This window comes from Henckelia pumila, chromosome 4 (genome assembly GCF_033568475.1).
Source record: "Henckelia pumila isolate YLH828 chromosome 4, ASM3356847v2, whole genome shotgun sequence".
Taxonomy (NCBI): Eukaryota; Viridiplantae; Streptophyta; class Magnoliopsida; order Lamiales; family Gesneriaceae; genus Henckelia; species Henckelia pumila.
The window spans coordinates 77286503-77358262 of NC_133123.1; the positions used below are offsets into that span (position 1 = coordinate 77286503).

At 33.7% G+C, this 71760-nt stretch overlaps 6 protein-coding genes across 11 annotated transcripts in view; 5 read left to right on the top strand and 1 right to left on the bottom strand.

Moving 5' to 3' along the window:
* The first annotated feature begins 18869 nt into the window (after positions 1-18869).
* LOC140861284 (uncharacterized mitochondrial protein AtMg00300-like) lies at positions 18870-20148 on the top strand. Its single transcript, XM_073264294.1, has 2 exons — positions 18870-19217; positions 20086-20148. Exons 1-2 carry the CDS (start codon positions 18870-18872, stop codon positions 20146-20148), a joined length of 411 nt encoding a protein of 136 aa, XP_073120395.1.
* Positions 20149-22969: 2821 nt separating this feature from the next.
* On the bottom strand, positions 22970-35467 carry LOC140863148 (protein RRC1). 2 transcript variants are annotated; one of them, XM_073266338.1, is made up of 18 exons: positions 35349-35467; positions 34578-34660; positions 34324-34459; positions 34108-34153; positions 30628-30688; positions 30401-30550; positions 30007-30123; positions 29728-29893; positions 29476-29588; positions 29204-29275; positions 28382-28603; positions 27492-27550; positions 26607-26691; positions 26373-26510; positions 25678-25902; positions 24783-25579; positions 24113-24279; positions 22970-23628 (listed from the first exon to the last, which is right to left on the bottom strand). In XM_073266338.1, exons 2-18 carry the CDS (start codon positions 34638-34640, stop codon positions 23324-23326), a joined length of 2922 nt encoding a protein of 973 aa, XP_073122439.1. In that variant the 5' UTR covers positions 34641-34660; positions 35349-35467; the 3' UTR covers positions 22970-23323. The 2 variants fall into 2 exon arrangements, with proteins under 2 accessions (XP_073122439.1, XP_073122440.1); XM_073266339.1 differs by lacking the exons at positions 34108-34153; positions 34578-34660; positions 35349-35467 and having other exon boundaries at positions 34324-34457.
* A 3886-nt stretch (positions 35468-39353) lies between these two features.
* Positions 39354-46160, top strand: LOC140863361 (probable protein phosphatase 2C 60). Of its 2 annotated transcripts, none has more exons than XM_073266733.1 (11): positions 39354-39557; positions 40199-40323; positions 40759-40822; positions 40948-41056; positions 42172-42325; positions 42530-42655; positions 42827-42950; positions 43208-43284; positions 44387-44439; positions 44714-44768; positions 45680-46160. In XM_073266733.1, exons 2-11 carry the CDS (start codon positions 40207-40209, stop codon positions 45878-45880), a joined length of 1080 nt encoding a protein of 359 aa, XP_073122834.1. In that variant the 5' UTR covers positions 39354-39557; positions 40199-40206; the 3' UTR covers positions 45881-46160. The 2 variants fall into 2 exon arrangements, with proteins under 2 accessions (XP_073122834.1, XP_073122835.1); XM_073266734.1 differs by having other exon boundaries at positions 40203-40323.
* An 8135-nt stretch (positions 46161-54295) lies between these two features.
* On the top strand, positions 54296-60663 carry LOC140864478 (uncharacterized). The gene is made up of 6 exons (XM_073268684.1): positions 54296-54676; positions 54849-54904; positions 55555-55609; positions 57014-57094; positions 57168-57413; positions 60321-60663. The coding sequence occupies exons 1-5, from the start codon at positions 54457-54459 to the stop codon at positions 57392-57394; spliced, it is 639 nt and encodes a 212-aa protein (XP_073124785.1). The 5' UTR covers positions 54296-54456; the 3' UTR covers positions 57395-57413; positions 60321-60663.
* Positions 60664-65386: 4723 nt separating this feature from the next.
* On the top strand, positions 65387-69625 carry LOC140865903 (uncharacterized). 2 transcript variants are annotated; one of them, XM_073270738.1, is made up of 7 exons: positions 65387-65783; positions 66659-66863; positions 67552-67756; positions 67881-68074; positions 68354-68507; positions 68604-68768; positions 68996-69625. In XM_073270738.1, exons 1-7 carry the CDS (start codon positions 65609-65611, stop codon positions 69452-69454), a joined length of 1557 nt encoding a protein of 518 aa, XP_073126839.1. In that variant the 5' UTR covers positions 65387-65608; the 3' UTR covers positions 69455-69625. The 2 variants fall into 2 exon arrangements, with proteins under 2 accessions (XP_073126839.1, XP_073126840.1); XM_073270739.1 differs by having other exon boundaries at positions 65388-65783; positions 67552-67753; positions 68996-69620.
* A 660-nt stretch (positions 69626-70285) lies between these two features.
* Positions 70286-71760, top strand: part of LOC140859935 (DNA-directed RNA polymerases IV and V subunit 2) — an 8254-nt gene continuing 6779 nt past the window's right edge. Inside the window, exons 1-2 of one of the 3 annotated variants that reach the window (XM_073262563.1) lie at positions 70286-70386; positions 71068-71589. In XM_073262563.1, coding sequence (XP_073118664.1) covers positions 71068-71589 — 522 coding nt within the window. In that variant the 5' untranslated portion in view covers positions 70286-70386. The other 2 variants (XM_073262565.1, XM_073262564.1) reach the window with 2 other exon arrangements.

Here is a 71760-nt window from a genome sequence, read left to right on the forward strand (position 1 = left end):
GGACATCGGAAACAACGATGGGGATCGGAAGCAACGTTCGTCAGGTAGAACGGATGCAACATTGAGGAACGGACGTTTTGTTCCGTGTCTATAAATATAGGGTCCGAGAGCTCATTTCTCACACCTCTTTCCTCTCTTCTCTCTCGATTCATTAGCCTTCTAACTCAAATCTAGGGAGATCTAGGCATCCTATGGAGAATCCGGAAGTGGCATTGCGATCCAGGCGTCGTAGCGGAGCTGTGGCCTAGTTTTGAGGCAATTGTCATTAGCGGGCTGACGACGGATGCAGGTATAGCTATGGTCTCCTTAAATTATTTAGGAGTATGCAATAGCTTAGTTAAAGCTTTTAGAGCTTAATTAATGATGCATGAGTATTTGCATTGTAGAGCTGATTATAGGCTTGGAACCTAGAGTGGGACTACTAGAACTGCCTGTAGAAAGGTACGTAAGTACTGACTGAGATAGCCAGCGGGTTTTGCATGCTTATATGTTGCATTTGTGTGTCATATTATTATGCAGCATGTGCATATCATATTGTGCATGTCCATCTTTTGAGATGAGCCATGTAGGGCCGTTCAGCCCTGTTCAGACGGTTGATGGCGAGCGCCCCGCGACCGAAGGGTTAGCTGGCACTGGCATCTGTAAGACATGGTCTACGTCCATTAGGAATGAGCAGTGTACACAGGGTTTTCTCCCCGGGTTGTACCACTCATGTCCTAGGCGCCATTACTGAGCAGTTGTATACAGTTATCCCAGATATGGATACCCTGTCATTTGCATGCATCATATTTGTATGTTTTACCCGTGCTTTCGTATTGAGCTTAGAGTTCACGTCCAGTCTTTTCTGTGTATCTGGACACCCCATTCGACGGGGCAGGTGTAGGTGCAGGATTGAGCACCAGGAGCTTGGAGTAGCCAGTGATCAGTGAAGACAGTAGGATTAGCTGTAGGTTTTGCCCTTTAGTCTTATTTATTCGATTGGGTTGTATAATCAAATTTGTTTAACCGGTTGTATTCTGCCGGTCTGCTTTTATTTAAGTTTTCCGCAGCGATTTATTTAATGCATGCTTAATTATGCTCTTAACTCTGATTAGGTAGTGGATCCGGGTAGGGTCGCTACAATGTCACTATCACTAAATTGAAGCTCATACTCAGAGAATAATCACGTTGTCATCCAGTTTATCTCAGCGGATAAGGATATCCGTACGCTGACATTTCTGCAAGAGACCGCCGCATATTCAGAGTGTACTTTTTGTAGAGAATGTTGACAAGGGAAATACAAACAGTGCAATGAGAAGAATTTGGGGATTTCAATGTATATTTAAATTTATAACCGTTGGCACCCAAGCCTATAAATAGACATCTTGATCAGTTGAGGAAGGCTCTCCAGAACATTTGAATACTCGCTCATTATCTTTTATTGCAAGCAAGCTTTCAAAAATTTTCGAGCTAATCTGATCAAAAAACTCAAAGCATACTTTCTTAGTTGTTATTCGATCATTTAAGGATCAATTTGTGCACTTGTAATCGAGGTATAATACTCTTGAATTTCATTCAGTCGAAGACTGGTTTTGTGTTGTAACTAGGAGTTCTAAAATAGACGATTGTGTATAAGTCTTAGTCTTGGAGTAGGGTTTTGCAAGTTGATTGTAAAATTCAAAGTTTTCTAGAGTTATCCTTAATTTCGAGGAGGAGAAGGGATGACGTATGAGTTTTTGAAATCTCCGAACATCCAGAAACACTTGTTGTCTCATACTTTCAGTTTACCTCTTTCACTTCAGTTTCGCACTTATTTTCACACTTGCTGTTCAGAATCTGTTCGTTGACATATTTCTGCACATTTAACTTGTTTGTCAACTTACATCGACATCAAGGTAGTAAAAATTCAGTCGCTAAACCAACCCTAAACCCCCCCCCCCCCCTCCCCCTCGATCATATAAATAATTAAATAAGAAACGAATTGACACATTGTATTTTTAATAATAAAAAACTATATGAAAATATTTTATTTCTTGATTGTACTTATATTATAATAGTATATAAGGTTAACTTTATAAATACAATATGATATTCGGAAAAATAATTAAAATTTTTTATTTAATAAGTTCAACAAATATTATATTTTTTTATTTTCTTTCTAATAAAGAATGCTTATATTAATATATTAAATTATGAAATTTATTATTCATAACATTTATAGTGACTTTTTTTATCCATATATTATATAAAAAAAACATTTGAAAATGTGTAAATATTGCTAAAAAAATTTAAATGTTCAGTTATTTTCATTGTAATAGTACATGAAGTATGTGAATCTCTTCCTGTTTCTATATTTGTTACAATGTATATGTATTTTATTATCTATTAATTCAATATGATTAATTCATCATACTAAAAATAATTTTATTTTTATTAGTATCTTACAATTATATTATCATAATCATAAGAGTTTTTTTGCCTCTTAATTTACCTTATAACTTTATATTTTTCAAGACATAAAATAATCACTAATAATACTCATAAATATTAAAAATAAAAATGATTCACTTAGAAAATTCAACAATAGTTTTTAAGAAAATATATATATTATAAATTCTCTTTTTTTAAGTTTTTTCTCATTATTTTTTTTAAATAATGAATTTAGCAATTTGATGACAACCATTAAAATATTTATTCAATGGATAAAAAAATAAATAAATACACTAATTAAATGAATAAGAAACACATTAATTTTCAAAAATTCAATATCACAAATTTGACCCTAAATTTTACACCATTTTTCCAATTTTATAATTAAATAAGAAGTGAATTGACACATTGTATTTTTAATAATAAATAAACTATATGAAAATAATTTATTCTTTGATTGCATTTATATTGTAATAGTATATGAGATTAACTTTATAAATGCAATATGATATTTAAAAAACTGTTAGGATCGAAATATGTGTAGAGGGGGGGTGAATACACAATATAAAATTTTGCGAGTACTTCGATCTGATTTGTAAGAGTCAGACATAAGTTTTGTTTGCTTAAAACTTTTGATCTGTTCGAAAGATCTGAGCAAGTCAGGCGGAAATAATCTTCCTCACAGATTGAATGCCTAATAGTACTAATGCAAATGAAATGAAATAATTGCAGTAAAGAGATAGAGTTGTTTCTGGATGTTCGGAGATGAATTCTCCTACGTCACCCCTTCTTCTGTTTCCAGAAGGATTCCACTAGAAGACTTTGACTTATACAATTCCTTTGTACAAATCCAATCCAATCAATCCTTTGATAGAAACTCCTAGCAATACTCTAACTCGAAGTAGAACAATTTTTCTACTTAGAGTTTACAAGATGAAGCAACAGAGTATGCTTCGATGGTTTGAACTGGGAAACTGTATCTTTGATCTGGATCGATTTGAAGTGTATCTTTGAGCTTTGATCGATTTGTGTTGTGTTCTAACTCAGAATATCGAAACTTTGATCTGATGAAATAAGTATCTGAGTTGGTATATTGAGTAAAGGCTTTTTCGACTTTGAATTTGATTGCTTTGTAATTTTCACTCTTGGTCTCCTTGTCTTGAATCTTCAAAATGCTTGAGTATTTATAGTTTCCAAAAGTAGACAGTGAGCCGCCAGCAATTTCTGATATTGGGCTGCCAGCATATCTTATAAATAGCTCACAAATCTTGACTTAAAGCGAAGGCCGATCAACGTTCAAATTCTCATTAAATGATTTTGTCGTTTTCTTCAATTACAGCAACGGATAGATTCCTGATGAAGCTTCGATCTGGTTGTTGACCATTTGGTCTTGTCTCAATCGATCCGGTGTAATAAGATCTGTGAAGCTTGATCTGTATCTTGGTTTAATCACGATACTTTGATCTGACAACTTTCGTAGAAATCTTTAGTCTTTTATATTTGATGAGTCCGATTAATTTATTTACTTGGTTTTGTTTTGACTTTGTAATCACCGAAATTCTAGAGTTTGATCTCCAACAATTTTCCCCTTTTTGGTGATGTCAAAACCAAGTTAATATTCGGATCAAAAATATGATGAAGATGATAGATCGAAAATCTTTTCTAAAATTTTCTGTCATAGATCAAATAATAATTTTAGACAAAATAAATGTCGAAAATTAATTCTTCAGATCTGCTTGCCTCTGCTTTTCTTCTTAACTGAAAGTTTTACTTCTTTCTCTTGCCTTTAGCCTTTTCCCCCTTTTTGGCAACACCACCCTCAGATAAAAGATCTAGAATAACTGTGAGCTGAGTACCAAAAGTGTCATGAATCTGTTTGGTGTGAGCTTCAGTGGAGGCTTCGATACCTTCAAGCTTCCGAAGAATATTTATATATTCTGCAGTGTGTTGCTTTCGGACATTCAGAACAGATTCACTAATGTTGTTTACCATTATCAGCACATGTGATTTGAAATCACGCAGCTCAGTAGAAGTTTGCAGCTGATTAGCTTGCAATTCACCGACTATAGTAGAGAGTTGAGTGAGTGAATTAGCCAAGTGTTGATCTGGTCTGATGTCAACCGGATGAGAGAGATGAGCTTCAGTTGCGTCAGTAGAAGTAGAAGCACTAATTTGAAGTAGTGAAGCAGAAGCAACAGGAGGTGTAAGGGTAATGTCCTTCATAAGCTCGGATGTTCTCTCTGGATCTGTGATGCAAATCTCTGAGAGAGATGTAGATGGAAGATCCAACTTGTCTTTGAACATAATGGTAATAGGCCTGAATATACTATGAATAAGATCAGTTTTAACTATCTCAAAGATAGGAGGCAAATCCATTACCAATTGCTCAGAAGGATCTATCATCAGAGACTCGTCAGATAAGAGACAACTTTGTTCTTCCATTGGAACAAATGGTACCAGTGTTGTGTGCGGATCAATAGCAGAGGTCTTTGTTCGTTCTGGAGAGTCCATGATGATATCTTCAATATGGGAATCATTCGGAACAGAGGTATCCATTTGCAATTCATCTGCAACTTGTTCTTTACTAGAGATAATAGTTTCAACTGGTGGAGTGTTGAGAACCGTAGATGCAGCAAGTGGTACTTCTATTTCTTTCTCAGTGGTTAAAAGTTCAGGAGGAACAGAAGAGTCAGGCTGTTCTGTATTACCAGATCGATCAGCTGACACATCTTCAGAGATCGAAGGAATCAGTGGTTCCTTGTATTGAAATTCCTGAGCAGACTGATCTGTGGGAACAATATCAATGATTAATGACTCTTCTGGAACAGAAGTATCCTTAGCTGATAAAATGCTCGCATCGATTGGTTCGACAGAGAGAGTGAGTTCATCTATCAGAGAAAGTTCATCTGTTTCAGCCGGATGAGTAAAAGATGAAGGTTGAACTCTGACTGGTGCTTCTGATGGAAATTCTTGTCTCATAAGTTGAGCATTTCCTGTCATCAGATTAGCATCATTCTCCAGTTGGTTAAATGCGGCGGTCTTATCAAAAATATCCAGACTGGTTGGATTGAACTTGGATCTCTGTGTTTGAATGATGTGTCGAAGAGTGCTTTCCCGTAGCCTAAGTTGAACAAACTCTCTTCTGTTCAAGGCTCTAGACACCATTCTTGTTTCAGCCCATTCAAGAATTTTATCTTCAAGGACTGCAATTTTGTCCAGTGTGTTCAATTCCTTGATGTTGATGAAATGATCCTCAGTCCGATGAAAGACCCATCTGTCAAACGACTTCATTTTTAGATCCACATTTTTGATAATGTGTTCAGCAGTCAGATCAATAATCCTTTGAATGTTTGACAGTAGATTTGGTACATCATCAGGCTGTTTGAAGAATCCGGACTGAAGCATGGATACATTAAGTTGAGTCACTGGTGGAACAACATCTTCTACCATAGAGAGAGGAATAGCTGGAACTGGTGCAGATGGAATAGGCATTGGAATCTGAGGAATCCTGACTATTCTTCTTCTTTTCTGCGGATGAGGTGGAATGATGACAGCAGTAGTAATTTGATCTGATTCAGAAGATTCGGACTCAGATGAAATTGCTAAAAAATATCTCTTTGCTGTAGTCTTCCTTCTAGGAACTGTTCTCCTTGTAGGCGTAGCTTCCTTTGTTGATGTGATGGCCAATAATTTAGATTCATCCTGGAGCGTTAAGTCTTCAATCTTATCCAAGTGAGATGAACCATGCTTGAAAATAATCAGCTGTTTAGCTTTGTATACATTAATGGCTCTTTCATTTAAAGTCTTTTGCGGATGAAGTGCAGACGAGGGTCCCAGATGGACATTCAGATCATTCAGAATATCTTCGATTTGAACTGCAAATCCTTGAGATTGTTCTGTAGGTGTAGTTATCATAGCAGATAGAATATTGAATAGAACAACTGACCAATTTACGGTAATACCAGCAGATATAGCAACCATAACATCAAATTTCTCAGATGTAATTGCATCGAAAGAACCTGCTTTGGCCAGAAGAGATTTGGCCACAATATCGTGTAGAATCCTGAATTCCATCTTCAATTCCTTCTTCTTGCACGGAATGCGAATTGGCTTGTTTGTCAAGGAGTACATGTTCTTCATCTGCTTCTTTGTTTCAGCAGAGATTGATGAGAAATCAGTTATACCCTGTCTCGGAAAATCAAATGATGAAGTGAAAAGGGTAGAGGTGATGCGGACAGATTCTCCACCAAGACTTGTAGAGATGGAGTCGTCTTCAACTTTGGCTGTCTGAAATAATTTGGGTAGGGCTTGCTTGTAAAGCAATTTCCCGCCTTCGAGAAATTTCCGCAGCCCAGATGCTTCAATCGTTCTGAACATATCCACCAATCCTTGATCTGTCAGATCGAATATTGTGTGAAAATCGATGAGAAGAACGTTTTGGGTAATGGGCGCTATCTTTGTCCTGCAAATCGAAAAATAAATGCAAGTAATCTCGTTTTTGCGAAGAAGGAGCAAATTAGGACTCAGAAGAATGCGAAGTGTAGAAGAGGCATTTTTCCAATAATTTTTAAGATGCTAAGCACGTGGCAGATGACGTAAGCGACTTTTCAAATTCAAAAAGTGCGGCTGATGTGGGATGCCAAGCACGCGGTAAAAAAAAATAAATACTTTTTAATATTATCTTGGGAATGCATATCGACATAAATAAATAAATAAATAAATAAGTAAATAAATTCCTTATAAATACCCACTCGGATGTATCTTCCAAGTATTCCGTTTCATACTCAAACTATAGACTCAAATAAGGAAAATGAGTTCTAATCTGTCTCTTGAGGAATTTAAGGAAGAACTTCAGGAATTTATCCTGAAGTGGGTAATGCGTCTCTGGTTCAAAATGGAAGAGATTCGGATGTATCATCAGACGCCATTTCCTCCACGCAAGCATGAGGATGTTTGCGAGCTTGAGGATCGCAAGGACAAGTACAAGGAGTTGCTGGGTGCCATAAGCGTTGAGGAGATCCTCTCGAATCAGGGTGTTTCCTTTCTGGTGTACAGGAAGGAAGTGAGGGTCCTCACTCATCTGATCAATGCAGGTGAGTTCAAAGGGAGGCATTTTGATCCGGTTGTGTTGGAATGGTTGAACAAGTGGCGTTTGGATGCTGATGTGAGAAAGCGGGTTTGGGGGCCAATGAGAGAAAATTTAGGAGATTAAGCTAGTATGAAGAGTATGATGTATACTACCTTTGAATTATGCAAAGAAATATTATGTTTTATCTTATAAGTTTTGTGTTTTGTGCGTGCGATTGATACTTGTGAGTATAAACAAAAATACTAGAGAAAACTTAACCAGCATCGAATAAAATGAAGATTTATCCAGATAAAAATTTAAACTAAACGTTTCATCTTTAGTCGGATGAAAGATCCAAAGTCAGATGAAATATCCAAAAAAAATTGAACTAATAAAAAAAATTACGAAAAATGATTATGATATTTTGAAGGTTACGAAGCAAAAAGCACAGAAGATAAAATAAAATAAATGTGATTGGACAAGTTGTCTGTGAAATAGTTTTGCGACTTATCAAATTTCTGCAATAAAGTCAAAGAGAATTAGAAAGGTTTTGATAATCTCAAGAAGAATTATCACGATCTAGGCAGATCAAATTGAATTCCCGTAATAAATAGGTAGAAGTTGATTGGACGTTTAAAGAAGTTGAAGTGGCTGAAGCTTTTTCATCCATTTATCTGTCCCTATAAGAAGCAAAGTTACAAGACACTAGCAACTCATAATTTAAAGCAGTAAGAGTAAATGGCAAGTGAGAATAATAGCACCGTTGTTCCATCTGTTGAGCAAGGGTATGAAATCCGAAAGGATTTATACAGGAGAAGGGTGTTTGAGCGCGGAATGAGGATGTGGAATTTCCTTGATTCCATTCGCTGTCCTCATCCGAATCCTCCTCCGGTGACTCAGGCAATGCATCGTCAAAATTGTGCTAGGATGCAGTGGTGTAAAATCATGCTAGGTACTCATCGTGCTAGAGATGTCTTGAAGTCTTCTGGAGTTCGTCTTGTCATTCTCCTCACAGAGCGAGATGAAATGCAGAACATTTGCTTTGAAGATGACGTCTGCAATGGTCAAGGCTCCCTAATTACTTGGATGATCAACTGGAGCCATGAGATGCATAGAAGAATAGATCTAGCTCGTATAGCTTATGAGACAAATCAGTGAAATGTAATAAGTTTTATGTTCTTTATCTGTTAAATGTACTGAAACGAGTAGATATAAAAATTAAGTGTTAAGCAGATATTCCCCCTAAACATGTGATTTATTTAATCGATATCAACTAAACCAAGAACATTTCAAAAATAAGAAAACTTAGCGTCGGGTAATGGTTTGGTGAAAATATCGGAAACTTGCAAATCGGTTGAAACATGTTCCAGACGAACATCTTTCTTTTGAACATGATCTCGAATGAAATGATGACGAATATCAATATGCTTCATTCTGGAATGTAGAACCGGATTGTATGTGATAACAATTGCACTGGTATTATCACAGAAAATTGGTGATTCAGATGAATCAACACCATAATCTCTAAGTTGTTGTTATATCCAGAGCAATTGTGCACAACAACTTCCAGCAGCTAAGTATTCTGATTCTGCTGTAGATGTAGCAATAGATGTTTGTTTCTTACTGAACCAAGAAATAAGCCTGTCACCAAGAAATTGACAAGTCCCACTTGTGATTTTACGATCAATTCTGCAACCTGCATAATCTGCATCTGAGTAACCAATTAGATTAAAACTAGAATCTTTTGGATACCATAACCCAACATTTTGAGTTCCCTTGAGATATTTTAGGATTCTTTTTGCGGCAATATAGTGAGATTGCTTCAGATCAGATTGAAATCTTGCACACAGGCTGACTGAGAACATAATATTCGGTCTGCTTGCTGTCAGATAGAGTAAGGAACCTATAATTCCTCTGAATAGAGTTTGATCTACCGAAGGTCCAGCTTCATCTTTATCCAATTTGATTGAAGCACTCATTGGAGTACTAGCAGCAGAGCAATTCTCCATTCCAAACTTCTTTAGAAGTTATTTTGTGTATTTGACCTGGTTAATGAATATTCCCTTTTCCATCTGTCTGAATTGCAATCCCAGAAAAAATGTTAATTCTCTCATCATACTTATCTCGAATTTGTCCTGCATCATCTTAGAAAACTTTTTGCATAATTTGGGGTTAGATGACCCAAATATGATATCATCAACATATATTTGTACTAATAAAGTATGATCGTCTTTGACAAACTTAAAAAGAGTTTTATCTACAGAGCCAATAGTAAAACCGTGATCATTAAAAAAAAGTGAAAGAGTATCATACCAAGCTCGTGGAGCTTGTTTTAACCCATAAAGAGCTTTATCTAGTTTGAATACATGATCTGGATAAGTTTGACTTTCGAATCCTGGGGGTTGTTCTACAAACACTTCTTCTTGGAGAAGACCATTTAGAAATGCGCTTTTAACATCCATCAGAAATACCTTAAAATTCTTGAAAGCAGCTTAAGCAAGGAAAATTCGAATGGCTTCAAGTTTAACTACAGGAGCAAAGTTTTTGTCAAAATCAATGACATCTTCTTGTCTGTAACCCTGTGCTACTAATCGAGCCTTATTTCTTACTACATTACCACTTTCATTGAGTTTATTTTTAAATACCCATCTAGTTCCTATTATAGATTTATCTAAAGGTCTAGGAACTAAATGCTAGACAGAATTTCTTTTGAATTGATTCAATTCATCTTGCATGGCTTCTATCCAATTACTGTCAAGAAGAGCTTCTTCTACTTTCTTAGGTTCTATATGAGAAATAAAAGCAGCATGCATGAATTCATTAATCATCTGACCTCTGGTTATCAAAGGTGCAGATGGATTACCTATTACTAAGTTTGGTGGATGAGTTTTGGACCATCTGTAATTTGGACCAAGTTGATCTGTATTTCCTTGTTGATCTTGATCATCGTGATGTGCAATATGATCTGTGTTTGTAGTAATCTCATTCTCAACTGGTGGTTCTTCTGGTCTCTGTTCTTCAACTAGATCTGGTTCACATTGAATATTTTGTATGATCTGGATTTCTTCTTCATCATCTGAATCAAGCTTTGCATCCTCAATTCTTTTACTGAGATCATTTAGGCTTGAAGATTCATTAGTGACAGATGTTTCATCAAAAACAACATGTATAGATTCTTCAACTGTTAGAGATTTAGTATTATATACCCTATAAGCTTTACTAACAGATGAATATCCAAGAAACAAACCAGCATCTGATCTGACATCGAGTGTAGTCAGATGAGTCTTACCATTGTTGTGAATGAAACATTTGCAACCAAATACCTTGAATTATGATATCATTGGAACTTTACCATACCAGATCTCATAAGGTGTTTTTCCAACTTTCTTATTAATCATTGATTTGTTCTGAGTGTAACAAGCTGTGTTTACAGCTTGTGCCCAAAACTTTTGTGAAATACCTAAATCAGCAATCATTGTTCTAGCAGCTTCCTTTAGAGTTCTATTTCTCCTTTCTGCAACATCATTTTGTTGTGGCGTTCTAGCTGCTGAATACTCATGCTTGATTCCATGATTTTCAAGATAAGTAGACAGAGTTTGATTTGTAAACTCGGTTCCTCTATCACTTCTAATTTTATCAATCGATTGAGATTTCTCATTTCGAAGTCTTAAAAGGAGTTTAATCAATTGGGTGGCAGTTTGATCTTTGGATTTTAAAAATATCACCCAAGTGAATCTTGAGAAATCATCAACAATAACCAAGGTGTACTTCATTCCCCCTAAGCTTGTTACTGGTATAGGACCAAAAAGATCCATGTGCAATAGTTCTAATCTTTTGGAGGATGACTTACATCCTTTGTTTTTAAAAGTTGATCTGATCTGCTTACCTAGTTGGTAGGCAGAACAAATTTTATCTTTTGAAAACTCGATTTTAGGCAGACCTGTAACCAATTCATGTTTACTCAGATTGGCTAAAGCTTTGAAGTTCAAGTGATTTAGTCTCTTGTGCCATAACCAATTTTGGTTCACTTTTGCTGCTACCAGACAGACTGAAGTGAATGGTTGATCCGACCAATTGACTTTATAAGTGTTTCCATTTCTTTCACCTGTCATAATGATTAGTCCAGATTGATCTTTTACAGTGCAAGTGTGCTTTTGGAACTCTACGCAGTAGTCATAGTCACACAATTGACTAATACTAATCAGATTGTATTTCAAATTTTCTACGAGTAATACATCTTTAATATGAATATTTCCATGGATAAGCTTACCCTTACCCATGGTTGTACCTTTAGAGTTATCTCCAAAAGTAATCTTAGATCCTGATCCTGGTATATATTCAGATAGCATTCTTCTGTCTCCTGTCATATGCCTTGAGCATCCACTATCCAGATACCACACTGTTTGTTTGATCAATTCGCCCTTGTTTTCCTACAAAAATAAAGTAAAATAACTTTGGTCCTCATTCCTACTTGGGTCCACGCTGGATTAATCCCTTTGGAATCCATACTTGGATTATCCTTATAGGCTTTCCATGATGTTGTCCTTTGGGAATAACATATTTATCTGATGACCTTTGTGCTTTGTGCTGTGTGTGCCAAGTGTTGTGATCAGATCGATTATTCCCATTTGAATTCCAATACTTTCTATACGAGCTGTTAGAATGTGGTTTATGTTGAGTTGACGAAGTTCTCTGTCTTTCAGAACTATTTCTAGACCAATTTGATCTAGATCTAGTCCATCCTGACTTAGATCTATCTGGCTCAACATATCCCAGCCCTCTGTGTAAGAGTTTGCTCTGATGAGGCATTGAATATGTCATAGGGATCTTTGGTTCATATATCGTGCTGGATCTCACAAACTTCATATACTTTAAGCCGTTATTTTCCAGACACAATTGAGTGATTGGAGTAGATGAACTACCTTCATTTGTGTTTTAGCCTAAGCCAGATTTATCTCCAGCTTGCTTTTGCATTCCGGTAAGTTTACCTAAGGATATCGATGCTTTATTCCAAGAGTTTACTAGATCTGTTAATCTCTGATTTTCAGATAAAGTTTCTTGTAGCTTGCTTCTCATATCATTGTTTTCGGTCATTAGCAAATTTATCTGAGCTTTTAGACTGTCTGATCCAGTGTACTCATTCGAGTTACTTTGATCTGACTTATCTGTTGTGCTCTTTCCATTTGTTCTGACTTCATCAAACTTAAGAAATAGCATGCGATATTCATTAACCATCTCATTTAATGCATTGATAAGATCTTCCTTACTAAATTCATCAGAATTAAAGTCAAGTACCTCTCCATCGTCTGGAATGTCAGCGTTATTAGCCATAAGACATTTGACAGCCTCATCTTTACTTTCACTTGACGATGCTTCTGAGTCGGATGAGGTAGAATCTGATTTTGCCCATTTGCTATTGCTTTCATCTGCTAAGAGGGCCTTTTGTTCTTTCTTCCTGCTGAATCTTTTTCTTTCTTCTCTTGAGTTCTTCTTGTATGATGTTCTTTTCTCATCCTTTTTGGGTTTGGTACAGTCAGCTATGAAGTGTCCTTCTTTTTCACAGTTGTAACAAGCTCGATTTTTTTCAACTGGTTCTTTTGGTTTGAAGCTTGATCTGTTAGCTCTTTGGAAACTGTTGTGATTCTTTCTCATGAATCTTCCAAACTTCTTTACAAATAGTGACATTGCATCGCTACTGATTTGTTCTGCAGTCTTGGTTGCTGGAATTTCATCTGCTGCAGTGAGAGCTTTGGTAACTTGTGATGTTGATGTGTCTTCCTCAGTTCGAACTCCCAGTTCGAATTCATAAGCTTTAAGATCTGCAAATAGATCATGTAGTTCGATTTTATTGAGATCCTTGGATTCCCTCATAGCGACTGTCTTTACATCCCATTCTCGTGGCAGAGCTCTCATGACTTTGAGTGTTACTTCACGATTGTTGTAACTCTTTCCAAGTGCATTTAGCTCGATCATAATGCTGCTGAATCTTTCATCAAATTCATTCATTGTTTCTCCTGATTTCATCTTGATATTGTCAAACTTTTGAATAGCCATCATGAGTTTGTTTTCTTTCGTTTGATCATTTCCTTCACATAATTGAGTGAGCTTCTCCCATATTTCTTTGGCAGTAGTGCAGCTTTTGATCTTGCTAAACATGTTTTTGTCCAGAGTTTTGTATAGAATATCTCTGGCAACATTGTCAAGATTGGCTTTCCTTTTATCTTCAGAAGTTCATTCAGATCGAGGCTTTTCTATCATCTGAGGAGCACCTTCAGTAATAGCAACAGCAGTGTTGACTTTCATAATCTTCATTGGTCCATCTGTTACAACGAACCACATATCATCATCCAGTGCTGATAGATGTGCCTGCATACGAATTTTCCAGTCATCATAATCTTCTTTTGAAAACATAGGGATTTTTATAAACGATGTCATAGCTAAAGATGCCATAGTTTAAGAGACGATTCAGGTGATAAGCAAGAACCTCTCTGATACCACTTATTAGGATCGAAATATGTGTAGAGGGGGGGTGAATACACAATATAAAATTTTGTGAGTACTTCGATCTGATTTGTAAGAGTCAGACATAAGTTTTGTTTGCTTAAAACTTTTGATCTGTTCGAAAGATCTGAGCAAGTCAGGCGGAAATAATCTTCCTCACAGATTGAATGCCTAATAGTACTAATGCAAATGAAATGAAATAATTGCAGTAAAGAGATAGAGTTGTTTCTGGATGTTCGGAGATGAATTCTCCTACGTCACCCCTTCTTCTGTTTCCAGAAGGATTCCACTAGAAGACTTTGACTTATACAATTCCTTTGTACAAATCTAATCCAATCAATCCTTTGATAGGAACTCCTAGCAATACTCTAACTCGAAGTAGAATAATTTTTCTACTTAGAGTTTACAAGATGAAGCAACAGAGTATGCTTCGATGGTTTGAACTGGGAAGCTGTAGCTTTGATCTGGATCGATTTGAAGTGTATCTTTGAGCTTTGATTGATTTGTGTTGTGTTCTAACTCAGAATATCGAGACTTTGATCTGATGAAATAAGTATCTGAGTTGGTATATTGAGTGAAGGCTTTTTTGACTTTGAATTTGATTGCTTTGTAATTTTTACTCTTGGTCTCCTTGTCTTGAATCTTCAAAATGCTTGAGTATTTATAGTTTCCAAAAGTAGACAGTGAGCCGCCAGCAATTTTTGATATTGGGCTGTCAGCATATCTCATAAATAGCTCACAAATCTTGACTTAAAGCGAAGGCCGATCAACGTTCAAATTCTCATTAAATGATTTTGTCGTTTTCTTCAATTACAGCAACGGATAGATTCCTGATGAAGCTTCGATCTGATTGTTGACCATTTGGTCTTGTCTCAATCGATCCGGTGTAATAAGATCTGTGAAGCTTGATCTGTATCTTGGTTTAATCACGATACTTTGATCTGGCAACTGTCGTTGAAATCTTTAGTCTTTAATATTTGATGAGTCCGATTAATTTATTTACTTGGTTTTGTTTTGACTTTGTAATCACCGAAATTCTAGAGTTTGATCTCCAACAAAAACCAATTAAAATGTTGTGTTTAATGAGTTCAAAAAATATTATATTATTTTTTTTATTTTCTTTCTAATAAAGAATGATTATATTAGTATATTAAATTATAAAATTTATTCTTCATAACATTTATAGTGATGTTTTCTATCCTTATATTATATAAACACAACATTTATAGATGCGTAAATATTGCTAAAAATATTAAATGATCAATTATTTTTATTGTGTTAGTACAAAAAGTATGTAAATTTCTTTTCGTTTCTATATTTGTTACAATTTATATGTAATTCATTATATATTTCAATATGATTAATTCATCATACTAAAAATAATTGCATTTTTATTAGTATCTTACTATTATATTATCATAATCATAAGAGTTTTTTTGCCTCTTGTTTACCTTATTATAATTTTATATTTTTCAAGACAAAATCATCACTAATAATACTCATAAATATTAAAATAAAAATGATTCACTTAAAAAAAATCAACAATAGTTTATAAGGAAAAAATATAATAATGTTTTATATTTATAATTTTCTTCTCAATATTGTTTGAATTTGATGACAACAACTAAAATGTTGTATTTAATGGATAAAAAATAAATAAATACACCAATTAAATGAATTTCAAAAATTCAATATCACAAATTTGACCATAAATTTTACACCATTTATCCACTCATGTTCATGCAATTAATAAAACTCATTCATATTTTTTGGACAATATAATAAATACACAATGCAAAAACTTTGTCATCATTCATACTTTAGCATGTATATATATGTATATTCCCCTCGATGATAATTTTTGAATTTTCCCCGTCTAATAATCACATGTATGGGATAAAGATGGAACACTGGAGTGTATGCTGAAGTTGTGTGAGAATCTTAGTAATAAAATCTTTATAATACCATTCATTTGGTGCATCTCCAAGTGACTTGCATATTTCTCCCAAAGTCACCTCAAATTATTTTTTGCCTTAAATTTCTCCAAGACATGTTATTCATTGAAAAGTTTGCGATATATATTTAATAGGAAATTTTTTATTTTTGTAAATTTGGATGAAAGCTAAATCATGAAAACATGATTATTAAGAACAATGAAAATTATAATATGGTATCTTCATTTCTTTTCAAGGAATGCTGCATTTTTTTTTTTAAGTTAATAACTTCGAAATTTTTGCACCGACGTTACATTATGGAATGAGTTTTAAATTGACTATATGAAAGTACAAGAAGAGTAAACCAAATGTTAATGATAGATTTTTTTTAAAAAAAAAATGTTAATGAAACAAATTGAAGCCATGTGTTTGTCGCTTTTGATTAAATGTGGTTGACATAATAAGAGGTTTTAGTTTGATGTTTGGCTCCCTTACAAAAATTAAAAACCTTATGTTGCCCACCAATCATGCCCACCTCCGTGCCCACCATGTACAAGTCATGATTTGACCCGTACAATAGGTGAGTTGACTTGTATATGGTGGGCATAAAGTTGGGCATAGTTGGTGGGCAACATAGCAAAACTCTATATATATATATATATATATATTGGATCTAAATAGTTCGATGCACCATCTTCTTTTTTTTTTTTTTTGAGTTCTGAATTTTGTCCTATACTTTTCTGTTTTCTAAATACATGTATGTTTCTATTTTGTAACATATCAAGTTTGTTTCATCTATACATCTATTATCTATACCATAGTACAAAAGTTGAGCACCACTTAAAAAACTATTTTGGTGGGTTAGTGACACGTACACCAAAATATTTTCCTACATTTGCTCCTTATATCTTTATGTAACATGCATCTTTGAATAGCATCTTTAACCTGGGAAGGATGCTAATTTGGTTTTAATATAAATCACAAAATTATTTTGATCAAAATGACTTTTGAATAGCATCTTTAACCTTAAAAAGCAAATAATTATTAGTCAAAAGTAGGGGTGGTTTTTCGGTATACCTTACTACAAATATTGGTATGAAAAAAATTCATACCGATATCGATAGTAAAATTCCGAAACTTTGGTACGAAAAAAATCCATATTGATACCGTATAGATATCGAAAAAAAAATTCGTATACCGAAAAATGTCTGTATATCGAAAAAATTTCGGTATGTTATGCCAAAATTCCGGTATTTCGATACGGTATGCCAGCCCTAGTCAAAAGAGTGCTTTTAACATGTTCGATAAAATATGCAAAGAAGTTTTTTTTCAAAAAAAAAAAAGAAATAAAAATCTGCTTCCAGATTCATTCATATCTTTATGTAGATGTTTTATCTGTCGGTTTGAAATGTCAAGCCTCATAAATGAGGCGGTAGGTGGCAATAGGGCTGGGTACGATACGGTATACCGTACCAAACCATGGTACCGTATACCATACCGTATCGTATCGGTATGAAGAATTTTATACCGGTGTTACCGAATTTTCGGTATGCCGAATTTTCGGTATGGAGAATTTTATACCGGATACCATACCGGCAATAAAAAAAAATTTGGTATATCGAAATTTATCGGTATACCGAAAAAAAACTCGGTATACCAAAAAAATTTCGGTATACCGAGTTTTTTTTAGGTATTCCGTGAAAAATTTAAAAAATAATAATAATTCGGTATATCCGATATACCGAAAAAAAAATTTATATACCGATACCGATACCGAAAATTTCGGTACAGTATCATACCGTACCGAAATTTTCGGTATACCGATTTTTCGGTATATTCGGTAAATTTTTCGATACGGTATGACGGTATTTTTGGCATTTCGGTATTTTTCCCCAGCCCTAGGTGGCAATGTGCTGGCAATATACACACACGGAAACATGCAAGCAAAGCAAATTGTAAATTTTCTTTGTGGTTCAGACGGAGCAAACTTTTGCTATAAATAGGTGCCACAATTCTCATTTCAAAGCATCCCATTCTGATTTCATTTCTTCAGTTAAACATTCAATTGTTTTGAGTGTGTTTCTATATATATTTGTGAGATAGGTTTTTTCCTGTATTAAGAGAGTGAGTGTCTCTTTGGAAACACAGAGAGAGGTTGTAATTCTCCAAATATTATAATGGAATCTTTTGGTCTTGCCCGTGGTTTTTACCCAAATAATTTTTAGGGGTTTTCCACGTAAATCTTGGTGTCTATTTTATTATTCAATTTCCATAGTTTATATCTCGTGATGCCGCACCTGGAACCAACAAGTGGTATCAGATCCTTGGCAAAAAATTTCTAAAAATTCTGAGTATGCTATGTGGTTGCAGCTGTGACTGATCTTCCACATCAGAAAGATTTTTTGAAGATTTTATAAGGCAGGATTCTTGTAGTCAAGATGTCGGCAAAATACGAGATAGAAAAGTTCAATGGAAGCAATTTTTTACTGTGAAAATTGAAGGTGCAAGCAATTCTAACAAAGGAGCATTGCTTGGCAGCTATTAGAGATAGACCGGCGGACGTCACGGACGATCAAAAGTGGAATGAGAAGAGATCTCAAGGAAATATGGCCAGTAATTCAGGAAGTGGTGAAATATTATTCAGCGAAGCAGCAACAGTTGCGGAAGGCAGACACAAATTTTGTGATGCATGGATTATGGATTCAGGAGCGACGTGGCACATGACGTCAAGGAGAGAATGGTTCGATCAGTATAAACCAGTCTCAGGAGGATCTGTATTCATGGGAAATGATCATGCCTTGGAAATCGTTGGGGTCGGTACCATTAAAATCAAAATGTTTGATGGTACTATTTGCACCATACAGGAGGTACGACATGTGAAGGGCCTGACAAAGAATCTTTTGTCTTTGGGGCAATTGGATGATATTGGGTGCAAAACCCGTATCGAGAAAGGGATCATGAAGATTATGAAAGGCGCGCTTGTGGTTATGAAGGCGGAAAAGGTTGCTGCAAATCTGTATGTATTGTTGGGGAAAACACACAAAGAGGCGGAACTAGCTGTTGCGTCAATTGGTTCGGGGGAAGAATCTACAGTGTTGTGGCATAGAAAGCTCGGGCATATGTCAGAACGAGGAATGAAGATTCTCTCAGAACGGAAGCTGTTGCGGGAGCTTACAAAAGTGACTCTACCCTTTTGTGAGCATTGTGTTACCAGTAAACAACACAGATTAAAGTTTGGCACATCTACTGCCAAAAGCAAAGGCATATTGGAGTTGATTCATTCTGATATTTGGCAAGCACCTGTGGTATCCCTAGGAGGAGCGAGATACTTTGTCTCGTTTATTGATGATTTCTCTAGGAGATGTTGGGTGTATCCAATCAAGAAAAAGTCAGATGTTTTAGAAGTCTTCAAAGTTTTCAAAGCGCGGGTTGAACTTAATTCTGACAAGAAAATCAAGTGTTTGAGGACTAACAATGGAGGAGAATATACTAGTGATGAATTTGATGCATTCTGTCAGCATGAGGGCATCAAAAGACAGTTCACGACGGCTTACACGCCTCAGCAGAATGGAGTGGCGGAGCGGATGAACAGAACTTTGTTGGACAGAACAAGTGTCATGTTGAGTACTGCGGATCTACCAAAGTCATTTTGGGCAGAAGCAGACAAAATCGCTTCTTACATCATCAATCGTTCTCCTTCAGTGGCGATTGATTTGAAGACTCCGATGGAGGTGTGGACTGGCAAGCCAGCTGATTATTCTCGGTTACATACATTTGGAAGTCCGATGTACGTGTTGTACAATGAACAAGAAAGATCGAAGTTGGATTTCAAATCCAGAAAGTGTATCTTCTTGGGCTATGCTGATGGAGTAAATGGGTTTCGCTTGTGGGATCCTACTGTCCACAAGCTTATCATCAGCAGAGATGTTATCTTCAAGGAAGATAAAGTGAAGGGAGACAAAGGCACACTGAATTCAGAAACTACTATCATTCAGGTGGAAAATAATACAGACGAAGATCAAGTTTCTTGTGAAGCAGTACCGGAGGACAAGGAACAAGAACCAGTTGAGTCAGAGGTTTCCAAAGTGAGGCAATCAACTCGAGAGAGAAGACCACCAGGTTGGCTTTAAGATTATGTCACTGAAAGCAACATTGCATATTGTCTATTAACAGAGGATGGTGAGTCATAGAGTTTCCATGAGACTACTCAAAGCTCGGATGTATCCCTGTGGATGACAGCAATGCAGGAAGAATTGGAAGCATTGGGCAAGAATAAAACTTGGGATCTTGTTACACTACCACGAGGAAGGAAATCTATCGGTAACGGATGGGTCTATAAGATCAAGTGTGATGGCAATAACCAAGTGGAGCGGTATCGTGCAAGATTGGTTGTCAAAGGGTACGCTCAGAAAGAAGGAATCGACTTCAATGAGATGTTTTCTCCTGTGGTTCGACTTTCAACAGTCAGGGTAGTATTGACATTGTGTGCGGTGTTTGACCTACATCTAGAACAGCTAGATGTGAAAACGGCATTTTTTCATGGCGATCTTAAAGAAGAAATCTATATGCTCCAGCCAGAAGGTTTTGCAGAAAAATGCAAAGAGAACTTGGTTTGCAGGTTGAACAAATCTATGTACGATCTCAAACAGGCGCCGAGATGTTGGTACAAGAGATTTGATTCCTATATCATGAGTCTTGGATACAACAGACTCAGTGCAGACCTTGTACGTATTTCAAGAGGTCTGGTGATGATGATTATATCATTTTGCTGTTGTACGTGGACGACATGTTGGTAGCAGGCCCCAACAAAGATCGGGTCCAAGAATTGAAGGCACAGTTGGCTAGGGAATTTGATATGAAGGACTTGGGACCAGCAAACAAGATTCTAGGGATGCAAATTCACCGAGACAGAAGCTATAGGAAGATTTGGCTTTCCCAAAAAAATTATTTGAAGAAAGTCTTGCACCGCTTCAACATGCAAGATAGTAAGTCAGTTTCAACCCCTCTTCCTATTAACTTCAAGTTATCTTCTGAGATGTGTCCTAGCAGTGAATCAGAGAGGATGGAGATGTCTCGAGTACCGTATGCATCAGCAGTGGAAAGTTTAATGTTCGCTATGATTTGTACAAGACCAGACATTGCACAAGCAGTGGGAGCAGTCAGTCGGTATATGGCGAATCCTGGACAAGAGCATTGGAGCACATTTAAGAGGATCCTTAGATACATTAAAGGTACCTCGAATGCTGCTTTATGTTTTGGAGGATTAGGTCTTACACTCAAGGGCTATGTGGATTCAGACTATACGGGTGATCCAGATAAGAGAAAATCTACTACTGGATATGTGTTTACAGTTGCAAGAGGTGCAGTAATCTGGGTTTCAAAACTGCAAACAGTTGTGTCATTATCTACAACGAAGGCAGAATACATGGCAGCTACTCAAGCTTGCAAGGAAGCAATATGGATTAAAAGGTTATTGGAGGAACTTGGGCACAAACAAGAAAAAATTCCTTTGTTTTGTGACAGTCAGAGTGTCTTGCACATTGCAAGGAATCCAGCCTTTCATTCCAGGACTAAACACATTGGAGTTCAATTTCACTTTGTACGAGAAGTAGTAGAGGAAGAAAGTATGGATATGCAGAAGATCCATGCGAAGGATAACATAGTTGATTTTCTGACCAAGCCAGTAAGCACAGAGAAGTTTGAGTGGTGTAGATCCTCAAGTGGCCTAGCAGGAACGTAAGCAGCGGGAATGGCAAGATTGAAATGATGTGTGGAGATGTGTTTGATTCTCAATCAAATCTCCAAGTGGGAGAAATGTCGGTTTGAAATGTCAAGCCTCATAAATGAGGCGGTAGGTGGCAATGTGCTGGCAATATACACACACGGAAACATGCAAGCAAAGCAAATTGTAAATTTTCTTTGTGGTTCAGACGGAGCAAACTTTTGCTATAAATAGGTGCCACAATTCTCATTTCAAAGCATCCCATTCTGAGTTCATTTCTTCAGTTAAACATTCAAGTGTTTTGAGTGTGTTTCTATATATATTTGTGAGATAGGTTTTCTCCCGTATTAAGAGAGTGAATGTCTCTTTGGAAACACAGAGAGAGGTTGTAATTCTCCAAATATTATAGTGGAATCTTTTGGTCTTGCCCGTGGTTTTTACCCAAATAATTTTTAGGGGTTTCCACGTAAATCTTGGTGTCTATTTTATTATTCGATTTTTATAGTTTCTATCTCGTGATGCCGCACCTGGGACCAACATTATCGATTCAATTTTTATTTATTTTTAGCACATGTACAATTGACGTCATACGTTAGTATCCGACTTTATTAATTTTGATAAGGATGCATATATTTTAGTTTGGCACATGAAGTTGCAATTGAGAGATTTGTATTGAAATTGATCGTGACTATTTTATTTTAGGCTTCATTCTTTATAATCAATTTTTGTTATTTTCATTTGATTTGATGCCCTATTTTTAATTTAACTGTGAATTTCATATGAATAGTTCATTGACAATAATAATATCTACCATTTGTAATGCAATGATGGCACTTACACAAATTGGCCAAATGATAAATCTTTGTTGTTTGTAAGCAAATTGATTGATTACAGGCTGCTTGGTAAATAGGAACTCGAATGAGACTACTAGCTCACACTTTCAAGAGTGGAGAAAGGAATGTATATTATCGTGAAAAAATATTTGCTGAAAAAAAAGTTGACATCTTTAAGGTTTTCAAACAAAAATACCTTTATTTCATCTAATAAAATTTGTTACAACAAACTTGTTTTAGTAAATTTAAAATACCTGATATAATTCAATGATATTGAATAGATCCTATAAGAATTTGGCAAGAAAATAAATTTGCACCATGCGTATTTATTTATTTGAATTAATATTGTTTTAATATTTAGATAAGAGCCAAAATATAAGAAAATAGTTTTTAAAAAAAGATTTAAAAGAAATATTAAACTAAATGAATATTAATGAGGTAGTTGGAAAATGAAAAATTGATTTTTTTAAGACAAAAAAAAAAAATGAAAGTGGATCACCAGCATACACTTTAACCAGAGCAAAATTATCATTTAAATCAAGTAAAGAAACCTCTTGAATAATATCATGATCATCATACATGGCACCAAGAATCACCAAGGACGGAGAGAGGAGCAATTTAAAAAACAATTCACACCTTCAACTTTGTCGCCTGAAATACAGCACACTTTTGCATTGCTCGCTCTCCACTGCTTCCATCCCCCATCACACTCCATGGTTCCCCAGTCCACACTTGATATAACGTAGATTTGATTCTCGAAAGAGAACACGAAGAAAAAAAATCGATCCAAAGATATGACTGATGCTAATTAATAACACCATTTTTCACCAGCACAAGAGCATCTATTAAAACCACCTCATTTCATCCTCCTCCTGTCCCTATCTCTATCTCGTCCCTTGTCCCTTTCATGGTCATTCCTCTCCTTGCTGCCATTCTTCTCCCGATCACGTACTCGGTCCCTCGCCCGCTCAGATTCCAGATCATAGCCTCTTTCCCTGTCTCGTCGTCTGTCTCTGTCCCCTTTCGTGTCACTTTCTCTCTCTTTCTCGCGCGCAGATGATTTCCGTTGAGGGCTCTCACTTCTGCTTTGGCTGCGGTGGTGCTTTTTTAAAGGTTCGTAGGAGTCATCCCGTCTATCCTTCCTCTCTGAAGAGGTCCTCTCTGCAGTGACAGTTGAGAATTTATGTCACTAGTAGTTACGAACCTAAACTCGAGATAAATACAAGATGACTACGATAATTATTTGAAACAAACTTCTTCACCATAACTTGGCCAATCCCAACAAGAACACTTCGATGGTGCTAGTTTCACTTAAAACATTTGCAATGACTTTCTCAACATCCCACAAGGTCTAGAAAATTGAAATATCAAGTCTTAGAAACATCTATTATATTGATAAAGCCAGAATGAGACTACAATATTGTGTCTCATATTTTCTCTTTCATTTTCGATGGCCCCTGAGTGTTATTATCGTTGTCTGAGTAGTTCTCTCCACACTTTGGATTTGCTTCTAACAGCATAACTTTGATAAATTTACAAATGATACGATTAGAGATATAATTTGCAGAATACAAATCAGACTAATGTGAAACCATATACATGGAAATCAATGATGATAATATTGGATCAAAGATTTGTAACTTACTTCTGCCGGAGGTATCTGCATGCAAATCAGATAAACCGTATTCAGATTGTAGCTGTCTACGATGGATGGCAACTTTTCTCTCAATTTCCTCTGAATTTTTGAGTCCCTTCTCTTCAAGAGATTCTCGGTATTCCATCAAGGCAACCTCAAGGCGCCGTAATTTTTGTCTGCAAGACAGATAACACCAAGTTATCATTGGCAAAGTATACTGTATACGAATGCGATCAAAAGTAATACATGTGAGATTTTTTTCAATAGTATTTCTAAATGGCAAGGATGGAATTTTAAAAGAATCAAACTTGTGATGCAAGAAGATATAAATCAATTAACATCTCCAAACCTAACCTACTACATCCATGATCCATCCTTGACATAAAGTATATTTCTACAGTGGTGCCACAAAAGGTACAGGTAGAAAAATAACTATTTTAACCTGAATACTGCAGTTAACTAGGGATGTATGATGCTTACAAATAGTTCTTCATGAACCAAGTAGCAATTTTGATTATTCTATCATCAGCAAAAGGAAATAAAAGAAGAAAGAAACTATACTTCCAAGATTCTATAAAACATATTAGTTTCGCCAAAGCATGAAAAAATCAGATCACCATATCTAATATCAAACAACAGGGAAGTATGTCTTTGTTGAGTCATACTAGTATGGTAGTACCTTTGTTCTTCGTTCATTCCAACATTGAGAAATGCTAAATTGCTAGCATCAGATGTAAGATCCACTTCCGTGTTTTTATAGAGACCATCACCAGCATTTTCACTTCCAGAAGATGAGTAAGTTAAGCCCAATTCTTGTGCATTCCTCTTATGTTCATCATCACTTTCATTGTCCTCTCTGGCCCACTTAGAAGATGGCAAAACGGGCTCATTTTTTGCTTCACTAAAGAAAAGTTCCTTCTGCAAAGAAGGATCTGAAGGGGGCAATGATACGGATCCTTCTCCTTTTGACTGCTCGCCATTTTCATCATGACTCATCCATCTGGACATTTTCCCTGAATCCATTTCAAGTTTCGTCCCCTCCTGTCCACTTGGGTTTCTCCCCATATTTGAATGGCTATGTGAAGCCCTCAATTCATCATCTATCTCATAGCCTCTCTGTTTTTCTGCATCTTCCAGATAAAGTAACCGTGCTACCATCATTTCCCTACCACCAACCTGAGAAAGTCCATTATGTCTGCATCGTCTTTCCAGCTCAGTAAGGGGCAAACTTAAAAGCTCCTTCATGGCAGCTCCTTTACCAATGGCCAATGCGGTATCCTGATTACTCTTTTCCACATCAACCGTGTCAGCAGAACCGGACTTTCTCTCGAGTTCAGGGGCATCACCACAAATAGAATGGAATAGTATCACACCTGAGTTACCAGATCGGAGAAAGGTAGCTCGCAATCCATTCACAAAAGTATCCGAAAAAAGAAACCAGTCGGCCCATACTTGAAGAACTCTCAACACACGTTCCTGAAATTGCCAGGAAAGAAACTTAGCTTCGAAAAATGGAAAAGAATCAAAAGCGATCAACGGTATGAGTAAGGAAACTAGTTGTGATGCATCGCTACCTTGAGAGCCTCAGCTGTGATCCGTCCAGTTACACTACGATGCAAGTCATTAAAGCTTTCCATAATATCAGGTAAAGTTGCTTCAAATTTGGTACGATAAGCGGAAGCATTCTTCACAGGAGCACTGCTGTTGTGAAGGATGTCCGAGACAAGCATGAGTCTTGCAACTTTTGTTGGAATTGGAGTTTCTTTGAGGGTCATCGACTCAGTTAACACTTCAACTATCTAGAATGCAAAAATCAAATAAATAAGAAAAATAACTTCAGTGCAAAGGCTAGGAAGAACACAAATAGACTAAGCTGAATTCAAGGCTTTGCTAAAATTTCATTTCATGATTTTTCAGCCAACAAAAATATAGTCAAAATATTGAAGTTTAAGTTGCATAATCTTCATAACTGGTTCATTTAAATATGGAGGTTCAATATGAATCTGATGAGCGTTGTTGGTGTGCTTGAGAATACCAATTATGCCCACCCATACTATAGCTAAATGCAGGTAAATATAACACGAAAGTTTACTAAAAACATAACTGTTCAAAAAATACTATCTGGTTTGGTACCAAATCTGTTGGTTTGTTTTTTAAGAAAGGTTTCATGGATTAGAACTTGTGCCATGGCTACCATACCAATGAAAAGTTTTCTAGAAGTTGTGTCAAACATATTTAGTCTATCAACAATTGCAGCTTGTTCAATTACCTCTCCAGCAGCATCGGCGTTATCCAGAGCAAAACCCATAGCATCCTTTATCAGGCTTCTTTCTAACGTTAATCCACGCAGCATATCCTCAAATTCATCTCTTTGGGCATCTGTCAGGGTCCTTTCCACCTCCAGACGCTGTAAAAATATTAACATGAAACCATAGTAAATTGTCACAACATCAGAACTTAAAAAAACGTCAACTCCACAACTATAAAAGCTAAAAGAATATACTTTGCTTTTCCCAGCAGCATAAGTGCTTGCTGCTTCTTTTTCGTGTTCCGCACCTTTTGCAGTTGGTAAAGGAGGTGGTATCCATCTATAGATATAAAGATGAGAATGCCGTTACGAATAATTAATTATTACCATCAAATTCGGAAAAAAGAAAAGAAAACAAGAAAGGAAAGAAAAGAAAAGGTAACATCTCCTAACAGCTGTAATTTACCCAGGAAAAATCTGTACCCAATTAATGGGGAAGGTATATGTGTCCCTCTATTTGACAACAGTCATCATGGAGATAATCAGATGTTTGGCGTGTAATCAGTTAAAACTATGAAGCAGTTATGTGTTCTCCAAGAACAGACAAATGTTTGTGATAGAATAAAAGGGTCACACACATGACCATGAACATGAAGGAAAAAGGTCCAGGCTGCCCATGGCCTCATTGTTTACCGATGCTTCACGCATGGCAAATTCAAGACAAAGAAAATTAAAAAATAAGGACTCCAATTCATTTCATTCTTAGGACTCTAGTTGCTACGCTCTTGTCAATGTATGGGACCTATATATCTGAGCTAACCAGAAATGGTTTTCTTAAGGCTTGAGTTTGTCCTCAATAGTTGGCATAGAGTAGACTCTTTATATTTATAAGGAGTTAAAATGAACAGAGAATGAAACAAAAAAATTATCAAAATGTATTTTGCTAAAGATCAAGATGTTCTCTTTGACAAGTTTCAATCCAAACCCAGTGACACCATAGGCTGAAAGGGGAGAAAATCCAACAAGAAATGCTTCCGATTTTAAGTATTTTCCAATCCATCATCCCATGACGAACTCAAGGTGTGACGCAGAAATATATTTAGTGTGAGTTCGTTTGAAAATAAACAAATAGAAGTATACCTTCCACTGCCAGTGATCATGATGAAAGGCTCTGTTCGCCAACGCATAAGTGTATCCCCCTGCAATTGGAGATCTTTTATAATAAGAGAGTTATACATTTCCCAACTTGCTAAGATTTGTGAGCAAAAATGATTTAGCATGCACATGGAAGTGAGTACAGGAATGTGCCCAATTATTGTGGTACTAAAAATCTATTTTGTAATTTTTTTTTGTAGGCCCACATGTGCCAGGTTACTGCAGAAACAGTAGTCTTTATCTTGAATCATAAAATAGGCTAAATGAAGCTTAATTGATGACTTGATTTTTCCATGCATACATTCAAAATAATGAACAGGACATGTCGATACCCTTGTGTAACCTAATAAAGGGGTATGCTGGGAAGAAATAAAATGTTAGCACAAAGAAATCAGTTCGGGTACCCTTCGAAAAGGTAATTATGTCCTTGTCAGCAAGAGAGTGGAATAAGGTTGTAATTGAGGCTGAACATATCATTCAAAACATAGATTGTTCCCTTGTTATCTGTGATTTAATCTGCACTAACTGGAATTCTGCTCAAATTTATTCATGTAAATGGGCAAGGTTTTCCCCTTCTCACAAAAATTGAATGTGACATTTTATATTTTATTTTTAAAACAAGAACCATTTTAAACTCATGTATGAATAAAGTCAGTATCATGTAATAAAAGCTTTTGCAGCAGAACGATTAGCCCGTAATAAATTTTAGTAACACGGTACGATCATATCCTCTAAACTCTGAAGCATGGCTGTAGCTTAGATAATAACGAAAGCCGTAAATTTGAAGCTTGGCAGGACAATAAGGACCAGCCACTCAAACTCTTTTTGACTGGAAGCCGGTACCCTACATATATTTCCTGATCTGTCTAACTCACCTGAGCAAATGAATAAAGCCTCCAAACATAGTAAGTATGTTCTTTAGAACCAAGCTCAAACAAAAAACTGAAAAGAGGATTTCCTCGGCCTCGTTCCATGATAGCTTGTTCGAATGAACAACCCCCGTCAAGAACATAGAGAGCCATTGTATCTATAACATGCTGGAGATGATTATCATCAGGAGGGACAACGCTAATATCAGGCACATTTGGAGTAAGAACCTACACATTCAATAAAAAAATATATGAGCAACGATAGTAAACATTGATTGAAGTCATAATGACTTCCAGGAAAGCTACTTTTTGAGAATGTGGAGGGCCTGTTTTCATCTCCTCCCGTTAATGGATTCATGGAACTGAAAGTTCGAGTGATTGCGAGAATGGCCATTAATTGTGCTATTGCAAGTAAGCAGGATATCGAATATGATGTGAATGCTATCTTCTTAACCAGAAACAGTTGTTTTCACATTTTAGGAATGAGTAGGTTGTTGCATAGCAGGTAGTGGGCAATGAAATGAGAAACACAGGCATCAGCAGCAAAGCAACCAGGCAAACAATGATGGGGAGTAATACAGTCATCATGTCGAGGAGTTTAGCCCAGTTTTTACAGGACAAAACTAAAATCATCAATAAAATAATTCACTTTTATTCAAAGAAAAGAATCCTGGGGTGCATAGAGATTTATACTAGATGAAATTTTTTGAAATGCAAATCAGTAATTTTCTCTCCCAATACTGGACTTTTGCCCCAGTTCACGACATACGCACATGAAACTTACTTGTCAAGATATATCAAGAACGCAACAAGTATAGAGATGCTTACCAACTCAGAGTTCTGGATTGGAACGGAAGTAACTGGAGGGCCAGAAGGGCCAGACAAGATGACAGTGGCACCCTGATAACAACATTGAAGAGTTAACTTTCTGAGAATTTTTTATGTAGAGCAAAAGGCAAGGCAACACAAATTTCACACCACAAGTGTTTGTTTGTTGAATGACTGATATCAAACAACACACTCATATGAGGAAAACAACTGTCTGCTCGCATTTACAAAACTCTCAAACTGATCAGGTATAAGATATGATAATAACTGACCCCTTTACTCCTGATGGCCATTTGTCCAGGGGGTGGAGCAGGGAGTGCTTGTGAAGGAAGAGAAACAGATTTACCCCACCCCATCTTTAACTCGTAATCATAGACCACCACTCCTGTATCATAAAAATTTATTTCAGCACTTATAGTTTCAGTGAAAAAATTAAAGGGATCTTCCAAACTCGTCAAAATTAAATTATTATCATCCTTACACACCACATTAACTGAAATACACAAGAAGAGCCACAAACGGACCTTGCATTTCATCCTTCGCAGCTTGACCATCACTTCTATTCATGAAAGCCACAAAGCCACAATTTCTTTCCCTTCTTCGTTCCTCTTCTGTCCTTGGCCACATTATTTTTACACTAGCAATAGGTCCAAATCTTCCAAAAGTCCGCAAAAGAAAATTTTCATCGACCTAACATTGAAGAAAATACACACAAAAAATCCTCAGCCCAATAGCTATTGAAGAGTAAAAAAACCGGGAAGTGAAATACTCATGATAGCGAATGCAGTGGATTAAAAGCTGACCAGAGGTGATAAGTTTCCCACATAAAGATTTGTAGTCAATGGATCTCCATCATCAAAAGATCCAGGTCTTCCAGTTGGATCAAAGTCACTGGGCAGCTCATCAAACCTACTAGATGGCTGAGAAAGAGTAACAACATTACAAATAAATAGTTCAAGTCAAACAATAAAAAGCAAATCACATGAGCTATGTTACGACAACACACACTAACTACCAACTCTCATGTTGCAGATGGAATACTGCACGTCATAAGTAAAACACGAAGAAAGGACCAAATCATGTCAAGAGAAATAAATCCTGAAGCAAATACATGGAGAAAAAAAGGAAAAGTAAAATAAAATACGGCCACCAGCCTTGATCTTTAATTTAAAATTAAAAAACTTTGGAAGTACATACTGCAGAATTGTCACCATGGCGTGAATCACGCCAATGATCACGATCTTGATTTCGTCTCTCCCTCATCTCCTGTTCATGCTTCAACTCCTCCATAAAATGATCGATGTTCCGTGACTTCCCTTTTTCCTTTTCCTTTGGCTTCTCCTCCTTCTGTATATTGTCACAAACACGTGAAACATTACCAAGAAGGCCGTGGTGAACAAGTGAAATTGCAGCTTGGTACTAACCTTCTTTTCATATTCTTTACCCTTTGATGCCATAGGAGGTGGGATGAATGATGGAACATACCTGCATGATGTTCAAAAATGATCTAATACATATCCCACTAATAAGAATGTCCTCAGAAAGCTATAGAAGGCAACATTTTTAAGGGAAAATAAACCAAAATTAAAAGTATACAAAAGCCATAGTCAGAAGGATAAAAAAAAATAGTCAATCAGAAACTAGTCCAGCCACCGTATTTCCACTTCAAAAATCACTGATGTAAGTTTCATGCCCTTTCGCCTCTCATAAAAATTTTCAATTCTAATACAGTAATTCTTCGCTTACTTAGCAGGAAGTTCAAAATCTTGCCACTTCTTTTTTTAGCAGAAGTCTTGCCACTTCTTTTTTTTTAGAGTACAATTACAAGGATTACAACAAAGTAATGAAACTGCCCGCACAACCGACGGGACTTGAGCATTGACCCGAGACTTTTTTATCTCGGGCAAAGAAACTACTTAAATCTACCTAAATAAATTAAGAAAAATACCCGCAATCAGCGGGAGTCGAACCTGAGACCAATTGGTCTCAGGGCCTCACCCTTAGCCATTGGGCCAATAAACCATTTAGTTGAAGTTTTTCCACTTCTAATATTCTATGGAATTGTCTATGTAAACCATGTGATGAAATTAACGAAAATTTTTCATGCCATATGCAAATGACTTCTTGATCTCAGCAAAGTGGGTATTGAACTTTTATCAAAGTTTTTGTCTATATATATTATAATCTTTTATATAATTTCAACACGATTTTCCTCGAGACATTAGTAAGTTGCAAATGCTCCAACACAGTCATTTTCCTTTAAAACTTTCATTGCAGTCCTAGAGAAGCCAAGATATGAGTGAAGTAAAATCCAATCAAAAGGTTAAAATTTGGGCGAGAATAAAAACTTCAATCATCGAGCTTTGGGCAAGAATGACACATATCAGGTGTGTAATGATCAATTGACCCTGAAGTTGGTCAGAGTTCTTATACTGTGACCCTAAATAGGTTGGAAAATGAAGACAAGCCAAGTGGCACATTAGAATTCACCCATGAACATAATCATAGCTAGTGATATAACATCAGAAAAGAGGGCCATATTGTGGGCAAAATATATACATTACAACGACATGGAATATAAACAAATGAAATGATGACATACTATCGCAAAGTTCATCAAAACCTGCAATCTAATGTAAGTTCTTCCATATATTTGTTCACACTCCACAATCTAAATCGACCACAATTTCCAGTTATAGACAGATGATTGGATATAAGACACACTATTACCCTCCACATATGGAGTGGGAAGTTCCTAAAGAATCAATATTTCTAGCAAGTTGCACCATATATCAATCTAGATGCAGCTTCAACTCGAGGAGCCACATACATCTAAGATAAGCATTCCTATATCTTAAAATAAATTAAGTAAAACCATTAAGCACTAACAATCCTATTTCTCAAATTCATAGTTACAGCACACCAATCACCAATATTTGAAGTAAGTTTCCACATAAAAAATATGCCCAAGTTTGGCTGCTTTTGTCCTCTCAACAAGATAAGTGCATTAGCAATATAAAATTCCTGAAAGAATTTGACAATCATGCACAAAACTGCAACTATACAGCACCATTCAATGTCCTCAACAGTAAATTCGACATCTGCAGTTTAACCTCCATAAATTATTAGATTTAGAACAATCTAAATTATATTAAAGAAAAACCATGCTAATTAGTCAATAAATTAATAATTTGTTATATTATAAAGCGAATGCACAAATAAAATATGTATGAATGTATATATAATTAATCAACTAAGAATTCATATGCATTTTATTAATTCAATCAATTAAATATGAACTTATCCACTAAAATGCTATAAAATTATAAGAGAAAAATGAATAAAGAAAAATAATAGATAGGTAACAAAAAAAAGTATATTATTAGATTTTTTTTGTAAGTAAAGGAAAAATAGCCAAAGATTAAACATACAAGAGGATAAATCAATTTCAAAATTTTAGTATAATTACAAAGATTGGGATTAATATTGAATAAATTAAGAAATATATTTTCCGAATAATAAAATATATTTCCCAAATGATATTAATTATAAAGACTTTATACCATTGTAGACATTACTTATCCATTTATTTATGTATTTTATATAGTACACCGCAAATCTGCAATTAAATAGTATTGAACAACTTTAACTCTACATACTCAATAAATAATAAATAATATTACAAAAAATCATATGTGAACAAATTAAAAAATCTCTAAACTTTCATAAACACTGCGGCTTCTCATCTAATAGCCGTTAAAAAATCAACGAGAAATAATTACGTTAAGTGTAGCAAACAGCATGCCGCTAGCATTGGACACGTGACAACCTACTTGACTCAAATTAACTCTAAATCTTTCAAAAGACTCCTAGTACGTCATCCAAACTTTACAAGACACATGGAATAAAGATAACACCTTAAAACAATGATGAACCAAAAAAAAAAATAGCAAAACTCTTAAGGAATTAAATCACTCGAGACCTATCCAGGTTTCTGACTGTTGGTGCATGGATCTTCTCAAGGACCATCAAATACCTGTAGACAAGGATCTGACGTGTCTAATAACTTCACTATATTTGCTTATACTCAAAAACGTTATTCTAGGTTTAGCACAAAGCATTTACTTGAGAGTTGAATTAAAAGGATATAAAATAACTGCTAGAACCCATGGGAAATGTAGGGCTGTCAGTCACACCCATGAACAGTATTTAAGTTTCTAGATGGACTCAATGGCATGTTAGTTTGATATTCCATTAAAAAAGTTTTGAATATCTAGTGCTCAATAGTTCATGTATCAGCAAAAATATACCAGATAAATGATTTATCCATTTGTCCTAGTACCCAAGCTTGTAACTTATATAATGAAATCACAATCTAATGAGTGATGAAAGATAACATCGATGTCGGAAATTAAAATTAAAGTACAGGCGGCGTGTTCTTGAGGATAAAGTAAAATTCGAACTAAATGGTCTATGTGCAGTCATGCACCATGAAGTACCAACTCAAGCTGAGTAGCAAGAATAATCTGAAAAAAATAAGCCCAATCGAGTACAATGCAGCTAATAGGACAATGTTAATTTTACCAGGAAATAGGAATACAAAAAAGTAGGTGAGTCGGTGAATAACACATCACGTACAGAAGCAGCACATTTCACAAAAAAAATTATAAAAATATCCATAAGTCTAAAAGTGGTTCACTTGCCATGGCAGACAAATTAAAAAACATGGTTAATATCAGAAACATATACAGAAAGAGGTCAGGGATGCTAATCATTTGAATCCTAAACTTGCAAATCCAATCAACACAGTGTGCATCTGCGGATATTATCACCATATCATTCTCGTATCACAAATCCTAATCATAAGAGCATTGCAGCATAGTTGATCAAAAGCATTTATTTACCTACTCCCTTTCTTTAAACCAGAACCCTCATCTTTGGAATTTCCACCTGCCATCCGCGAATGAATAGAAAAGGCCGAGGTTTTTATTTATGCAACCATGTGAAAAAGAATAGAATCATTCATTTATCCAGATTGTGTGATAAACAAATTAATTATTAACTTATTTACAGGATATAACATTTAAGAATAGATAAAATATCGATCAACGGCAACTAACCTTCTGAATCATTCTTATGTCTGTCATTAGGATTAATGGTTCCACCTCTGACAAAAACCTTCGACCCCGGAGTGTCATCTGCTTGAAATGATTCTACAAACTCTTGGTATAATCGTGCTGTCTCATCTTCTGCCCTCTGACAAAAAAAATCAAGAAATTGAATTATTAAATTAACAATGAAATATACAAGAAACGTGATGAGAAATTTCTTAAATTCCTTTCAATCATAAGGGGCTACTGATCAATATAGACACCTTCTTCTTCGCCTCTTCGTCTTCTCTGTGCTTCTGAAAAGGTGTCTTCTTACGGGAACTCATTTTACCAATAAAATATTGAGCTGCAGAAAACATAAATTAACCTTTCATTGAGCACAGCCACATGAAAATTTACTTTTTCTGATGACAAATTTCGATAGGAGTTTTAAAAAAAATGACGAAACCAATGTCTTATATTGTGTTCCTGTGAGCTGTAACTTATAGATCATGATGAATTCGATTTGTTTTGTTGTTTTTTTCTTTTAAGTTTCTGTGCTGCAGTGCTAACTATGAAAGCTGATAGGGGATAAAAATCATACAAATCATTGAGTAAAAAACAGCAAATAAATTCAGAAACGATCAAAACAACCATAAATAAATGGAAAAAAAAAAAAAAAAAAAAAAAAAAAAAAAAAAGCCAAAAGAGAGAGAAAACAATCAAAAATTAGTGACCAAAAAGAGCACTTACATACCAGTATCAAAACCCAGAAAAAAACAACTATTTTTTAAGACAATGCATTCTAAATCCACTAATGCGCAGAGCAAACTATACAGTGAAACAACTGAAGCTCTAATTCCAAAGTCAATAAAATCCAAAATTCGATTCTAATAGCACAGTCTGGAGCTGCATAAACTATGAGTAAAATTAATCAATTAAACATCCACAAAAAAAGATGCAATACCTCAATGTCTGAGTTAACTCCTCACAAAACCCTAACAATTAATTCGAGCATATTACGACAAAGAACACGAAAATGACAAATATTTTACCGTAAATTCAAGTATATTCATACACACGCAGGCATTAGTACATGGAGAGAGCGAGTTTTCGGCATGGAGAGACTCTGTAATTCTGCGAAGTGTGCGCATTGAAAGAGAGGGTGTCTGTGTGTGAGACTAACGGGTAAACGTTGACGAAGATTTGGGATCCGAATACCGACCCGATTCAAGAAATCCGGGTTACTGGGTCTTGATTAAAATAATTTTTTAACCTATCTTTTTTTATTATCTTTTATGAAAATAAATTAATAATAATACCAATCAGAATTCACCGAATCATTTAATTAGTGCTTACAACCTCAAAAAAATTTATAATCATTTATTTTAAAAATTAAAAACATCCAATTAGTTTTAAGTTAAAATTATGGATCTTCATACCACAATTATCTACTACGTTTTTCATCTTCTCTTCGTTCATGGTCACATAGTAAGCACGATCGAGCTCGGGATTTGAAATTAGATTAAAGTCGACGAGATTGATCATTTATTATTGGTTTATAGATAAATTTTGAATTTTTAGAATAAATCATATATGATAAAATATCATTTTATTTGTTTTATTAATGTTTGTGTGATAATCTCTACTATCTTTACTAAGGGTGCAAATGAGTCAAGCTACTCGAGAGCGGTTCGGTCAAAACTCATCTCGAGCTCAGTTTGACCGAACTAGAGTCGAGTTCGAATAGCTCGAATCTATAATCGAGCTCGAGCTTAAGCTCGAGTATTATATGTATGTGTTCGAGTAGCCGCGAGTTACTCGATTATATATATAATTATATATATAAATATAATATATATAATTTTATTGATAAATAAGTTTATTTTTCGAGTTTTTCGAGTTCGAGTAGCTCGAAATATACACGAGTCGGGTTCGAGTTTGAAATTAATTACTCGATCAAGCTCGAGCTCGAGCTCGAGCAGAAAAAATACGAGTCAAGTCAAGCTCGAGTATAATGCTACTTGACTCGACTCATTTGCACCCCTAATCTCTATTATTCAATACTATCAAATACTTAGGGGTGTCAAAATAAACTCAACCCACCAACCCGACAAGAGTCGACCGGAAAAATATCGGGTTAGGGTTGGGGTTTTTTGGGTTCGGGTTGAATCAAATTGACCCGAAAGTGAACCCGAAAAAATTAATCGGGTTCGGATTGGGTTCGGGTCAACCCGATATGACCCGAAACTTTTAATTGTTAGATTTGCTACATTTTTATACGTTGTATTGCTTGAAAAACATATATTGTATATTGATATAATATATTTTTGTCATTTAACGTTTATTTTGTACAATTTTATTTTTTAAAATAATTTTTTATTTTTTGTAATAAGTATACTTTACTTTTTTTACAACTAAACTTTCAAATTTAAATTATATATAAGCTTATATTTTATTATTATGTGATTAAATTAAATATTATTATTATTATTGTGTGTTTTGAATTTTTATTTAATTATATTGTTAAAAAAATCGAGTTGGTTCGGGTTGATCGGGTTAGCCGGGTTCGGGTTTGAGTTAGGCATTTTTTGGTTTGTTCGGGTCGGGTTCGAGTTGATAAAATTTTTAGAACTATTTTCGTCAACCCGACACTCGAATTGACACCCTACAAATACTATTCAATACTATTTTATAATAGTTGAGTGTATTATAAAAACTGATTTTGGTATAGCTTGAACACACCAAAATGTGTTTCCCAATTTGCCCTTATCTTTTGTGAATTTTTTCGATCGAGAATTCATTGTGCACGGTTTGAAAAACTTCTATATTTGAATATTTTTGAAAGAAAAAAGAAAATCGCTACAGCACTATGTCTTACAACAAAACATCACGCCTGAAATCTCATCGAAAAAATAAATTTCAATGATACCAACAACATATATGTAATGACCCGCACGGATCACCTACTAACTAGCAGTTTTAAGCATGCAAGTGGCTTAATATACGTAACAATAATAATTCAAACTTAAACAGAGTTTATTGTGTGGAAACTAAAATCCCATAATTACAAGAAAACAAGTAGGATACAATCGGTAAAATCAAACCAAATGTTTATTTCAAAAATATATACAGATTGTAGTAAAACTTCTAGAGCATCATGAACCTGCAGCTAGCCCTGCCTCGATCCACTCGCTCAATCCAGCTTCAGACCTGCCCCGTCTAATGAGGTGTCCAGAATATAATCAGGACGCGAGCGACTAACGCTCAGTACGTAAATATGAGTAAACATACATATATGATGCATGCAAGTGTAATGAATGGGTAACTAGTCATCTATCAAGTCATGCTCAGACTAGGTGCCTTGAGTGTAGTACCAACTGGGAGTCAAACCACGGGTACATCCACACTCGTCTAGATCGTCGTAGTATCAGTCTCCACTCATGCGGTAACTCCGGGCATCAGAAAATATAAACAAGTGTTGAGAGCGGCTCTGCTATCATGACTATCACAAAGGAAACATCTTCAACATGCATGTGCACATGACATATGAATATCAGTCAGTACTTACGTACCTCTAGTAGTAGATCAATTATATCAGAGTCTAGGTTCCAAGCCTAAAGTCAAATATATATCGTATCACTAGTCATGCTCTACGTACTAGCCTTAACTAAGCTAACATATACTCATATATATTAAATAGGATTTTTGGACCATACTTTCGTCCGTCGTTAGCCCACTGATATCGAAATCCTAGAACCCCTTGATTATGTGTTTAGTAACCCTATGTTTATCATTTAATTAACTTAAAACAAGATACAAGTTACTACAATATATCAAATTTAATTATATTTCTTTTCATTTTTATACGTATTAAATAAATAGATTAATATCGATTTATTCATTTATTATATTACATGTAACTAATATGTACATCTCATGCATTATGATACACGCAACACACACGTGTGCATTGGTAACTAATATAAAGATAAAGATAATATGTTGGTCAGTGCAAAATTCTCAATTATATTTATTTCATTATCTTCTTGAGTAAATGTGTTGGGTTGAATTTAATGTCGAATCGAATAACGAACTTCAATTATCTTGATTACAACAAGTTTATGAGAATGCGACTTTTATTTAACATTTGACACCCAAAAACAACAAAAAATAAATGCTAATGCATGAAATCATACCAAATCAATAGAATGTGGAAAGATATCGGGCTATCGGTAGAGATGGGCTCCCCTGGTTACTTATAACCAAATTTAATTTTCCCCCCATAAAATACTACTAAATATATATCAAAACTTCTCATTGTTTTGATTATTTATCTATCTAAAATTGATTTAAAAAAATTGTTATATATTTCTTAAAACATGTTGCTAATGTTTGAATGGACTCATGAACCAAATTTTTTATTTTGAACAATAGTGATTCATTAATATTTTTCATGAAAGTATACCTTTTTAACTTTAAATAAGAGATTTAAAAAATCAAATAAGTAAAATTTATATATACCAATAAAAAAGTAATTAATCGTTTCTCATTAAATTATACCGATTTAACTTTTAAATAAGAAAATTTTGTAGTGATCAATAAAACATGTTTTTTTAAAATTTTAAGAGGTTATCAATTAACAGTTGAAATAACTTAATAAAAATGAGTAAAAATTAGTTTGGTACATGAACTATCGGTTAAATGTCAAATTGATACACAAAATTTTATTAATGATTTAATTGGTATATGTTCACCGGATTCTGGTCAATTCATAAGAATTTGGTCAAAATCCGATGGACACATACCAATTAAATCATTAATAAAAGTTTGTGTACTAATATACTATTTAACCAGTAGTTTATATACTAAATTAATTTGTAATCATAAAAAATCTTTATTATTAATATTAATTAATATCAATAAAATCATTAATTATTATTATTATTATTATATTATATTATTTAAAAGTGTTTACAGATTTATTTAAAATATCAAATCAAACTCTATTTACATGCAACTTATTAATTAAAATTAAAAGAAGAAGAAATGAGAGAAGATAAAAAGTGAAACTTTACACGCGAAACTGACCGCAGCCTCCATTCATCTTCAATCATTTCACAATATCCTCTTCGTTTTTTTTATTTTATAAATCGCTGAAAGTTTTCTGGAATTCCTCGGAAGACCGATAATTTCAAGATCACAATCCCAGCTATCGCCTCTCGCATCAAGATTCGAAAATTCGTTTGATCTCTGCCGGCCAAGTATGTGAAGAAGCTCCTGCATAAACCCTTTTTCATATTGCCATGATTACCGGAAATTCTCGCATTTAATAGTGATTACTTGAAAATACTAACGACAATCTTCAATCTTCCTGGTTGCTGATAGCATATTTCCATGTTTCAAAGATATTTTTTGCCCTAGATAGTGAGTTTTTGTAAAATTACCATCATTTTCTCGTCTTCAAGATTTTTTGCCCTGGATAGTGACAGATCCGTAATCCATGAAAAGCGCCTATGAGTTTTGGGCATATGCCAGAGGGATGGAAAAGAAAAATGGAAGTATTTTAAGAATTGATCTCGACAAATATATTTTATTTATTTGTAGCATTAATGTAATTTGAGTCTGAATGTTCGGTTTTGCTCTTGCGCCCTACTTTTAAATGTCAATTGATGCCTATTCCAGTTGTGATGAACAAAAGAAAACCTCAATATAGTCAGCTTGAGTTTGATCTTTGCTGAAAGTATCGAACTGGATTGTATATTTCAGAATTCAGGAAGTCAAGTGTTTGATTAAGTATAACTGGCTAGGGAAGTTTTTATTTCCACAATTACCAAAAAGATTTTACCATGTTATTTTCGTTGTCAAAGTGAATGGTTGTTTGTAACTAAAGTTTTCTGACCAGTTAGAGAGATGGGTGTATACCTCAGTACTCCCAAAACTGAGAAATTTTCTGAAGACGGCGAGAGCGATAGGCTCAAGTTTGGTCTGTCTTCCATGCAGGGGTGGCGCGCTACTATGGAAGATGCTGTAAGTAATATATTTTCAAAATTCTATCAGAATTGATCCTTTTTGTTGCAAATGTGTTTGTTAGATGCACTAACTTGTTTTGATATAACATGGAGGGAAGATACTCTCACAGTCCCCTACAAACGAACATAGAGAAAGAGAGAGGAAGAACACATACACTCTTCCCATCCTCGCAATAGCTCTATGTATGGAGGCAAAAATAAAAATCTGGGATGTAGTAAAATTAAATCCTTCAAGTTTGGGTGTACTAGGATATTATGGGCTCTGATACAAGTGCTGATACGTTCGATATTATCATCATAATTCTTCTTCAGTTGCTTTGATTGGCATCATGTTGTTAGCTTTCTATTTGGCGGATGTATTTTAATCAAAATTGTTTTTATCCTCTATTTTTGGGTTTGAATTCTTAATTTGATGTCATTGATTTTCTTTTAGCATGCTGCATTTCCTGATTTGGATGCTTCAACATCATTTTTTGGTGTTTACGATGGTCATGGAGGTGAGTTCATTGTACGCAAGTTCTATGTAGATGCACTCAATATTCTCATAACTCATGTTTTGTTCAATATTTTCCATGTGAAAATAATTATTTTTATTGGTTCTCTTGTATATTCCTTTCTGCAGGTAAGGTGGTTGCCAAATTCTGTGCTAAATACCTTCATCAGCAAATGCTCAAGCAGGAAGCGTATTTAGCCGGTGATATAGGAACTTCAGTCCAGAAAAGTTTTTTTAGGTTATTTGATTATATTATTTGTCATTAGCAACTTTCATTTAATGTGTTTAGTGCAAGTTTTTTTATTGTATGTACTTTTAGGCTTATTCCATGCTTCCCATACAAAGTGTCAGCAGTTGAATTTTACTCCAAAAAAGTGTAATGTACATGCACAACTATTACTAATAGTTTGCTCAAAATTTCTGCCAGTATCTAAAATCATGACAGACCGTGTTTAGCTTTTGCCAGAGAATATACATCCATGCAAAAGATTCAAAAGTGATTTCAAGAGTCCTTTCTTTGAAAGCAATTGTACTTGAGAAAGTATATGTTGGACGCCGAAAGCAAAATATTGCCAACTGTCTATCTGTTTTGCATATAAAGCAAAAGACGGTAACTCTTAACAATCCAGGTGTTAGAAATGTCTACAATGTTTGTTCACGTGGACAAGAATTGTAGTTGGTTAGTTTTTGGTTAACATACATAAAATTCTTTGGGTCGAAATGCAATACGAATATATGTTGATGTATTACACATTGAGAAATACGGTTGGTATTGCAAAGGAGACCCTTTACCAGTAGAGTCGTAGAAATTTCCTTAACTAGAAACAGACCGGAGGATCCTAAGAGGCTTAATAATGTATGTTTCAGCATGAAGTCAGGTGATAATTATTGCACTTGTTGTGTGCTAGGCTGTGTTCCACCATATTGAAACATACTTGGATGGATATCTGGACTGTCAAATTCTATCCCATTAAGTTAACACCATATGATGTTTAGATTATGTTTTTAATTCTATTTTTATTTAACTTAGCTGGTTTTGATATGAAGTGGAATGTGTCCAGTCTGTTGTCTCTGTGTTCCTGAATATTTCTTTTAAAGGAAATTTCTGGAATAATATACTTAAACTGTGGGACTGTGGCTGGTAACTAAGCCTATGCAAACTCTTTTTGAGGCTGTATAGTACATGATTTTCTCAAAGCCAACTTGCTGAATCACATAGCGAATTATTGGAATTTAATGCTTCTTGTGCAGTTTCCAGCGAGTGTTGGAACTTTTTGGCTGGAAGCATTGGTTTCACTTACCCCATTTGTGTGTTTTCTCCATTTAATGTGCCGTTTTCTGTTGTTTATGCAGAATGGATGAGATGATGCGGGGGCAAAGAGGGTGGAGGGAGCTGGCTGTCCTGGGAGATAAAATGAACAAGTTCACGGGCATGATAGAGGGTTTGATTTGGTCTCCAAGAGGGAGCGAAAAGAACGACCAGCTTGATGATTGGGCATTTGAGGAGGTGTTCATATTCACTAATAGAATAGCTAAATTTTCTCTCCTTTTCTCTAGTCATGCATCCTTGCATATTGACTTGCTTGACTTGCATTGCATGCTACAGTGCAATGAATAAGCATGATATTTATGTATTGAAATGAGTTTGGTAGTGATGTGTCGTTATTCTGATATATATGTTTTAAAAAGTTTGGGTGACTGCTTTGCACAGGGGCCACATTCTGATTTTGCTGGACCAACCTCTGGGAGCACTGCTTGTGTTGCTATCATCCGGGAAAACCAGCTAGTTGTTGCAAATGCTGGTGATTCTCGCTGTGTAATTTCTAGGAATGGTCAGGTACAATGTGCTAATAGTATTTTTGCCATTGCTTGTTTATACTGTTCCAAAATAATATAAAACTGCAATGTGCACTCACAACGGAAATGTCCTAACATCCTCTCTCTCTCTCTCTCTCTCTCTCTCTCTCTCTCTTTATTTTGACAAAAAAGGTAATATATTGTTCTTCAGGCATACAACCTTTCAAGAGACCACAAGCCCGATCTCGAGGTTGAGAGAGACAGAATCTTTAAAGCTGGTGGTTTTATCCATGCGGGTCGTGTCAATGGCAGTTTGAATCTTGCAAGGGCTATAGGTGCTATATAAGTCTGCTTGGTGATGTTTCTTGGCTAGTTTAATTTTTAAAACATTGAAATTTGGTAAATCACTTGTGCCTGACAGGCGTTTGATCCTTTATTGGGACATTGCTATTAATTCCATGACAAAATCTGCAATATAACATTTGGCACAAGTGATAGTTAATTAAAATAAAAGTAGGAAAAAATATATGATTTTTTTATCATTTACACGTTTTATTTGAAAGGATAATTGACTAGTTGTAATATCCGGCAGGTGATATGGAATTCAAGCAGAATAAGTTTTTGCCAGCAGAAAAACAAATAGTAACTGCTAATCCAGATATAAATATAGTAAGTTATTTCATTGTCTTCTACTGTGAGTCACGGATTTTCATTGTTTTTGCCTGCCACATTGAGTTTCGGCCTCTTGTTCTTGCTGTACTGGCAAAAGGCTGACAGCTACTGTGCAAACTTAATCAGAAATTTGATGTTGTAATCAGGCGTGATACTTCAATCTGGTGAATTCCTGCATGCGGCTGTTTTTTTACTTAATTCTGCACAATACATGATAAGGGAACCAAATTGGGGCAAAAGTATTCAATTGATTTTGGTCATGGGAATTCAACAGTTTTTCTCACCAATATTTTTTCAGGGAACTGAAAATTATTTTATATTATTTGTATTTCATATACTTGGTCACCTCTTGGTTTGTGGGATGAGACAAAGTAAGATGTATAATATAGAGTAATACATTGAAAAATATGAATAATATAAGGATGTATGATTCAAATTATTGTAGAACGTGTGCCAAACCCTGGAATCTGGATGACATAAGAATGTGGAAATAATCAATGTCTCAAAAATGTGGAAATAATCAATGTCTCATCCTTTGCGACAAACAGTGCCTTAGGTGAAGTTTGGGATCATTTATTCAAATTTGGATTGAAATAATGTGGAAATATTATTGTTGTTGTTGTTGTTGTTTTTAGTTTATTTTTTTTCATTTGGAGGGTCATTTGTTTTCTTGGAATAAATTTTGGGATCGTTTATCCTAGAAACCATTTTGTCATTTGCTGATCTATGTTGAAATTCTAATGGATTTGGTTCTTGAAATGGATTCACTGGTGCATTTCTACCTACATGTTCTGTAATTATCAGCCTTTTGGTTGGCCTTTCTACTAAACTACGTTGAAGCATACATCCTCTCATTTGGTTTCATGGATTGACACTTTGTCTAGTGCATGGTAGCATGTTCACTATTTTTTACCAATTTGCATCAATGAAGCACAGAAAGAAAGCTACACTTTAAGCTAAACAATGGCCTCAATAATTAGCGGTGGAGAATTTGATATTGCTCTGTTATCCGAACTATTCATACTGAAGTCTGAAGAACTGTTCTGCTTATCGTAAGCGGTGGAAATAATGATGCTACTTTTCTTAATTTTTTCACCAGGTTGAACTTTGTGACGACGATGAGTTCATTGTGCTTGCCTGTGATGGCATTTGGTATGCTCGAAGAACTAAAACTTTGTTTAATCTGTATATTAGATGTTCAAGGGAATCCCCTTTATGCAGTTAGTTACAAATTTTCAAGTCCACTACACTGAAGAAATAAATCAATATTGTTTCAGTTGGTTTCTTCCCAAAATTTTAGTTTTTTAGTCCCTTTCTCATTCTCCTTATTTAACTGTTAGTCCTGTAAATTTGTAATGTAACAAATAATTCTTGATGCAAGACTTTGTACGTCTTCACAGTCAGGCTGTTAATTCTTGTTATCCAGGGATTGTATGTCAAGCCAACAACTGGTAGATTTCGTTCGCGAGCAGCTGAAATCTGTAAGTCCTTGGGTAGTTTATGGAATGTTCCGAGTCTTAAATCTTGAACTCATTTATTCTTGTTTGGTTTTCTCTGGTTCCTTTTTTTTTGTTGATATAATAATTGAATTGAACATATCATACTCCAAGAAGAACGTGTAACATTTTATTCTGCTAAATTTAATTTTGGTTGTGCCATCTCTGACTTGATTAGGGTATTTCGTAATGGAGCATTATCACCAAAAAAAATATTTTTTTTTTAAAAAATAAATATGTTTCTACCAAATAGCTCTCAAAACAAGCCTGCCTAGTATCTTGTTTGTTTCTTAATTGACACACGCAGTGTATTCAGTTTCTGTAGGTCAAATGAAAATTTGATTGAGTTCTCTTTTTTCACCATTGAGGAAGGGGCAAAAGTTCGAAACTGTTCAGAACTTAGAGGTGTCATTTTAGTAATTCATTGCGTTTGTGCGAAGGTTGCAATGTTGTGATTGAAGTCATATATGGCTACTTTGTTTTAACTCACAGTCCTTGAAGTTGGACCCCCATTAAATGAACTACGAGGTGATTTCCTTAGTGCAACATTCTTGTATGGCAGGGACGAACCCAGTACTTACTATAACAGGGGGAGAAGGGGTGTAAATGGGTACTACAGATTAAAATTTCAAAATGTTTTCAACTGAGTGGTGACTAGCATCCCCGCCGCAAGCCTGGTCTCCCATCGAATGCTAATATGGACATTCTAGTTGAAATGTTGTGGGCAGGAAATTTGCATGTGGTTTGGTGGGGATCTTAGGTGAATCAATGTAACCAATTTGACCTCGTACTCTCACAAATCTGTTTGAACATGTTCACCTTACTATCTGGATCCCATGCCTTGTTTGCCCATAGACTATCCCATCTGACCCTATGGATTACACTTGCTTGTGTAGGAGAGTAAGTTGTCTGCTGTCTGCGAAAAAGTTTTCGATAGGTGCCTAGCGCCCACTGCTGGAGGCGAGGGCTGTGACAACATGACCATGATACTGGTGCAGTTCAAGAAAATTACACCATCAAGTACATCTTCCAATGATAAATCCTCCACTTCCAAGGAAATAAAGCTCGACTCAAAGCCAGCAGAGGCTGAAACATAGACTGCCTCATCTGTTAAGTGACATTCGATTCTAGTGTTTGAAAGTTCTAGTTAGTTCGTGTACAATCAATCAGGCTGGAGCAGATGCATTCCGAGGCCGAATTGGAATACGATTTACCTCGACGAAGGAAGAGTTTGTACAGATGATTCCACAAGAGGTTCGAACATCAGAGATCTGTACTATATTTCACATGTTTGTGTGATGGATGAATTTTCACTAATGTTGATATCTGAGTTCAAATTACCATTTCAATGGAGGTTTAGCCTTTTGTTCTTGATAATTTTGTTTTATGATTGTGATATATTGTGCTCAGTATAACTCAAGTTTTTATGATTAAGGTTTACTTTAATTGACGAAAGGTACAACTTTTTTTTTTTCCAGAAATAAAAAATAAAACTTGTAATTGAGGTTTTTTTTAAAACGACAAAAAGGTATTTAAAGACTACAATTTTGTTTCAATATCCTATTTTGTTTAGTGGAATAGGTTGAGAAAATCTTGAGGATATTGTACATGATCACATATTCACATGTGGGGTGTAATCGAATCGAGTCGAGTCGAATAATTACTATTCGAGCTCGAGCTTGACTCATATGTAACTACTCGAGCTCGATCGAGTAGTAAATTTCTTGCTCGAGCTCGAGCTCGTATATAATTCGAGTGCTTGAGCTCGAGCTCAAAAATTATATATATATGAGTTTTGCTATGTTGCCCACCTTCATGCCCACCTATGAGGTGGAACTCATCCATTGGATAAATCATTTGTATATGATTCATCTCATCCATTGGATGATTGCCACATCATAAGTGGGTATGGAGGTGGGCACGGGAGGTGGACAGCATAACAAAACTCTATATTTATATATATTTATATTATATTATATATATTTATGTGTTATCGAGTAGCTCGCGAGCTACTCGAACATAGATATTTAAAGCTCGAGCTCGGTCAAATCGAGCTCGAGTCGACCTTTGACCGAGCTACTCACGAGTTACTCGCGAGTAGCTCGGCTCGTTTGCACCCCTAATCACATGTGATCACGTGTGCCAAATTTTTTTTTTTTTGAATTCGTGTACTTTCTGTTTTTCTGTTTGTTTTGATTAGGGGGTGTCAATTCAGGTGGGTTCGGGTCGGATTGACAAAATTAATTTTTAAAGTTTTCTCAACCCGAACCGAACCCGAAAATAACCAACCCGATTGATCCGATCAACCCGAATCAACCCGATTTTTTTATTTTTTAACAAATAATTAAAAAAAATTCAAAACACACAATAATAATAATATTTAATTTAATCACATAATAACAAAATTTAATATTATATATAATTTAAATTTGAAAGTATAGTTGTAGAATATTTAATGTATACTTACTAAAAAAATAAAAATTGTACAAAATAAACATTAAATGACTAAAATCTATTATATTAATACACAATAAAAAAATTTCAAATATACAATGTATAAAAATGTAGCAAATATTTCTTAATTTTATATAAAAATAATAATATTAAAATTATTCGGTTCATCTCAGGTTGACCCGAACCCAACCCTAACCTGATTAATTTTTTCGGGTTAGCTTACGAGTCAACCCGATTCAACCCAAACCCAAAAACTCCCGATCTTTTTCGGGTCGACTTATGTCGAGTTGACGGGTTGCGTTGAGTTTTGACACCCTTGGTTTTGATTGACACACTTAATTTAGGTTTAGATTTAGATAAATGAATTTTATTGGAGAAAAAGAATTTAATATTTGGATATATCTTAGTTGTATTTTAAATTTATTTTAATCGTTCTTATATTTGTCTAACTAATAAACGGTGCACTTATATAAATTAATTCAGATAATCAGATAAAGTGAACTTAAAATTCATCTAATATTTAGTTCAGATAATCAAATCAAATATTTAAAAAAAATTGTGATACCGTCTCATCAATTAATTTTATAAAACATATTTATTATTCACTCTTATGAATAAATTATTTTTTATGTAAAAAATATTTATGAATAGATCGACTTTTTGTGAGACTTGCACAATCAAATATAGTACATGCTATAGATCAATTTAACCCATGATTTTACATATCTCCTTTCAAATAGATCTTAAAATTATTTTCGGAAAGAGGAAATTGAAATACTAATCAGGTAACATACCGTTTGGTTCGAGTGATATGATAAATAATATATGGATAAGTAATTAATATAAAATAAATAAAAAATGATAGTTTTTTTATCGAAAATAAAAAATGATAGTTAATATAGTATTTGATTTGATTGATATATTATAGTTTAATTGATTTGACTGATTAAATTTTATATAAAAAATGAGAAATTACCATTTTGTCCTTTCAAGAATAAAATAAAATATGAATAATATTATTTATAAAGAAAATATAGTAATTTAAATTCAATGAATTGATTGATGTAAGATGAATGATTAATGATTTGATTGATGTAAAATAAATAATTACTATATGGATAAATAGTATCACGAAAAGAACGAATGACTGAATATGATAAGTTATATATGTACTAATAATACTTGTACCAAACAATGTCAGTCCTACTCCTACATCTTTTCTTCACATATGATACATGCACATATATAATATATTATTTAAAAAATTTTCTTTTAAATAATTTTTATATTTAAAATATACTTTGATGATATATTATAAAAAAATTAATTAATTTTATAAAAAGAGAGGATTATTTTTGGTACGTCTAAAATTAAAAATAATGTAAAAACAAAAAAATAAAAGGGCAATTTGCTCAAAAATCCCCAAATGCAAATATGTTTTGCTTTGGGGTCCCTAGTCATAAAATGTGGTACAAAACAATACAATATGTGGTACAAAACCATACAAGATATGGTACAAATTAACAAAAAATGTGGTACAAAAAAGTGGCTAGGGAGTGCAGAGAAAAACATGTTTGCATTGAGGATTTTTGAGCAATTTGCACAAAATAAAATCTATATATATAATAACTGAATTTTTACCAAATATAGTAAAATCTCGCCAAAAATATTAAGCTGAAAAATGAAACAAACTAAACTTATTTCTATTTATATTATAAATGCAACGAAATGGTCAAATCTTTTCATTTATTATATATTATATATATAAATATATAATTTATAAAGATAACTCATATAATTGACTCAAATTACATATTTTATAATGTTTTGATTTACTAAAAAAATATACACTTTCAAATGTATATAATAAATACTACAAATATAATAATAAATAAATAAATTATCATTATAAAATTTGCTTAATCAGTCTATAGAAATTTATTAATTTTAAGTATCCGTATATATCAATTTTTTTAAAAAATAATTACATATAAAATATAACTTAAATAAAATAATTACTTAATTTTCTTTTAACATTTAAAAGTCTTTTAATTTCGGAAATTAAATTTTCTTAAACACAATATAATATTATATTCAATAATATGAAAGTTTGACCAAAAATGAAAAATGAGCATTATTAACGGAAATTTTTTATTAGTTTGCAATATTTACCATATTTATAAATTTCAAATTTGATTTATTTTAGATAATGCTTAAATAGACCGAACAAATTTTCTTGATTACTTTACATTCTTATTTTAATTGAAATGACTATTTTATATATATATATATATATATATATATATATATATATATATATATATATATATATATATATATAGTTATGTTATGTTGCCCACCTTCATGCCCACCTATGAGGTGACAATCATCCAATGGATGAGATGAATCATATACAAATGGTTCATCCAATGGATGAGTGCCACCTCATAGGTGGGCATGGAGGTGGGCATGAAAAGTGGGCAGCATAACAAAACTGTATATATATATAGAGTTTTGCTATCCTGCCCACCCACCGTGCCCACCTAATGTGCCCACCATGAGGTGGCACTCAACTATTGGACGCACAATTCATCACATCCAATAGTTGAGTGCCACCTAATGGTGGGCACATTAGGTGGGCACGGTGAGTGGGCAGGATAGCAAAATTGTATATATATATATATATATATCTATCTATATATATAAACAAGAAATTATGCTAAAATAAGAAAACAAATTTTTTCCCGCCCAAAGCAGATTACTAAATACATAAATATTGCATAAATTTTACATTGAAAATATTAACATAAATTATTATGAGATAATAAATAACCGATAATTTTTGCCTTTTAAAGTAGAAAATTGTTGTTGGATAAGAATAAATTTGATCTAATACTTTAAATGTATTTAAAGATTATATTTTGAGAAAATAATAAATTAAATTTTTGTCACCTCACAACTATTGACAAGATAATAAAAATATTAAATTTTTCTTTATATCAACAATCCATTTCAAGATCATGTTGAATTTAAATTTCTTAAATTTAGTAATCAATTCATGGATTAATATAAAACTAAATATTTACTTAAAAAAATAATCAACATGATTTTCAGATCCATTTCACGTGGTAATTGAATAAATTCAAGATAATACATTTTAAACAAAATCTGAAAACTCATTTTAACATGATATTTTAAATTTTAAATTTTTAACAAACAAAAATCTATTTCAAGATCATGTTGCATTTAAATTTGTTAAATTAAGTAATCAATCCACAGATTAATATAAAGCTAAATATTTGCTTGGGAAAAAAAAACAATCAGCATAATTTTCAGTGCTACTTTCAAGATAATACATTTTTTTTTAAAAAAAACTGAAAACTTCTTTTAACAAGATATTTAAAATTTTAAATTTTTAACAAATAAAAATCCATACAAGATCATGTTTAATTTTAATTTTTTTAAACATGGTAATCAATCCATAGATTAATATAAAGCTAAATATTTGTTTTGAAAATAATCACACTGCAAAACGATTTCCTTTTTTTCATTTCACGTTATATTTCTGCCTCAGCCGAGATTTTGATAAATGACACCCATTTTCAGTGCAATCCATAAGGTTTCTCCAACCATGAGTTTATGTGTTATTAAGCTGCGTTTGGTTCATCGATATGAACCTAAGTAAAAGAAGAACGAAATTTTCAGATAGAATGTGTCTTCCACGATCGTGAGGTAAAATGTACCAATTGTTTGTTTTCTTGCTGAAACATTACAAATATAAATATAAACTTTACATGTGTCGTATTCTACAGATTTAACGCATTCATGAGACGATCACAAATACAGTTATGGGGTTTGATTTATTAATATATGCTCATTTATTTCATAAGTTTATTTTAATTTATATATTCTACAAACATATTTTTAAAACATTGGTTTTCAAGGTTCAAGATTCATTTAAGATTCGTTGACAGCACTGAAAATGCAATTTCCTTACTTTGAGACAGAGAGTGCATTCAACTTATTGGAAAAACAGTTCATGAAATTAATGCCGAGATGGATAATCAGGTTTTTATTCTATGGTTTTAATAATATATTATAATTTATTTATTAATTTTATATATAGTAAATTATAATATATATATATATATATATATACACACACACACACACACATAAGCTTTTAATCACCCACACAATATTTCAGGGTACGGATGCTTCAAAAACACCAAAAGAAGTTGATATATCATTTAGTTGATCGGAAGGTTCTGTTCAAAATTCAACTTAGAACCAACCAAATTCACGGATTTAATGGAACATACGATGTCATGAAATTAACAGAAGACCCTACTGTTGTGGAAAAATATTATGGAGAAGTTTTTGAAAATCATGTATGATATTGTTTTTTACTTGAATTTCAATATTTAAATTTTAATATAATATTTATTAACATTCTTGGTTTATTTCAAAAATCTGATTTGTTTTCAAAATTGAAAAATAATGAAACATGAGATGTTGATGTAAATATCACAAAATCAAATATATCTTCTATATGAATTTATAATAATAAAATAAAATATCAATTGTTTCTATTATTTTTAGGTTCTTTCGTCATAAGATAAAGTTTTCACTCCTTTAAAATCCAGTAGCAAGACCGTGATTTGAAAGGATGTTCTGAATGATTCTACGCTGAAACGAACACTCATTGATGAATTCTCATCTACAACACCCAACAAAAAATTGAAGACTAAAATTAAGCAAGAGAAGGAATGAAATATATTTATTCGCATTGAGAAAATTTATTTCCAGTTGTTATTAGATATTAAGGTTTATGAGAGTTATATTTTGATTTTCAGTTTAGACGGTTTTTGGATTTTTAATTTAATTCTACTACTATTGTTTTAATTGGAGGATTTGCTTTTAATTTTTGAATTTTAAATTTTTGGAATTTATGGTTTATTGGTTTATAATTTTCTTATTCTATAATGTCTCAAAATTTATACAAGATTTTTATATACAATTTCAAATAAAAATCTTATGACACAACTTAAAATATTTAAATCATTTTATTTTATTTTGACAGTACCATCGGTTTAATATTTTAAAATTAATCAAATATTATATTTAATACTACCATAATTACACGTATAAATTTGCTTAAGTATTCAAAGTGTAGTGTTTTATGCATATATGAAATGAAATGCTTATAAAATACGAACACACAATAATTTAAAAACAATATATTTTTTTCTAACACAACCATTTAAAGAGAACGATATTTTGAATTTTAAAATAGAGTCTCACATATATATATATTTTTTTGATATGATGAAATTTTAACTACTAATAAGAGGGCATATTCAATTCGTAACGACTTTTGTTGACATCACTTATTTTTGCTGATAAAACTAAGATATACTTCAATATACACTGATTTATTTGGTTTTTTTTAAAAAAAATAGCAGGTAAACAGAAAATTGTGCATAAATTTAAAATAAGAATGACGCCAAATAGACAAATAAATATTTTATTTGAAAAATCAAACTAAAATTGAAACAAATCATGGTCATTCAATCAGTTTATCACATGCTCAACAATATATTAAATTGTTTACATTTTGATACATGCAATAATATGTTATTAGATGTTTATAATTTGAGAAAAATCTCAGAAATTTGGGATTCATATCTATATAATCTCATAATCTATGGGATCCAGATATAAAACTTATGACTTTTAAGATTCAAATAATCAATCTAATTCCAACTTTATCTTATCATGACTTCAAACAGATTGATTACTTCAATTATAAATAACACAAATTAGTTCTATAAGACACATTTATAAATAACACAAATTAGTTCTATAAGACACATTTTTCAACGTATTATAGCAAAGTAATCACAAATCTGTTGTCAAGAAAGAGGATCCGTGGAAAAGTAATACACTGATTTATGTTTTTGAACGCCGAAAAGAATTCGAAACCAACGATGAAGTATTTTCTTGGTAGATCTGTACATAATAACGACACAAATGTTTATTAAACCCGTAAAATCCAGAAAAATATAAACAAGAACAAGTATTCGTCGAAACATTTTTCTTATGAATTATCATTATAATTGATTATTTATTTAAATATTTTATGTTGTAAATATTTAAACAAAATATCTGGATCCGAGAGCGAGAATACCACAACAATCTAATTTACGTGATTCAGTTAACACGGTGATGCCAACATCAATATCTCCTTTAAACGAGATCACAAATCGTATGAATTTTATTTTATTTTTAATTCGACAAAGTACAATTTTTTCACATTTGTCTAATCTAAATTATTATATTTATTTCTTTTAAATATTGGTTTTTGCAGCTAATCCATTTGCTCAATTTGGCTTAGACCTTGATGCTGCCACTCAGGCATTACGAATCTAATCGACATAAATATTTCTTCTCAAATGCCTAGCAGCTCAACTAAAAATCTCTCAGAGATAGTTGATGTAACAAGTGATGAAGATTTTCCTCTATCTTCTGTCAAGAATGTTGATAGACCGACGTCTGTTCGTCAATATAATTTAGAATATAGGATGTCTATAAACTCATGTTATGATGTTTAATATATTTTTATTATTTTTTATATTAGTCGCAGTGTCAGTCAGTCAAGAAATCAACTGCAATGATAAATAAATCAACTTCAACGCAAAAGATCATCATCCTTCTTTGAACGTTGTCTCAAATGGTGTATTTTTTGTAGAAGAAATGACCGTGATAATGACCGTGACAGCAAGCAGAAAAATTTAACGTCAAATATTGTGTTTAAGGAAGTTTTTCAAAATTTATAGAATAATTATTTGGTTTTCTAATTGTCTACAATGCATTAAGATTTTTGTATTTTAATTTTTTATTCAACTGCTTATACTTACTAATTTGAATAATTAATTGTATAAAATAACATTTCGTGCATCGGATAGTAAAATACTAGTAAATCATAATAATGTAGTAGTATAGAGATATTCAAAGAAATCTATATTTTGTACCCTCTCGCTTACAATTTCATGTAAACCGCCGCCAGCAAAGAAATCCCATTGTTATTATTCGTTCCACCCACAACAGTAGATTGTGGGAATCAACGAATTTAATTCTCCGAATTCTTCGAACCCTTTTTAGAAGACACCCACAGGGAAAAGAACTCGATTTTAGTCGCAAGAATCGCAAGAGAACGATGGAAAGCGGTGGTAGCAGCAGTGGAGGTAGCCATAACGTGATACCTGAATCAGTTATGGAGGCTGTGAGTAGAACATCAAGAAACGTTGAAGAAGTGAAAGCGAATCTGGAAGAGTTCCTGTCTTACTGTGATAAGGAAACCCTTTCCGAATTAGAGCCTCTCGAAAGAGCAAATGTCCTTTTGATGATTGCCAAGGCCAACACCACCCTCTTTGCTTGTAAGCAGATCATGTTTTGCCTTTTCATCTATGTTTGTTCAAAGATTAAGCATGCATAATTGATGTGAAGTTTCAATTTTTTTTTTAAAAAAATATCCTATTGATTGTATTATAATGCGAGTAATTGGAAACGATTCTCTAATTATGTTTTCTTGATTGATGTGGTTTACAGTGAGGTTGAGATGCAAGGGCGTGGACCCAGATGATCATCCTATCAAAAGAGAATTTGTATGTTTCTTTTTATCCAGCCAATGTTGCAATTTTTATTTGTTTTTCATTAATTACTTGGGAGATAAATATGTTTCTTTTCGTTTTCTTGATTCGGTTGTATGTTATAATTATTTCCTTAGTCTTTCTTTTACCTTTTCTTATTGGTTACATGAGCTGCTCGGTTCTGATAGCTCTTGCTATGCGTTACATTGAAATGAGGTTGGGGAGGGATGTTCTTGTGGTTTCTTCATGACATTGCATGTTAAATAGTTCCCTGTGAGGTGGGGAAGGGTTCTTGTTCCTCCATAGATGATTAATGCGAGTAGCCATCATGTTATCTGTTGTCACTCAATTAGGGAAGAGATGAAAAAGTTCAATTACTTCTTGCATCCTTGATGACCTATTGACCCAAATAAATTATTACAGGCCTTCAAGTTGGAGTGCTTGTTTTTCCTATTTGTTATTTTTTTTTGTTGTCATATATGTGGATATGTAAAATTTCAATTTAATTATTCAAAAAACTAGTGGTGGTTTTCTTAATTGGTTATGTTGTGTGTGATGTTTTTGATTTTTGAATGCACACAATATCTAGTATTGGTCCTACTGGATATGAAGTTGGTTTTGTTATCTATTTTTTGTTTATTTTTTCCTGTTTGAAATGAATTTAGGAGAGATTGAGCTTGTATGAAGAGAAATTGAAGCAGTGCATGGACTTGAACAAAGGTATACATAAGCTTCCTTTCATTCTCAAATATTAAGACATTAAGTAGAACTCTGCTCCACTTTCTCTCAATGTCTTTTGTATTTTTTTTGTAAGCATAGAATTAAGGCATTCGTGTACAAATTACTGTGTTACCCTTTTCAAGTGTAATTGCTTGTGTTATTGATCATAGTTATCAATGCAAATACAAGGTTCTGGCACAACTAGGTGCAGGGCACAACCGGATGTGGCTTATATGCCCTGCTGCATTCCTGGGTGCAGCGGTTCAAAGAGGCACGTGGCAGGCTGTGCCTTGGAGGGGAAGGCTCCAGTTGCCATAACTTAAAAAGACCTTAGACATTTTGAAGTTCTTTTTTCATCCAGACTGTAGGCTGTTGCCCTTCCCTTTCCCATGGCAGCAAGACTTAAAAAGCTTTAAAACTCCATAACCAAGAGAAAAAGGGAACCCACTAAAAAATCATTTAAAACTCCCGCAAATATACCTCCCCAATGTGAATGTGTGAGAATGGTAGAAAGAAAAGCTAACAACCTAACCGAATGAGCTTCTAGAAAGAAAATGTCTTGAAGAAAATGGGGAATAGTATCTGCATTTAAAGAACTAAGAGCAGTTTTATGTTTTTCAATTTGTCACTCTTTACTTTTGTACTTTTGTTTATTCCTGAATGTCATTGTCATTGCACAAGAGGTTAATTAGAGTGTGGTATAGCTGTTTGCATGTGTCATGCATGCAAAATTTTAATTGAATCAAACATTTTCGTCAACCTACCACAAATATTTTTTTGGATTCTATATATCAGGATTCGTAATTTACCTTGTTAGATAAGCATATCGATAGCTATTAACACTCCATGTTGAGTTCTTATAATATAAGCGACGATATAAATTTAAATAGAAAGATGAAGTGAAATAAGTATTTGAGAATTAATGTTGTACATAAGAAGGAATATTAAAAGAACTAATAAAAAATTTATTTATGTGCCTGTTTGTTTTTTTGTAAGTATAGTTTGGATGCCATATAATAGAATTGTCTCCTTGTACTTATATTTTAAAATATCATGTACTCTTATGCTTCTCTTCATTGCAAATCACCTTGCGCTTTGCGCCTAGGCCCCATAGCACTGCGCGGCTTAGTTAATTTGCACCCTAAGACTATCGTATTAGTAACTACTTATCTAAGAAATCAATGGGAATTGCTTCCATCAATTCTTGACACATTTATTTCCTTCATGAGTGTGAAATTTACATTGTATCGTATGTTGTCTTGATTATATCTCAAGTCATATTTATTTTACAGTGAAATTGGCACTTTCATGTGCACTATATCTGCCATTTTGGTCTTATGATGACTAATGTTATCTGTGAGAATGGCTCTACTATCATCATCTAACTGTCGCTTGTTTTTGCAGCGCCTCTTCGACCTTCAGCAACCATTAATCCCCAAGCAGCTGCTCGCTTTATTGAGCATTCATTGCCTGATCTTTCTCGAGGTATATGTTTCGTTTTTATAGATATGTAGCCTTCATGTGTAGTTGCCTTTTGTGCAATAAATCTATTTTGCAGAGCAGAAGCAGAGCATGAGGGAAGTAAGTCGGGGGGAGAGCCGAAGGATTAACTATCTGGAGAGAAGTATTCAAAAGAAGAGAAAATATCAGGCACCGGAGAAGCAATCTGTTCGTTCTGCAGCTCAGGAATTCCTTGAGAAAGCATCACGTGAACTACTTGGTGATAATAATGTTACAAAAGGACCTTTACAGTTACAATCTGAGGATTCCGATGACGAGTCGTAAACTCTGGATTGATAATCTGGTAGACTTATGTTTTTTCTTCTGCAATTTCGTTTGATTTTGCTCATAAATGTTATCTTTTGACATGTGATTTGACTCTCATGTGATAAAAATTTCTTGGTTTTATCGTTTCCTTTCACAAATTGCGGGATGTGTGATCCCTGAAAATGAAAAAGAAACTTGATTCTTTGTTTGGTATCTGTGGAAGTTTGTGGGGAAGTAAAAGAAAACTAAAGAAAATTATTGAACGTTCATGTTTGGTTGGTTTTTTATGAATCACTTGTGCATATTATTTTTGTATGTTCAAAATGTTCTCTAGGCATATTTTGTCATGCTTATTTGGCATCTACGTATACCATCATTTTTTTGGTGTTTATTTAAATTCTCTTAAATCTCAGCAGAACTTATCTGCAAAAATTTTATTTATAAAACAACTTATTATGATTGTACTTGCATTCTAAATTAACTTCCGCTACATTCGAATATAAGTTGTATCATTAATTATGGTCAAAAGATTTTAGTGATATTATTTCCATACTTATTAATGTGATATTTAAATTGAAAACCACCATTATAAGTCAATTAAAGAATTTGAAAGAATGTTAGACAAGGTTAATTTGTGTAAGCAAGTTCATCGATACAAGTTGATGTTAATTAGTTTGCATGGCTTTTTTGTTGATTTTTTTTAAAAAAGAGAACACGGAGCCGATGACCTGTAGCTTATATGGCACCGAGGTCCTAAGTTTTGGACGAGATCTTGAGTTTGAGAATCAATTATAACAATTTTCTCCCCCAACTAAAAAAAAGAGAGAGAACGCGGAGAAAATATGTAACACAATAAATGCAATGATGAAGCAGATACAAAAGAAAGCAAGTGGTTAATATTTTCCCTTAAATCCTTTCTTCAATTTTTGCATGGTGAGTTTTGTGGCAAGTGGATCCAGTGGGAAAATGAATTCCAAAACTTTCCTGAAATCGAAATTCTTCCCCGACAACCAAACAAGGACTTAGGCATACCGACCTGACTCCCACTAGATACCGTCTTAAAGTTTGCATAAATGTGTTTGTGTAAAGTTTCGAAAAGTGCAATTTCACTGAAGGATGCTAATTGACAGCGAGGTTACAGACATGTAATGATGATTTTTATCATTTGTTGATAAAGTACTTGGGAGTTGTTTGATTTCAGAGTTATATATTATGGAAGTGTTGTGTGACTTTATGAAAGAAGCTTCCTCTTTCGTTTACATTTGCATAGTGTCTGAGATGTTAGATTCTAGTGCATTGATTAGAGATCATAGAAGCTGTGCTACTACCATAAGAATTCGAGTTATAGTCGGAATTCTTACCAAGTTGGTGTAATATTCTGTCCATTTCTAAGAGTTTTTATTTTGATTTCATGTTAGCAACTTATAGCTTTTGTTTATGTGATAAATTTTTTTATCTTGTGGTCAATTTGCGAAGGGATGTGTGCTCTTTTATTTGAACATTTCAATTAAATGGTTAGGATTTTACTGCTCGCTTAAACATATCTGTTGTTTGAAATGTATTACACGATTTTACTTTTCAGGTTATTATTGGTTAAGGCCTTGTAAACTCGTGCATATATGTGATTTCGTTCCCTTACCAAGTGCCACCTAACATGCACTCTGATATTGGTAATTGAGACACCACTGTACTTGATAGATGAATAAACCATGAAAAGTTGGCCTGCTGATTACTCCTCACTAGTCAAGTATTTGATCGCCAACTTTAATTGATTTTTCCCTGTATTTAAAGCTTATTTTATTGTAAAATTTAGCTGCAATGCGAACCACTTCTATATGTGCCTGGAGTCACCATAATATTTCCTAAGAAAATGCAGGGATGGTGGTAGCAAGTTTTCAGTTGCAATTAGGTTGAGACTTGAAAAGTGTTTAGGTGGTGATTGGGAGAGTTTCCAACAAGCGCTTATGAGTTTCTCCTTCATAAAATTTTCCTAGAAGCTCTCCCAAACGCTACCTTAACCCTCTATGAAATAGCATAAGCAACTTTTCTAATTGAAAACTATTAATGACATCTATAGCCTTCAGTCAGTGGTAATTGAAATGTGTTTTACACCGCGCTTACAAATATAATTGTGGGTCTTAAAATATTTAATTTCTCTAATGTGAAATCACTGAAGGGATTCCTTTGAATATATTCTGTCTCATTTGTGTTTACTTTTTTGCCTACTCTGTATCATTAAGTCATTCCACACGTAGCTTTTGGGATATCATAAGACTACTGATCGGGTGTTTATAAGTTCAATTTCATGATTTATAGTCTTAGAATTATTAAGAGTGGAGTGCACTGGAAGCATGGACGTTATATGATTTATAGTCTTAGAATTATTAAGAGTGGAGTGCACTGGAAGCATGGACGATTATATGATGAACTGAATGTAATAATTGTCTTTTAACACTCACATAAATCTGTGTGAAAGAGAGATGGACACCTGACTGAATAGCGCATATAATAATTTTGGAGGGCTTTGTTCTCTGGTCAGAGCTAAATGTTAAAAATCATCAATATTTCGTAACCATTTGCATCCTAAGTGGGAGATATAATGTGATCTATATGGTTTGATCTCTTATAGATACTGCATAACTTTGGTCCTGAGTTGAATGATTTAAATGTTGAGGAGATGGTAGTTTTCTTATTTGAACTTTCAGAGGATTTTTACAGAAAAAAACTTCTCATCCCTTCGCATTGATATAACTTTACAGTATTTCTATGTAGGATCCTTTTAAAAAAGTAAATCCTTCTTTTCATCCTCTTTACTTCTACTACTATCCTCATCCTATGTGTAAATCTGTCCCTCATCCACTAATCCTAATCCCCTTTTACCTTACCATTCTTTGATTGTTATTCTATATTACCCTTGCTCTTCTGATTGCATCTCTCCTTGCAGGTTACACCCATTTCATTGTGAAATTCATGGTAGATGGCTGTTGCAAGTGATCGATCACATATATTCCGGCTCTATCCTCACAATGGCCGGTTTTTTTAAGTAACTTTGTATTCTCCTGCACTCTCAAACATCAGAAGACATCAGTATTTCTCAGATGGAACGATATTGTCGATTATTTTGAATGTATCACAAGCACTATAATCTTTGCAGTTATATAATGTACTTTATTGGCGTACTCCTTGTATCTGATCAACATTCAGTTTCTATGCGTCTTATACAAGTTGACAAGTCCGTGGATGCTTTATTTGTTATGACATAAGATGCGATAACATTTGACATATTGATTTTCTTGATTTGGCATCTTCATTGCGAAAGAACGTGCTTATTTTACGAGTTTGGTTCACAATTAATTTCTTTACGCAAGTGGATCTTTTTACTGCTTTTGTCTTAAAACTACAGCAGGACCATTTACTTTCTTTTCAAAACTAAGAAAAATTGGCGCATTGCATACCTAAAAACACATGCTTATCATATTGCAAACTGTATTAGATTTTTTTGTGCATTAATGTTTAAGCACTTGTATGAAAACATTATGGCATAATCTTCGAGGTTGTTGCCTAGAAAAATGCTCTATCTTTCGATGATGAGTTTTTTTAAAGTGCTTTTCCTTATGTGTCAATTGAAAATTGAAGCAAAAAATAGCTATAAATGTCATATATGTATTTTTGTTATAAATATATTATTATTATAGATGATTATCTTATTAAAGATATGTGATCAAAATAAATATGTCAAGATAATATTTATACAGATTTGTATCTTGTAATCTTTCCCTATAAATAGAGGTGATTGAGTTCAATGAAAATTGACCTGAGTATTGACTCATATGAATTCTCTCTTCTCTCGTGAATTCTCTCTATTCATCTCTCTTATTTTTTTATGATTTATAACACGTTATCAGCACGATGTTGTAACCAACTGAAAATGAAAATAATTCTCGTTTTATTGATGCTATTGGAATAGCACAACGTGTTGTCAATACTCAAATTTATGAGAGATATTCTTTGGTGCTCTAGAAGTAGCACAAAGATATATTCATTGGTGTTCTTGAAGTATCACAATGAAACAATTGATATATTGGTGCCCATGAAATATCATGAATATGTTGATAGCTATAAAATAGCACAACATGATTTTATATTGAGAATGAAGAAATTCATGATCATGATATAATATATTGAGAATTTTGAGAGATTCATGATTATAATTTTGATATATCAGATAGTCATGAATTCATGATATAATATATTGAATATTGAGATATTCAAGATTAAGATATGATATAAGATCAAATATATTGAGAATCTAAAGAGATTCCTAGTTATAATATAATATATTGAGAATCTGAATAAATTAATGATAAAAATGTGATATATGATTTTATATATTGAGAAAGTGAAGAAATCATGATTGATATCTGATATGATATCAAATATCTACAAATATCATTGAAGAATCTAAAGAGATTCCTAGTTAATGCCCTTTTGTTGGTTGTTGAGAATCTTATGAATTGGAAAATTTAGTACAATTTTTCAATGAATATCGATATATGATCTAAAATTGTCAATATTTTTAAGAAAAAAAATATTAAAGATATATGTGACATACATATCAAAAGATATGTACTTGATATCGATTCAAATAATATATTTGTTAATGTTCTAGAAGAAACATTATCTATTATTTGTCACACTATTTATCATGATTTGATATTCAATGATAATAATTATATATCATGTCATAAATGGATAGTGTTTATATCTTATATTCCATATTTGATTTTATTATTTGGTTGATTCATGTTTGTATTTTTGGTTCGGAGTATGAATCCTAATGTATTGATTATATATAGGTATTATATAAACTGTTGATTATAGTTTATAAATTCTATCAATATATTGCATGAGTTATTGCAGTAATTGAATATGCAATTTGGTGAAAAAATTTCTAATTTTCTAATTTTTATATTTTAAAAATATATTGGATTGTTAAATCTTTATTTCATAAAATTGATTATGGATTTTAAATTCTTCAGTTTTGATTGTGGATATAAATTTTGAATTTTTTCAAAATCATTTGATTAAGTTATCATTTTTTTAAAAATGAATGATAAAATATTTATATCATATGTTATTCTTCTACGTGTAAGAACATAAATTTAATGTGAGATGACATTTGTGATAGATTAAATGTCATTGTTGAAGATAAAAGATCTACTTGGTGCATACAAAAATTTGAAAAGGTAAAGATTTGCTTGGTGTACACAAAATTTGAAAAGGTACGTTCGATTATCAATTTCAATAATTATAATATAATATCTTATTTATAGAATTTTGTTTAAGAAAAGACAATTATGAAAGTTGTCTGATTAATGTGATTCATTCTTTTAAGTGAATGTGACAGTGTCAATTAACACAGTTAATACACTGTAGTTTAATTCTTCAAGGAAAAATATGTCATATCGTATGAAGCGAGATATGAATTATAAATTCAGCACAAAATATTGAGATATAAGTCATAATCAAGTATTGTACTAAACGTACATCGGTATCTCGTATCACAATCGTACCTGAAGTACGTAAAAGATTTATTGATATCTATCAAGTAAGATATAAAAGTTTGTGGAGACTGTTGATGTCTACCCAAATCATATATTTCATCGTATGTTGATTGAATGTCTAAAAGATCTTGAAGATCGTTTGATTGACGATAAAAAAAAAATGATGTGCTTGATATTATAAAATAGTGATACAAAATATTGACATATATGAAATTTTGAATCTAGTGGATATTGATTTGGTTTAAATAGTATATTACAAATCAATATTTCTAGAAGAGCTAAAGAGCTCCAGAAGTATCATTGATACAAATACTTTCAGAGTTTGACGTAATGGATTGAATTGAGCATTCAAATTATACAAATAGTTGAAAAACTATTGATAGTGCACAAAATTGTTAATGAATAAAAAGTTACTGAATCGATAAATATGAAGTTTTTTGAATCAAAGATCCAGAAGATTTTATGAATTCTTATTGGCTTATCAAATTCGATATCACTATCATTAGCTCAAATTGGTAGAGAATCCCCATATTATTTGGAATAAATAAATAACGTTGGCCCACGAAGCGCAACATGATGTTTGCGAAAATACGTATCGAGAAAAACTTTCAGAATATATAATCAAGACAAGCTTGATCAAAAGAAGATATGCATATCAATTTTATGATTATAAATATGTTGGTTTAGTTGATTTATTTTGCCTCCAATCAACTAATAAACCATGAGAATAAATGCGTCATATTTGAGGATATCTGAAATATATATTATTTCAAATGATTATGTATTGAAAGTTAATGTTTGTGCGAGAAATGCACTACAATAAATCTCTTGAAGGGATTGTAAATATGTTGGAAATATATTGAATCTTATGATCAATTATCTTGATAAATGAGATTTTATGGCGCGACATTCTCATTTATTATTCTTGTAAAACAATGTTTCCAATATTGAGGGGAGGAAATAGAATCTAAAAAAATATTTGAGATCGATCCCAATGAAATATAAAGTGAACATGATGTTCAAAGTTTAAATCTCAAATACATTATTTGATCTTGTGTATAAGATCGTTTAGCTTCATTTATGTTCAAGTTGAATAATTTAAATTGTCTTTAGTGACGAAAAACCCTTTAAAGAAAATGAGTGAACATCTCAATGTGAAAAGAACAATGGAGGCCGGTCGTTATGAAATAAATCGACGTCCTGCAGGAGCATATTTTATATTACTTGCAAGTAAATGAAAAAGGACGCTAGAAGCGTGAACGACCAATTATTTCAATGAATCCAATTTGGATTATGTTATTCATGAAGAATAACAAGTATATCAAAATATGAGATTTCACAAATTATTTGGGATCGAAATGAAATAATCATTCGTGTGTTTTGCTATTATGCAAAATGGTGATTATTTTGAACTACAATTTGTTAAAATTTCAATAACAATGATATGTGGCAATATGAGCAAATATTAGCAAAGTTTCTCAAAGTATTTCAAGCGGATTATGAGAAAATATTTGCACTTATCGTGGATGCACTGATTTGATGATGATACATATAAAAACATCATCGAAAGATTCGATGCTTAAAATATTGTTTTTGCCAACTTGAAGAAGAAGAAAAAATATTTGGTCTTGAAGTACCATATATATGGCAAAATCAACATCTGAATCAATTTTTGGCAAAATAGTGCATAAGATTGAAATATTAAGAGTTAATAATTGAAAATGATGCTTGCAAGAGTGGGAGCAATTAAAGTTGTACTCTTTTTCCCTTGTTTATGATTTTTTCCACGTGATTTTTCATAACAAGGTTTTTAATGAGGCAATTAACAAGTATCAAGAGATGTCGTACTCTTTTTCCTTCATTAGGATTTTGTTCCACTGGGTTTTTCCTGATAAGGTTTTAACGAGGCGCATCCATCGTCGGGAAGACATCCAAAGAAAGTATATGATGTTGTACTCTTTTTCCTTCGTTCAGATTTTTCCCACGGGGTTTTACTGTCAAGGTTTTAACGAGACAGCACTTGAGTCCCGATGAAGTTCCCGAGCATCCATCTTGCCAAATGAAGATTTTGAAGAATTGGTTGCTTGTGCAAATAATCATCTAAGGGGAGTGTTATAAATATATTATTATTATAGATGATTATCTTATTAAAAATATGTGATCAAAATAAATATGTCAAGATAATATTTATACAAATTTGTATCTTGTAATCTTTCCCTATGAAAATTGCAAGTATTGACTCATATAAATTCTTTCTTATCTCGTGAATTCTCTCTATTCATCTCTCTTATTCTTTTATGATTTATAACAATTTTTTATTTTTAAAATTGTGTGGTAGAAAATGGTTTCTTCTCATCCTACAAATAATGGCTCTAAAAGATCAGGAATTATAATTGAAATCCAAGCAAAGATAAAACTTGAAGAGAGCGAATTTAATGATAATTTCAGAAATTAGACGTATGTGAATGGACGGGACCGACGTGATTTGCCTCCACATTGTTAAGACATCACTGACGCTGCCGGCCGTTTACAAAGTTCAAGAAAAAAGAAAAAAGAAGCCTTTGTATACTAATACTAATTATACATAAATATAATTATATTTATATTATGAAGACGTCGAGATTTTAGCCATAATGTAAAGAAAATTAGTGGGAGATCCAAGAAAAGGATGAAAAATTTAGCGGTCTCCCTCTTTCTTGTCATTCTTCAGTTTCCTTCCCTGTTTGGTTCTTCCGCAGAACTTCACTATTCCTCTGATAATGGCGAATGCAAAGCATGGCTGGTTCAATCAATCCCAACTGATATGCCTCATCTCTCTCGTGTGCCTGGTGTTCTTTCCAGTGGTAATTTGACTTTTTGTCCCTTTTCTTATTCGAGACAGTAGGGGAAAAAAAAGAGATCTTTAACCTGGTTTATTGAATTTCTTGGTTGGCTCTTTTCGGTGTTATTGTTGAATATTTAAAAGGTTTTCTCATATAAATGGGTTTTTGGAATGTACTTTGTTAAACTGAGATTTGGAGAACATAAGAGTTAGCTTAGCTGGCATGCTCGAGATGATGCAAGTGATAATTGCCAAGTGCAAATTGTGAGATAGCGATTGCTTGTGTTAAAAAGCCATCGTTTTGAGTCGATTTAGATACTGGTTACTTCATTCATTAATGAAAGTGTTAGTAAATTGGAGGACAACAGTTGCAATGATTACTGTTCATCATTGAAACAAAGTACTACTCTAATAAGAAATAGAAAATGGCTCAGCAGTAGGGAGAACTTCTCCAGTAGACCCAGAGCAGGCAGCTGGTAGAAAAATTCTTATATTGGTAGGATCAGTTTAGCAACAAGGACTCGATAGAAAAGTGATAGTCCTCAAGCACCAGGGAGTAGTCGATTTTCTAAAGAGTTTAACAATGGCTGACACACCAACCCCCCACATTCGATTATAAGGGTTGTTTGAATTGGTTTATAAAGAGTCACAATATACTCTTCTAGTAGCTTTGGTAAATCATTTTTGGGAAGCAAGAATGGATGTGGATTAATTTGCTAGTGAAGCCTGTCATGCATAGTCGTCCTGTTGGGATCTGCACAAATTATATTAATTAAATTCCTTGGTTTGTTAGTTTCTTTCCGAACATTTTTGCCTGCTCGGTCATAGGGATTTTCTTTGCTTCTTTGGCACTATTTAAATCTTACTTTAGTACTTTTGTTCATCTTATTGAACCAGCTGATGTTTTTCGATGGTTGGCGGGAAATTCTTCACGGAGCCTGGACATAATTGCACAATACTGGCAGTTGATCGCACATCCACAGGATCCTCACTCTGGGGATTATGGATACTCAAAAGACGAAATGCGGAGATTTGGAGCTAATGAAGGGTTTGAAGTCTACAAAGCATTGGAAAGCGCTGCTGATCGTGATATTAATATTCGGTAGGTGTATGTACATTTTGGGGGGAATAGTGATTCATTTCTGTATTTTTTTTTCTGATGGAATCATGAAATTTTATGAATGGGTATAAGTAGGGCCTACCTTACTTGTATTGTTTATTTTAGTGCTTGGATATAACAGCCTATGGCTACTTGTTTGCAAATGAGTTTTGAAATATCTGTAAGCTTCTTGACTGTCTTGAACAAAGCTTGTCACGACCTTTAATTCACCCTCAACCCTGAAATGAATTCTAAATCTCGGTCAGTTGAGCTAACCTGTGTGTCTCTGAGTGGATTCTTGAACATCCAATTTTGATTTTCTTGTGTTATTTGCAGCCATAAAAACCAGTTTTATATTTTTACATGACTTTCCTAGCATAAGCTCACGCTAAAGTGTTAATTTGTTCTCAGTGGTAAACAAAGCTAACCTGTGTGTATCATAATCGTTCTCAGTCTTGTACTGAAAAACATTTTAAAAGCACGGGCAAAATTCGCATTCTGCAGTGCAGCAGTTTAGCCCCAGTGATTATCATATGAAGCTCTCACTCTATCATGCATTTAACCGTAGAAACATCTTTGCATGAGTATGGAATCAGTGCAAATTTTCTTGGGGTTCTCAATTAAATTCTTTGGTCAAGGCAAAATGTTTACATTTCTTTAATCATTTTGATTTGATCTAATATTAGTCCAGATTTTTACAGCACTCTGGAGTCTATCCTGATTATACCCAGGAACCAAGTATGCTTGCATCAGGAAGACCAAACGTGAAGAATGTAACTTTATTACTCAGTGATTGGTGGGGATCTGGTATAGTTCATGCTAAGGTGTGGATTTCGGATCGTCGAGATGTCTATATTGGATCTGCAAACAATGACTGGAAATCTCTAACTCAGGTAGCAAGAAATTTTTATCCAAGAAAAGTTTTCTCACATCCACCAGCAAATAATATCTAAAGGTGCTACAAAGTGAATCGCTGTTTTCATATAGTCGAGTTAATGTAGGCTATCATTTAATGTGTAGGTAAAGGAACTTGGGGTTTATCTTGTTGGCTGTCCAAATATAGCGAAAAAAGTCGAGAGCTACTTCGATAACTTGTGGAAACTAGCCCATCTTAATTCATCAGCTTATACTAGTTTAGTGCGGGATAAAACATGGCAGACCATTCGAAAAGTTCCGTGTTGGTCACATTTCCTGGATGAGAAAGAAAGGTGCAGGTATGTTGGAAATAAGCATGAAAAATGATTTTCCTTTCTTGTTCTATGACAAACGCAATGTATTGATGAATTTTCCTGAAAAAATCTCGTTTCTCGAGGTTTCAAAGATCTTAATCGTATGTATTTAATTTTCCAGAAGTTGTCTTATGAAATACAGATTTTTTGGACGTTGCTTATTGTGATTTTAAATTTTATCATGATGTATTTTTTATCGTCAAATCAAGAATAAACTTGCTACTAACTTGTTAATGTAATGTATTCTGCCATGTTTCTTTTCAGCTCACCTCTACCTAAATCTGTGGATATCAAGCACGTAATTGGCTATCCTGAGTTATCCGACCCTGATATGTTTAATGTTACAGTTAGAACTCCTGGACTATACCATTCAAACTCAGAGCCTCAATTCAGTTATCTTTCGTTTGCTCCACCCGAGGTTTTTTAAATTTGCGAAATGTTTCTTAGATCATTGGCCAGCCTTTGTATCTGGTCCTTTTCATGCATTGTGCTTATGCACTTCCTATTTTGGCAGCTTTTGTTTCATAAGTACCAAACCGATGAACAAGCCTGGGTGGATACTATCAAATCCGTCGGAAATGGAGGAACAGTTAGAATAAGTACTATGGATTGGCTTGGTCAATCACAATACTTGGCTCAAACTGTGTATTGGTCATCCCTCTCTTCTGCGATATCCGAGGTAGGTAACATGCAGTATGTAGGTGGTAATATTATGTTATTCAAAAGCTCATTTTCTTCCCGTTTCCCATGTTCCTTTTTATGCCATATTTACCTGGTATCTCCACCAAAGGGCTGGATTTGCACCTATCCCTTTGGTGCTTCCGCACTATGTTGGGACTGGTGTCGTGTTTCCATGTTCGACCTCAAAAGACTGGTGTTACATGGGTTCCATGTTCTTGGTTTTAGGTTGTCTACGCGAAGCATGCGAAGGTACAGCTGTTAGTTGCATACTGGGCACATTTCATAAACAACACAGACCAATACCTAAAAGATCTCCTCTACACCAACACTCTGTGCTCTTCTTCAAGATACAACAAGTGTTCTGGAAAAGTCGAGATAAAATATTATCTTGTTCCAGGATACAATCAAACTGGTCCTGCCATCAGAAAGGGCTCAGCAACCGGGAACATATACCCCGGCTACACACGTGTCAACCATGGAAAATACGCAGTAAGCGAAGTTCGAGCCCATATAGGGACCAGCAATCTAATATGGGACTACTTCTATACCACGGCAGGAGTCAGCTTTGGGACTTATAATTACGCAATCGTGTCTCAACTTCAAGAAATCTTTGATGCCGACTGGAGTTCGCCGTATGCAGTGCCGGTTGAGCCATTGGAAAGAGGTAATGTGTATTCAAGCTGATGGAAGATCTGTGTTGGTTGGTCTTTTTTGTGGAAGAGTTGGAGCCACAATGAATATGGATTCATTCATCTTATGTTACACATTATTATCTTATGTTACACATTATTTTGGTTCGTTTGGTTAAATGTTAACAGTTAACAATGACAAATCAATGTCCACGGACTGCTAACACACACACACACACACATATAGCCATGATTTCAATCTTAGTAAGAGGGAGACTACCTAAAATATTATTATATTATTTTTAAAATTTTGCATTTAATTTTCGAAAAAACCGCCTTTTATTGATCCATGCATATTTTGCAAAAAAAATTAAATATTACGGGAAATTTGGAGAATTAACCTTGGTCAACATTCTTTTAAAAAAATTGACCTTCTCAAGTGATATGAATTACATTAGGGAGGTCATTTTTTTTTTTAAAAAAAGTTGAGGTTAAAAAAAAATACCTCAAAAATTACTATACATACATATAATTAATTGTAAATTATATATATATAGCCATTGTTTTGAATCTTGGTGAGTTTGTCTTAATTTGCTATGACATCCTACACGAATTTATACTATTTCAAATAAAAGATCCGTTATTTACTGACAAGACGATCTCATATAAATTTTTATATTTTTTTTGTTGAACTGATATATATCATTATTATATATAAATATAGACTACATGGTTTTTAATTTCAAACATGAATTACAATCAAAATATTCTAAAAATTAATCAATTGAATTGGAAAAAAAAAAATGCGTGGGCCAATATTTCTATTCTATCTAAATTTATTATTATTAATTGTTTTTAAATGAATTAATTCTCTGCTCCTTTCTGCCGACTCGTCACTCGTTAGCCAGTGGACTCACTTCACGGTGCTCTCGACATTAATTTACTTACCTCTGCCACCAAATTTTTTGGTAGTCTCCAGCAACGAAGGTAAAAAACTCCCGTCCTTTTCGTTGTTATTTTCCTGGGTTTTTTAATGTTTTGAGTCTCTTGGGTTTTCTCTTACCGGGGCTGCGTTTAGTTAACTAAAATATTTCCATCGCCAAGAAAGTTTGACTGTGTGTATGTTGCGTGGCTAAAAAGAGGGGGAAAAGTTTCAAAACGCTTCAGAATCGAAATATTTGGTAACCCAGCAGTCAGATTTAAGTAAGTTTCAGTCTTTATGTTTTTCATCTAGTGCAATTTCTTTTTTCGTCGTCGCTCAAAGGTTTATGGGTATTTCTGAAAAGTGAGTCTTGGTTTTTTTTTTTTTTTTTTGTGGAGAATAATGGCTTGCAAAGTGAAATGCATGTAGCCTTTTTCGCTTGTTATGTGTTTTGAAGGCGTTTTTGTGTGTGTGTGTGTGTGGAAATTTTTGATTTTCTGGAGCATGAGTGAATGAGAGTGATTAAGCTTTATTTAAAAGCTTTTGTGTATTAATTAGTTTCTGATGCAAAGTATCACCGTTAGAGCTTCTCATCTAGTTCTTTCCCTGCCTTGTGCAGAAGAAACCATTAATGTTGAATCTTTGTGAACCATCGCCCAAGTGGATTTTGAAACAAAATTTGAGTAATATTGATCGGGAATCAACAATTTTTATTTTATTTTATTTATTTTTTTGTTTCTAAACAGATGGGTGGATCGGATTTTACGAAAGCTGGACCTAGTGGCCTCAATGAGAAGTTTTCCAATGGCACCACCAAGGATGTTTCCGATGATATGGACTTTGTGCTTTCTGAGTCTGATGATGGTGATGATGTCGTTGATGTTGGCAGTTCTCTCCAAGAATTAGGTGAAGGGTCGCTGAAAACTTTTTGTAAGAAGGCTTCGACCGCCTTTTTTGATGAGTATGGGCTAATAAGTCACCAAATCAATTCATACAACGAATTTGTTAAGTACGGGATTCAGCAACTGTTTGACTCTATTGGTGAGATTGTTATCTCGCCAGGGTATGATCCATCAAAAAGGAGAGATGATGGTTGGAGGCAGGCATCTCTCAAGTTTGGAAAGGTCACCCTTGAGAAGCCTATATTTTGGACTGGTGATAAGTTTTCATCTGATGGTGGGAAGGATTATTTGAAATTGTTGCCCAGGCATGCACGTCTTCAGAATACGACCTACTCATCCAAGATCAGAGTGGATGCTCGTCTTGAGGTTTGTAAACTGGACCACGCTTATCTGTGCTGGAGTATGTCTTTCTTATTGTGAAGACGTACTGGACTAGGGTTTATGCACGTTATCTTTTGATTTCCTCATTGATCATTGCTTTTAGTATTTTGTGGGTTGAATGTTTGGTACAATCTGCTGGCGATCAGGTTTATCCTG

What these genes read in the sequence shown, in the direction of transcription:
- LOC140861284 (XM_073264294.1), top strand. Translation starts at nt 18,870, where the DNA reads ATGAAGATTATGAAAGGCGCGCTTGTGGTTATGAAGGCGGAAAAGGTT. An exon ending in ATATTTGGCAAGCACCTGTG is followed by an intron (nt 19,218 to 20,085) that starts GTATCCCTAGGA and finishes GTCTATTAACAG; the next exon opens with AGGATGGTGAGTCATAGAGT.
- LOC140863148 (XM_073266338.1), bottom strand. Translation starts at nt 34,640, where the DNA reads ATGAGTTCCCGTAAGAAGACACCTTTTCAGAAGCACAGAGAAGACGAA. An exon ending in TGGGAAACTTATCACCTCTG is followed by an intron (nt 29,894 to 30,006) that starts GTCAGCTTTTAA and finishes CTTCAATGTTAG; the next exon opens with GTCGATGAAAATTTTCTTTT. An exon ending in GGCTTTATTCATTTGCTCAG is followed by an intron (nt 27,551 to 28,381) that starts GTGAGTTAGACA and finishes CTCCAATTGCAG; the next exon opens with GGGGATACACTTATGCGTTG.
- LOC140863361 (XM_073266733.1), top strand. Translation starts at nt 40,207, where the DNA reads ATGGGTGTATACCTCAGTACTCCCAAAACTGAGAAATTTTCTGAAGAC. An exon ending in TGTTTACGATGGTCATGGAG is followed by an intron (nt 40,823 to 40,947) that starts GTGAGTTCATTG and finishes TCCTTTCTGCAG; the next exon opens with GTAAGGTGGTTGCCAAATTC. An exon ending in CTAATCCAGATATAAATATA is followed by an intron (nt 43,285 to 44,386) that starts GTAAGTTATTTC and finishes TTTTTTCACCAG; the next exon opens with GTTGAACTTTGTGACGACGA.
- LOC140864478 (XM_073268684.1), top strand. Translation starts at nt 54,457, where the DNA reads ATGGAAAGCGGTGGTAGCAGCAGTGGAGGTAGCCATAACGTGATACCT. An exon ending in CAACACCACCCTCTTTGCTT is followed by an intron (nt 54,677 to 54,848) that starts GTAAGCAGATCA and finishes TGTGGTTTACAG; the next exon opens with TGAGGTTGAGATGCAAGGGC. An exon ending in ATCCTATCAAAAGAGAATTT is followed by an intron (nt 54,905 to 55,554) that starts GTATGTTTCTTT and finishes AAATGAATTTAG; the next exon opens with GAGAGATTGAGCTTGTATGA.
- LOC140865903 (XM_073270738.1), top strand. Translation starts at nt 65,609, where the DNA reads ATGAAAAATTTAGCGGTCTCCCTCTTTCTTGTCATTCTTCAGTTTCCT. An exon ending in GATGAGAAAGAAAGGTGCAG is followed by an intron (nt 68,075 to 68,353) that starts GTATGTTGGAAA and finishes GTTTCTTTTCAG; the next exon opens with CTCACCTCTACCTAAATCTG. An exon ending in TTTCGTTTGCTCCACCCGAG is followed by an intron (nt 68,508 to 68,603) that starts GTTTTTTAAATT and finishes CTATTTTGGCAG; the next exon opens with CTTTTGTTTCATAAGTACCA.